This window comes from Hevea brasiliensis, chromosome 14 (assembly GCF_030052815.1).
Source record: "Hevea brasiliensis isolate MT/VB/25A 57/8 chromosome 14, ASM3005281v1, whole genome shotgun sequence".
Lineage (NCBI taxonomy): Eukaryota > Viridiplantae > Streptophyta > Magnoliopsida > Malpighiales > Euphorbiaceae > Hevea > Hevea brasiliensis.
Window position 1 is genome coordinate 3,882,964 of NC_079506.1, and position 60,948 is coordinate 3,943,911.

Sequence of the window (60,948 nt, forward strand, 5' to 3'; positions counted from 1 at the left end):
GAGGAAGAAGTAGGAATAAGAAGAGTGATTTTAGACACAAATCTTGAGGATTCAGACCAGGGTACGGATCCAGCAGTGGTCACAGTTCGGGGTACAGCAGTTCTTGGTCTGGTTCAGGATCTTCCCTTGCACCTTGTGCATAGTGTGGAAGAGAACATTCAGGACCTTGTATGATGGGTTCAGGAGTATGCTTCAGGTGTGGCCAACCAGGTCACTTTACTAGGGAATGGCCCGTGTTTAGCGAGCCACAGATGGGGTCACAGGGTTCTGTTGCAAATGTTCCTCGTCAGTTTTATCCCAGTGCTTCCAGTATGGCGGGCTGTCAGTTCAGTGGCCAATAGGGCCGAGGACAAGGAGGACGTGGATTTGGAGGCAGATCAGGAGGTAAAAGTCAGTATCAGGGTTCTGCAACGCAGGGAAGGGGTCAAGCTCAGGTTTTCACCCTGACCTACCAGGATGCTCAGGCTTCCAATGCAGTTGTGGCAGGTATTCTTCTAGTATGTTCCTATGAGGCTCGTGCTTTGATAGATCCAGGTGCTACGCACTCATTTGTCTCCCCAGTGTTTGCCATGAGATTGGGTAGGAACCCTATAACTTTAGAATGCCCTTTGTCTGTAGCTACCCCGCTTAGTGATAACATAGATATAGATATGGTTTTTCCGGGTAGTCCAGTAGTAGTGGATGAAAAGATCCTCCCAGCAGACTTGGTTCTTCTACTAGTAATGGATTTCGATGTGATTTTGAGAATGGATTGGTTGGCAACTAATTATGCCACTTTAGACTGTAGGAACAAAAAGGTGCATTTCCACATACCTGGTATGGAAGAGTTTAGCTTTGATGGTGATTGGAGCGTGGCTCCATATAATTTGGTGTCAGCAATTAGTGCTAGAAAAATGTTGAGGCATGGATGTCAAGGGTATTTGGCATTGGCGAGAGATACATCTGTAGAAGGTGTTAACATGGAAAATGTTCCTGTTGTCAGAGAATTCATGGATGTCTTCCCTGAGGAGCTTCCAGGGTTGCCACTAGAAAGGGAAATAGAGTTCTGCATTGATGTTGTGCCTGGTACATACCCCATATCAATGCCTCCTTACAGGATGGCACCAGCAGAATTGAAAGAGCTAAAGGAGCAACTACAGGAGCTTTTGGACAAGGGTTTCATACGTCCGAGCACTTCACCCTGGGGCGCTCCTATTCTATTCATGAGAAAGAAAGATGGGTCCTTGAGGTTGTGTATTGATTATAGACAGCTGAACAGGGTGACTGTGAAGAACAAGTATCCACTTCCTCAGATCGATGATCTGTTTGATCAGCTCCAAGGAGCTAGATTCTTTTCCAAGATAGACTTGCTATCAGGCTACCATCATTTGAGAATCAGGAACGAGGATGTGTCCAAAATAGCATTCAGGACAAGATATAGTCATTATGAGTTTTTGGTGATGTCTTTTGGAGTCACTAATGCACCAGCAGCCTTCATGGACTTGATGAACAGGGTGTTCAGGCCATTCCTGGACCATTTTGTCATCGTATTCATAGATGACATTTTGGTATACTCTCGGACGGAGGAAGAACATGTGTGGTGAATTTTGACTAGAAAGCATCTCATTATTGGGACACGTGGTTTCTAGTGAAGGCATTCAAGTGGATCCCAAGAAAATTGAGGCTATAGCTAATTGGCTTAGGCCTACAACAGTCACTGAGGTGCGAAGTTTTTTGAGTCTAGCTGGCTACTATAGGCGTTTTGTGCTGGATTTTTCTAGAATAGCAGCTCCCCTAACTAAGTTAACTCGGAAGAATGTTCCATTCATTTGGATAGATGACTGTGAGGAGAGTTTCCAAAAACTTAAGGAGTGTCTAACCACCGCCCCTGTGTTGACACTACCGACGAGTGGTGAAGGATATACCGTGTATTGTGATACCTCCAGAGTTGGCTTAGGGTGTGTTTTGATGCAGAATAGAAAAGTAGTGGCTTATGTTTCAAGGCAGTTGAAGAGGCATGAGCAGAACTACCCCACCCATGATTTGGAAATGGCGGCTGTAGTCTTTGCACTAAAGATTTGGAGACATTACCTGTATGGTGAAGTGTGCAAGATATACACTGACCACAAGAGTTTGAAGTATATCTTCTAACAGAGGGATTTAAACTTGAGACAGAGGAGATGGATGGAGCTTCTGAAGGACTATAATTGTACCATCCAGTACCACCCTGGGAAGGCTAATGTAGTAGCGGATGCTTTGAGTAGAAAATCTTCTGGCAGCTTGGCGCAAATATCAACGGAGAAGAGACCGTTGATTCAGAAAGTACATGAGTTGATGGATCAAGGTCTGATCTTAGATCTTTCAGATGAGGGGGTTTTGTTGACCCATTTTTCAGTGAGGCCAGACTTGCGAGACAGAGTCAGAGTTTCCCAGCACAGAGACCAACAACTGATAAAGATCATAGAAAGAGTACAGCAAGGTGAAGGTAGTGAGTTTGGATTTTCCAGTGATAGCGCCCTTATGCTAGGTTCCAGGATATGTGTGCCCGACATGGACAATCTCAAAAATGAAATCATGTGAGAGGCACACTATACACTGTACAATATCCACCCAGGCTCCACCAAGATGTACCATGATGTGAAAGATAGTTATTGGTGGAATGGCATGAAGAGAGACATAGCAGATTTTGTGTCCAAGTGCTTGACTTGTCAGAAGGTAAAATTTGAACATCAGAGGCCGTCAGGAAGGTGCAAGAGCTCCCTATCCCAGAATGGAAGTGGGAAATGATTACTATGGATTTTGTGACTGGGTTGCCTCGTACCACGCAGGGATATGATTCAATATGGATAATTGTAGACCGTCTGATTAAATCAGCTCATTTCTTGCCTGTGAAGACCACATATTCTGTTGCACAGTGCGCCCGGCTCTATATTCGGGGAATAATCAAATTGCATGGAGTTCCTGCTTCCATAATATTTAACAGAGGGCCCCAGTTTACTTCTCAGTTGTGGAGAAAGTTGTAGGAGGCACTTGGCACACAGTTAAACTTTAGTACCACTTTCCACCCTCTGACAGATGGACAGTCCAAAAGTACAATCCAAACACTGGAAGATATACTTTGCATGTGTGTTTTGGATTTTAGAGGTCAATGGGATGATCAGTTACCCTTGGTGGAGTTTGCCTACAACAACAGTTATCACTCCAGCATAGGGATGGCACCCTATGAGGCACTATATGGAAGAAAGTGTAGGTCTCCTCTGTGTTGGGCGGAAATGGGAGAAACGAAGGTGCATGATGTAGACCTAGTGCAGTACACTTCAGAGATAGTTCCTTTAATCAGGGAACAATTGAAAACAGCTTTCAGTAGGCAGAAGAGTTATGCAGATCCCAGGCGGAGGGATGTGGAGTTTGTAGTAGGTGACTACGTATTCCTGAAGGTTTCTCCTGTAACACCCTCCCAGTAACCATTCCGTACATTCTACTGTTCCGGTGATCGGTGTCGGTCCGGACAGCTAGAACGTCCGGAAAAATATTCAAATCAAAGTGAGGGACCATAATTAACTCAAATATTAATGAGAAAAATTTAGTAAAAATTTTAGAAATAAAATACAACCAAGCAAAACGAACCGGTGCCCAAGCGATGGGTAACCGGAGGGAAGTTGCGGTTCTCGCAGGGGAAAAATTATAAAATAATTTTTGGGACTCCAGAGAAGGGTCATTGAGGTTCCTATGGCATTAGAATGCCAAGAAAATATTTAGAAAAATTTTTCAATCGGTACAGCAAATTTTGACCCGTTAAGCCAAACGGAGGGCATTTTGGTCATTTCGCCTTCAGAGGTGATTTTTGGCCGACTTGTCCAGTTGAGTAAATAATTAATATGACATAAAATATGAAGAAATATTACTAGAAATGAAAATTGAAATGAGTAGTGGAAGAAAAGAAAAGAAAATGCAAAAATAAGGCAAAAATGACATCATTTAAAAAGTTGGACCAATCACACTTAAGCCATTGTTTGACTAACCATTAAAAGAGATAAGAGAAGACCAAATTCAACAAAATTTCAGCAGCCATCCTTCTCTCCTTAGTGCAGCCAAAACGTGAACCTCTCTCCCTCTCTCAAACTCCATTAAACCTCACTTCTCAAGCTTAATTTCTCCCTTGTTTCACCACAAAACCCTAACCTCTCTTCATTAAAATTTTACTCCACACCTTAAACAACCTTTTGGCAGCCTTGAAAGTGAAGGAAAATGAAGTTTAGAGGTGGGAAAAATCTGCCCTAAGTGAGGTTAGTGCTACAAACTTCATTCTCCTTCTTTTAATCTTAGTTAGAATATCATTTGAGCTAAGAAATTTTAAAGAATTGAAGTAAATTACATGAGTTATGGTACTTTAAATTTTCAGCAGCCCTATGGAAGTATGAGGTTGATTGTTTTGATAAATTTAAAGTGGCTAGAAATGATGGTTAAAGTATTAAAACACATGGACATTAAACTAAGTATGTTAATTAAGTTCATGAGTAAATTTAGTTGGATATTAGGGTTTGGAAGGGTGAAAATGTGAATTGGCTTAGGAAATTGTTAGTGCACATTGTAATGGTCAATTAGTGACCATTTTAGATATGTTGACCATAAATGGGACTGAAAAATGCTATGGCAAAGTGAGGTGAAATCTGCCCTATGGACAGCAGCATAGGGACTGAAATTTCAGTCCCTTTGCACTGCCATAACTTGGGCAGTGGTAGTCCAATTGAAGTTTGGCCAATTGGACATGAAACTAGGCTTATAATGGCACATTTTTGCTGAAGAAACCATGCCCAAAAGACCAAAGCAAAAGGGTCAAAACCCAGCTCCAATCCGGATTCCCTGCACTGAATTCTGCAGAATTTGACCAAATGAACAGTAACTGTTCATTTGGCCATAACTCACTGTAGATTTGGTCAATTGGTCTGAAATTTTTACAGCAATAAGTTAAGACATAGACAAACAACTTTCATGAAGGAACCTACCCCAAATTATGGCCAGAACCCAACCAACCAAGTGACTCAAGTTACTGTTCCTGCACTGTAGATATGGTAAATTTCTGCAGAATGCAATCCGGACAGCTTGGGTTTTTGAGCCATATCTGGAGCTACAAAACTCCAAATGGAGTGATTCAAAAAAGGAAATTCAACTAGACAAAATAAGGAACAACTTTCATGTTTTACATTTCTTCAAATTCCAACAGTAACAGTGTCCAATGGAACAGTGAAGTTAGGGCACCAAAACTGAAATTTTCTGCTAGTGTGGGTTACACTTTGAAATTGCAAAAACACTTAATGCCAACAAGTTTTAAACACCAAATGTGGTATGTTGGGAGTGCCAAAGTTGATGTACACATTTTTATGCTAAAAGTCAACATTTTTGTTGACCAATGATGAATAGTAACACTAAAAAAGTTTAAATTCACAAATTGGAATTTAAGAGTTTCAAATGCCCTAGTATACCTAACAAGATTGGTTTGGATAGTTTGGCATGCCAATAGGGTTCAGATTAGCAAGATCGCACATGGCAAAAATGCCGTGATTTCATGGCTTTTAGCCATTCGACTTTGCATTGAGACTTGGCCTTGTGCTCGATATCATTCTGACTTGTTAGCGCTCATTGCACACCGAGATGCATATGTGACCGATGGTGTGACGGCGAGGTACTAGGTACCCGGTGCGGTTACCCATTATCCATCCGATCGTCTAGTTTAGGTTACTTGGGGCAACCAAATGAATAAAAGTGAACAAAGTTAATGAATTAATGAATATACCAAGATCAAACAAAGAAAGCATACACATTGTATACACATTTATTTTCTTGCTATTTTCTTTTATTATATTATTGCACCACTAAGCATTATTGCTTAGCGCGTTGCTTTTGCCACGCGTAGGTCAGAGATCCCGATCGTGAGCCCAGTAGACCACGATCGGGTGAGTCCATCCGATTACGCTCGATGTCCGTGTCACCTCACTACCTGCAGTGCATCGATAGGGCACTAGATGCCATTTGTCATCTTGTAATTAACTTTTTATTTTCTCATATGTATTTAGGATTTATGTAATGTATTTTGAGGTTCATGTAAATAATAAAGATTTATGGTTATGTATGGTATTAATTTGAGTATTTAATGGTTGTTTATATATGAGAACCCTGAGAAAGGGATGTTTTGAAAAATGAAAAGTTTGTTGAGACCTGAAATTGACAAATTACTGAGATACTGATATTGAGTTTTATTGATGATATTGGAGTAGAGGATGAATGAAATTGTATATTGGAAGTGTTTTTAACAGGTTCCGAAGAACTGTTTTCTCCATTTTTAGCGGTACTCATGGATTTTCCTTAAAATCTTCGGAACCTCAAATGAAATAATACTTTTGATAAATGGTTAAAATAAATCATATTTCATAAATTAATTTCAAAAGCATGACACAAATTAAGTAAGGTATATTAGAGTGTGCTAGTACACCGTGTGGCATTACTTATTCGGGTATACTGTACACGAGTAAGGGGTGTCACATTTAGTGGTATCAGAGCACGGTTTAGGCGTTTCTGGGCCTAGATTGAGTCCATACCATGCATTGCATTTGTAAGAGTCGAGGTGACACTAACGCAGATCTGTTTATCTTTCTTATTTTGAATAGGATATGGATCCTTCCTCTCAGAGAGCCGTTGAGGAGGAAGTGGAGAGTCATGCTCCACTGCGGCCGGTGAGGCGGGGCATGAGAGAATCTGCTCGCCCGCTCAAGCGAGAACTCGGCCTGCACAGGCCATGTTTCAACAAATGGCCGACTTCTTTAGACAGATGGCTGGGGTAATGCCAGCACCACCACCACCACCACCAGCTCCACAGCAGAAATCACACCTGGAAAGGTTAAGAAAATTTGGAGCTGTGGACTTCTATGGCAAGAGAGAAGATGACTCTGTTGCGTAGAGAATTGGTTGAACCGAGCAGGCGAGTCTTAAAACAACTCCACCGCACCCAGGCGAGAACTTAGAAGCTGATATATCCTTGGTACAAGACGATGCCTACGGATGGTGGGACACTGGGTCCAGTGAAGTGCAGCCCGAAGCTGGAACTTGGGACTTCTTCCTCTCTGAGTTCAAGAAGAAATATGTGGGTACTGTATACCTGAAAGAGAGAAGAAGGGAATTTATTAACCTGAGGCAGAGACAATTGTCAGTGGCTGAGTATGAGAAAGAATTCGTCCGATTAAGCCGCTACGGAAGGGAGATAGTCCCTAATGAGGTGAAAGGTGCAAGAGATTCAAGAGGGATGAATGACAATATCAAGATACAGCTCACCGCCTTGGGAATCACGAATTTAGCAAGCTAGTGGAAGCCGCAATAAGGGTTGAAAAAGTGAGAATCAATGAGCGGACTGAGAAGGGAGAGCGAGAAGAGGGGACCAGTCGGTCTAGTTCCACCCCGGATTTGGGAAGAAGTTTAAGGGTCCTCCCGCACGAGTTGGGTCGCCACTGTGGTCGATCTCAGGGGCCCAGGCCACAGTTCACCCCTAGGAGAGGTCAGTCCACACCATCAGTGGGCAGCTCTCCAGGGATGGGGTTCAGGGGACCAGCCCCAGCATCTTCTGCGTGTCCACACTGTCAGAAATGGCACAAGGGGGAATGTTGGAGAGTGACTGGTGCTTGCTTGAGATGTGGGTCGACAGAACATCATCTGAGGAACTGCCCACGCAGAACTACTACAGCTGCTCCGACACAAGTAGGCAGACACTGCTCTGCACCACCAAGGGTAGAAGGTCCGGTAAATCCGTGGGACCATCTCGAGGCCTACATCGAGCCGGCGAGAGGCCGATAATGACCACCGCGAAATTATGCCTTGAGAGCTCGGGAGGAACAAGATGCCGGGCGTCATCGAGTGCGTTCTCCCTCTACAATACTCCTGTGCATGCATTGGTGGATCCAGGATCCACTCATTCTTACATTTGCATCAACCTACCCGTAGAAAGGGGGATATTGGTAGGGGAGAGTGACCAAGACATTCTGGTCACTAATCCATTGGGCCACAGTGTGGTAGTGAACAAAGTATACAAGGGTTGCCCGTTGAGGATTCAGGGGTATGAATTCTTGGCAGACCTAATTGAGTTGCCCTTCCATGAGTTTGACGTGATATTGGGAATAGATTGGTTGTCACGTCATCATGCAATAGTTGATTGCAAATTGAAGAGAATTTCTCTAAAAACTTCAGAGGGTAATGAGATCACGTTGTGGGGAAAGGATGATTTCTGTCCAATGTCATCTCAGCCACAGTTGCAAGAAGAATAATGAGAAAAGGCTGTGAAGCCTACCTAGCACATGTGTTGGATACTAGGCAGGCTAAGCCAAACCTGAGTGACATACCCACAGTGAGAGACTTCCTGCAGGTATTTCTGAAGAGTTGCCCGGTTTGCCACCGAGAAAGGGAAGTCGAATTTGCCATTGAGACAACTGCCGGATGACACCCATTTCCATTGCTCCTTATAGGATGGCACCCATCGAGTTGAGGGAGTTGAAAACTCGATTGCAAGAGTTGCTTGATAAGGGGTTCATACGCCCGATGTGTCACCGTGGGGAGCTCCAGTCGTTTGTGAAAAAGAAGGATGGGACTTTGAGACTATGCATCGACATCGATGCTAAACAAAGTGGATGAAGAACAAATATCCGTTGCCTAGAATTGATGATCTGTTTGATCGGTTGAAGGAGCGAGAGTATTTTCCAAGATTGATCTCGCATCGTGGTATCATCGATTGAGGGTGAAGGATGCAGATGTGCCAAAGATCGCATTCAGGACCCGATATGGGCATTATGAGTTTCTAGTGATGCCCTTTGGCCTAACAAATGCACCAATGCATTCATGGACCTTATGAACCGTATCTTCCATCCATATCTAGATCGGTTCGTAGTGGTTTTATTGATGACATTCTCGTGTACTCCAAGACCAGGAAGAACATGATGAACATTTGAGGATTGTTCGCAAACCACGAAAGAAAAGAAGTGTATGCTAAGTTGTCCAAGTGTGACTTCGGTTGGATGAGATTGCATTCCTTGGACACATAGTGTCGGTGATGGGATTAGGTGGATCCCAAGAAAATAGAAGCGATGATGGAATGGAAGCCTCCCGAAATACAACCGAGGTCGAAGTTTCTTGGGGTTATTGGGTATTACAGAGATTTGTGAAGGATTTTCCCTAATAGCTGCTCCAATGACCAAGTTGTTACACAAGAATGTCGATTTGTTGGAATGACAAGTGTCGCACCAGTTTGAAGTTGAAGGCTATGTTGACAGAGGCACCAGTGTTAACACAGCCAGTGTCAGGGAAGGACTTTGTGGTCTACAGTGATGCCTCTCATAATGGGCTAGGGTGTGTATTGATGCAAGAGGGGAAAGTGATCGCCTATGCTTCCAGACAGCTAAGGCCACATGAGAATAACTACCCTACCCATGATCTAGAGCTTGCAGCAATTATCTTTGCACTGAAGATATGGAGGCACTACTTGTATGGGGAAAAGTGCTACATTTACACAGACCACAAAAGCCTGAAATATTTGCCAACCCAGAAGGAGCTCAACCTTAGACAGAGGCGATGGATTGAGTTCCTGAAGGATTATGACTGTAATTGACTACCATCCCGGGAAGGCAAATGTAGTTCTTGATGCTTTGAGCAGAAAATCCATGACGACTCCGAGATCTTTGAATGCCCGTCTATCCTTGGTTCGAGATGGAGCTATTTTGGCCGAGTTGCAAGTGAGGCCAAACTCTGACAGATTTTAGACGGGCAAAAGGCAGATGAAAAGTTAATGGCTATTATGAGCAAGGTCTCAGAGGGAAAAGCAACTGACTATGTGATGGAAGCAGATGGGTGTCTGTACTACAAAGGAAGACTGTGTGTACCAGATGATGGGGAATTGAAAGCTAGTATTCTAAAAGAGGCACACACTAGTGTATATGCTATGCACCCAGGAAGTACAAAGATGTATCATGACCTGAAGCTTCAGTATTGGTGGCCTGGTATGAAGAGAGATATAGCTGACTATGTGACTAAATGCTTGACATGTCAGCAAGTCAAGGCAGAACATCAAGTTCCATCGGGTTTGCTACAGCCTATACGCATACCTGAATGGAAGTGGGATCGGGTCACCATGGATTTTGTAAGTGGTCTGCCTCTCACCCAGAGGAAACATGATGCAGCATGGGTAATAGTGGATAGATTGACAAAGTCAGCACACTTTCTGCCGATTAGGAGACTACTCACTAGAGAGGTTAGAATTGTATATTAGTGAGATAGTTAGACTGCATGGAATTCCACTTTCCATCATATCTGACCGAGACCCAAGGTTTACATTGAGATTTTGGAAGAAGTTGCATGAATCCTTGGGTACACAACTCCATTTCAGCACAGTTTTCCATCCTCAAACGGATGGGCAATCAGAAAGAGTAATCCAGGTAAACAATTGAAACCCATGAAATTGATACAAATATTGAATTGAAATGATAACAATAACGTGAAATACTTGTCAGGTCCTTGAGGATATGCTGAGGAGTTGTGTCATTGAGTTTGAGGGAAGTTGGGATAGATATCTCCCATCGCGCACTGTGATACAACAATAGCTACCAGGCTAGCATCCAAATGGCCCCATATGAAGCACTATATGGAAGAAAATGTAGAACTCCAGTGTGCTGGACTGAATTGGGTGAAGATAAACTGGTAGGGCCAGACCTGGTGAAACAGACTGAAGAGAAGGTAAAGATAATCAAAGCTAACTTGAAGGTTGCCTCGCATGCATGTAAATCTTATGCCGACCTGAAGAGAAAAGAAATAGAATATGTGGTTGGCGACAAAGTGTTCCTCAAGGTGTCACCGTGGAAGAAAGTGTTGAGGTTTGGAAGGAAGGGTAAGTTGAGCCCTAGGTTCATTGGCCCATATGAAGTCATTGAACGTGTGGGTCCAGTGGCCTATAGGCTAGCTTTACCACCAGAGCTGGACAAGATCCATAATGTGTTTCACGTGTCCATGCTCAGGAGATATCGCTCAGATCCTTCACATGTCATCTCCAGAGAAGAAATTGAAATACAGCCGGATTTGACATATGAAGAAGAACCTCTACGGATCCTGGCTCGGGAAGTGAAAGAGTTGAGGAATAAGCAGATTCCACTGGTGAAAGAGCATTGGAGGCACCACAACACCGAAGAGGCAACTTGGGAAAGTGAAGAGACGATGAGGCAACAGTTCCCTCAACTGTTTGCATCAGGTAAATTTCGAGGACGAAATTTAAATTAGAGGGGAAGAGTTGTAACACCCTCCCGGTAACCATTCCGTACATTCTACTGTTCCGGTGACCGGTGTCGGTCCGGACAGCTAGAACGTCCGGAAAAATATTCAAATCAAAGTGAGGGACCATAATTAACTCAAATATTAATGAGAAAAATTTAGTAAAAATTTTAGAAATAAAATACAACCAAGTCAAACGAGCCGGTGCCCAGCGATGGGTAACCGGAGGGAAGTTGCGGTTCTCGCAACGAGGAGCCCTAGACCCGGGGGAAAAATTATAAAATAATTTTTGGGACTCCAGAGAAGGGTCATTGAGGTTCCTATGGCATTAGAATGCCAAGAAAATATTTAGAAAAATTTTTCAATCGGTACAGCAAATTTTGACCCGTTAAGCCAAACGGAGGGCATTTTGGTCATTTCGCCTTCAGAGGTGATTTTTGGCCGACTTGTCCAGTTGAGTAAATAATTAATATGACATAAAATATGAAGAAATATTACTAGAAATGAAAATTGAAATGAGTAGTGGAAGAAAAGAAAAGAAAATGCAAAAATAAGGCAAAAATGACATCATTTAAAAAGTTGGACCAATCACACTTAAGCCATTGTTTGACTAACCATTAAAAGAGATAAGAGAAGACCAAATTCAACAAAATTTCAGCAGCCATCCTTCTCTCCTTAGTGCAGCCAAAACGTGAACCTCTCTCCCTCTCTCAAACTCCATTAAACCTCACTTCTCAAGCTTAATTTCTCCCTTGTTTCACCACAAAACCCTAACCTCTCTTCATTAAAATTTTACTCCACACCTTAAACAACCTTTTGGCAGCCTTGAAAGTGAAGGAAAGTGAAGTTTAGAGGTGGGAAAAATCTGCCCTAAGTGAGGTTAGTGCTACAAACTTCATTCTCCTTCTTTTAATCTTAGTTAGAATATCATTTGAGCTAAGAAATTTTAAAGAATTGAAGTAAATTACATGAGTTATGGTACTTTAAATTTTCAGCAGCCCTATGGAAGTATGAGGTTGATTGTTTTGATAAATTTAAAGTGGCTAGAAATGATGGTTAAAGTATTAAAACACATGGACATTAAACTAAGTATGTTAATTAAGTTCATGAGTAAATTTAGTTGGATATTAGGGTTTGGAAGGGTGAAAATGTGAATTGGCTTAGGAAATTGTTAGGGCACATTGTAATGGTCAATTAGTGACCATTTTAGATATGTTGACCATAAATGGGACTGAAAAATGCTATGGCAAAGTGAGGTGAAATCTGCCCTATGGACAGCAGCATAGGGACTGAAATTTCAGTCCCTTTGCACTGCCATAACTTGGGCAGTGGTAGTCCAATTGAAGTTTGGCCAATTGGACATGAAACTAGGCTTATAATGGCACATTTTTGCTGAAGAAACCATGCCCAAAAGACCAAAGCAAAAGGGTCAAAACCCAGCTCCAATCCGGATTCCCTGCACTGAATTCTGCAGAATTTGACCAAATGAACAGTAACTGTTCATTTGGCCATAACTCACTGTAGATTTGGTCAATTGGTCTGAAATTTTTACAGCAATAAGTTAAGACATAGACAAACAACTTTCATGAAGGAACCTACCCCAAATTATGGCCAGAACCCAACCAACCAAGTGACTCAAGTTACTGTTCCTGCACTGTAGATATGGTAAATTTCTGCAGAATGCAATCCGGACAGCTTGGGTTTTTGAGCCATATCTGGAGCTACAAAACTCCAAATGGAGTGATTCAAAAAAGGAAATTCAACTAGACAAAATAAGGAACAACTTTCATGTTTTACATTTCTTCAAATTCCAACAGTAACAGTGTCCAATGGAACAGTGAAGTTAGGGCACCAAAACTGAAATTTTCTGCTAGTGTGGGTTACACTTTGAAATTGCAAAAACACTTAATGCCAACAAGTTTTAAACACCAAATGTGGTATGTTGGGAGTGCCAAAGTTGATGTACACATTTTTATGCTAAAAGTCAACATTTTTGTTGACCAATGATGAATAGTAACACTAAAAAAGTTGAAATTCACAAATTGACGAATTTAAGAGTTTCAAATGCCCTAGTATACCTAACAAGATTGGTTTGGATAGTTTGGCATGCCAATAGGGTTCGATTAGCAAGATCGCACATGGCAAAAATGCCATTCTGTGATTTCATGGCTTTTAGCCATTCGACTTTGCATTGAGACTTGGCCTTGTGCTCGATATCATTTACTGCTTGTTAGCCGCTGCTGCACACCGAGATGCATATGTGACCGATGGTGTGACGGCCCGAGGTACTAGGTACCCAAAGGCGCTTACCCATTATCCATCCATTGCCTAGTGTAGGTTACTTGGGGCAACCAAATGAATAAAAGTGAACAAAGTTAATGAATTAATGAATATACCAAGATCAAACAAAGAAAGCATACACATTGTATACACATTTATTTTCTTGCTATTTTCTTCTATTATATTATTGCACCACTAAGCATTATTGCTTAGCGCGTTGCTTTTGCCACGCGTAGGTACTGGAGATCCCGATCGTGAGCCTAGTAGACCACAGACTGGGTGAGTCCATCTGACAGTTCTGCTCAGTGTCCGTGTCACCTCACTACCTGCAGTGCATCGGTAGGGCACTAGATGCCATTTTGTCATCTTGTAATTAACTTTTTATTTTCTCATATGTATTTAGGATTTATGTAATGTATTTTGAGGTTCATGTAAATAATAAAGATTTATGGTTATGTATGGTATTAATTTGAGTATTTAATGGTTGTTTATATATGAGAACCCTGAGAAAGGGATGTTTTGAAAAATGAAAAGTTTGTTGAGACCTGAAATTGACAAATTACTGAGATACTGATATTGAGTTTTATTGATGATATTGGAGTAGAGGATGAATGAAATTGTATATTGGAAGTGTTTTTAACAGGTTCCGAAGAACTGTTTTCTCCATTTTTAGCCGGTACTCCGCCGGATTTTCCTTAAAATCTTCGGAACCTCAAATGAAATAATACTTTTGATAAATGGTTAAAATAAATCATATTTCATAAATTAATTTCAAAAGCATGACACAAATTAAGTAAGGTATATTAGAGTGTGCCAGTACACCGTGTGGCATTACTTATTCGGGTATACTGTACACGAGTAAGGGGTGTCACATCTCCAATGAAAGGAGTCATGAGATTTGGGAAAAAGGGCAAGTTGGCACCCCGGTATATTGGACCTTTTGAGGTTACAAATAGAGTTAGAGCAGTTGCCTACCGGTTGGAGTTACCACCTAAATTTTCTCACGTTCATCCTGTGTTTCATATCTCCATGCTCAGGAAATACATACCTGATCCTTCTCATGTGCTACAGCTGGATGTAGTAGAGCTGAAAGAAAACTTGACGTCTGAGAAACAACCTGTAGCCATAGTGGACTACCAAGTGAGGCAGTTAACATCAAAATAGATCCTTATGGTTAAGGTTTTGTGGAGGAGCCAGTCAGTAGAAGAGTGCACCTGGGAGTCAGAGCGGGACATGCGTAGCAAGTACCCTTATCTATTCAATGTGTAATTCTGTACTTTATTCTACCTTGTGTAAAATTCGAGGACGAATTTTTTGTAAGAGGGGAAGAATGTAACACCCCTAATTTTTAAATTTATTATTTTGTGGGTAAATATTAATATTTTATTTTCTTTAAATTTTGGAAAATTATTTGACATTTTTCGGGTTCAATTTTCTGAAAATATAAAACTTTGATGATTTTTAAAAATTAATTTAAAGACCATGTGGCAAAACTAAAAATATATTTGGACTCTACGAATTTTTTTGAGTTTTCTAGAATTTTTTTGGGCCTCGTTTTCGGTCCCAAGGCAAAGTAAAAATTCAAAATTTTGTATCTTAAATTAGACCGACTGAATCAAACTGGATCGGATCGGACCGATCGAATCGGACCAGCCACTTTTTTCCTTTTCTTTCTTCCCCGTGCGCGTCCTGTCTCTCTTCCTCTCTCTCCCATTTTCTCTCTCCTCCCTCCTCCTCACGCCGCACCGCCGCCACCCAACCCTCCTCACATCGCCAGTGCGCCGGCCCAGCCTTCCCCCACCGCCGGCCAGCCTTCCAGGCTACCGAAAACGATGCACAAAGAGACGCGACGCGCAACACGTCGTTTCAGCTTCACGGCAAAAATCCGGCCGATTCGACCACCGATTGGGCCAGGTCTTGTGTCAAACACCATCTATACCTTGAAAGCATTCTATAGACACCAAGAACACCAAAATCCATCAAGTGGTTTGCCCAATTTTTGTCCAGAAAGTTTTAGCCCATTTCAATTTTTAGGCTAGATTTCTTGCAAACTGTGAATCCCACAAGAAAACTGAGAGTACTAGAGCGCTCCACTCGTCGAGAGCTTCACGGCAATATAAATTTCAAAATTTTCCGACACCATTTTCTGGTGGGTCCCATGAAACTTCGTAGTATTTTTTCGAGTGTTAAATGAGCTTAGAAAAATCCGTAAAAATTATATACTAACTCCCGTGTTGTGGGCTTTGTGTAGGTATCTTCAATTCGCGAAAATTCGAAAGTTGCCCGGGTCTATGAATTTCCGGCCAGATAGACAGGCTATCGAAAAAGTCTCGGAATTAGATTGAGATTTTAGCTACCCCACCTTTGTCAGACATCCCAAGCGCGTTCCCGAGGTCAGAATCAGTATAGGTAAACCCGAACCTTACTTTTTCTTAAATGTCTAGTGCTTGAATTGGATTAAAAATTCATAAAATATTCGTGGTAGCCCATAAAATTATAATTCCTTCTGCATTAGCTTAGTAATGGTGCTAAGGACCGCGGGGCAAAGTTTTAGAATTTTTAGAGCTTATTTGGGTAGTTTTTGCAAAAAGAGTTAATTGTAAGGACTAAACTGTAATTTTACATATTATGATTGATGACTATTTGGATGGGCCCAGGAGGGGCTGTGTGATGTGATTGAGTTGTAGGTGTATAGTTTGTGGATATAGAAGTGCGGTTTAAGCCCTTTTGCAGGTTGGGTAGGTCCTAGGTATAGGGGAAACTCTGCCGGATTTTCAGCAAGACTTAGGACATCTTTGGTCTTTTTCTTATCTTGTATTGAGTCAAATGTACTAATAATTGTAATAAAAATTGTTAGGTGAGCCGGGACAGCCTTCCTCCTCCGCCCAGTCGCCACAGTGACTTCGGTTGAGTCTGTGAGTAAAATATTAATTTTAATTATAATTTCAATATTATTATATGTTCAAGCATGTCCATGCATCAATTATATGTATGTATCTATGTAGTTAAACAATGAGCACGTTTTACATTGCATTCATAAATGTTGAAGTGCCATGGATGTTGTTGTGATAATTTGGAGCAGTGTGCGTGCGTTGGCGTGCGTGTGGTATAGTGTTGGATATGGACAGGACGGGTAGACACGGCTTGAGATCTTCATTGGGATCCGGTCTTTTGGGGTAGACACGGCTTGAGTTCTTCGCTGGGACCTCGTATTTGGTTTATTAAGTGAAAGTTCGGCTTGAGATCTTCGCTGGCAAAGGTTGGATTAAGAGGGCTGTATAGGGGATCAGCTCCTGTATATGTATTGTTTGACATTATCGGGTGTGTAAGTGCTCCAAATTGCCTTTTTGATGTGATTTGTATAAAATTTATGACGGTGTTGCATTTCACTCCACATAGTGCATTAGCTTTAGATAGCTATAGAGATTATAGTTAAAATTGATATTTTACTCTCTGAGTCGAACGCTCACTCTTGTTCAATTATTTTTCCAGGCTACAAGAGGATTATTGTTGTGATTAGTCTGCTTTTCTTCTTTGCATGTCATTTATTAATGTCTGTAATGTTTGTATAATTCTGTTAACTCCTAGAATTTTCATATGTGTTAGAAATATTTATTTGATTGGGTCTGTGATATAATTGTCATGTTGGACCTATAAACTTATTAAATGCATGTATGGTTGGATTGGATGAGGGAGCCGAGCTCCTATTTATTTTTATGATAATTTGATTATGAGGAAGGTGATCTGAGCTTCCCAATTTATTATATATTGTGTTTATAGGTCGGACGAGTCAAAAACTTCCCGTAAAAAGGTCTATTTTATGGCCAGACTCTATCCGGTTGAATTCTTGAAATTGGGCCCAAATGGGCCATAGAATTAGGTTGAGGAATAATTAGGCTTACTACGAGCCTCGGGGGCTTTAGGCTGGCCCAGGTCCTAGTGCCGGTCTAGCCCATAGGTTGGGTCGTGACACACCTCCTCCAATTGTATAAACCATCATTTTCATATATATATATATATATATATATATATATATATATATATATATATATATATATATATAAACTATCATTATATGAATTCCATGGATGTGAAAATTTTGTACTGTTGTATTGATCTTATTTACTTATCCCTACCTCTTTCTCTCTCTCTCTATATATATATAATTCGAGCTGGCAAACAGATTAGGAAAGGAGATTTTAAGTTTGCGCATCAGTTAAAGTTATTTTTTCTATTATAATTAGATATTTGGTATTTTGAATTGTGAATTAATTTGAATTATCCACTAAATTGCTATAAAAAAAAAATAATTTAGACAATTAAAGAAACTTTCTGCAATACAATTCTTTCGAAAATATGTAAACTCTGTAATTCGTAGAAGAAATTAAATCACCAAAATTAGTGAAAGATTATTTTATGTACTTAAAAATTCAAAGTATTCAACCAAAACAAATCAACTTATGTTACTACTTTTATTGTTATTAAATAAAAACAAAATTCTTGTTCTTTATCAAAATTTCTAAAAAAAAAAAAATGCTGAGGTGAATTGTTGTATATGAAAAGTTAATCAAGACTTTCAAAAATTTTTTTCATATCCAACAACTAACATTGAATAAACATAATAGACCATTTTTTATACTATTTTGAGCAGATCTTATTGTAATTTGCATGCTTATTATAGCTGCTAAAATGGTTTTGGCAATGTTAAAAGGATCCAACGATCACAATATTCAATTATTTATTTGATTACTTAATTCCTCATTTCTCTTCAAAGAAAATTTAACTTAACAAGGAAAAAGAAAATTTTAGCTCAAGAAAAGAGCCTAAACCTTAGACACTTTTCTTGTAAATATCAAAATTGAAAAATGAAATAAAAAAATGAGATCAATAGGACTTAAAGTCCAAAATTGTGATCCTATATTAGGCGATATTAGGTGTACTGGTGAGATCTGTCAATCTGAATTTAATTAAATCTATCCATGTTAAGTTTTTTTCTAATTTTTATTAATAAAATTTTCTTTACTTATATAAAAAATATGAGCTATTGAGTAGCCATACTTTGGAGTAAGGGGCATGCAGTAGAGCATATTATTAAAAATTATAAATAAATTTCACATGGACTGTCAATGGATAAAATTTCATTATCAAGAATTGATTTTAAATTTTGGATATTATTGGGATATCAAATCAAAGGTTCAAACTTAGATAACATTCCAAAATAACAAAAAAAAAAGTTTGGCATTGTTTTTGTCCAATTGCCTTTAGAAAACAGCAACCAGTCTCAACTTCGCATTTAATAACTTCGAAAAAAAAAAAAAAAAAATCTGTATCATTCTGCTTTATATATCGGAATGAGATCCACCTTGCATTGTAACAATGGCAATCATTAATGGTGATTCTTTCCCTTACTTAATCTTCTTCTTTCTGTGGCTCATCTCAGGCTTTCTACTAAAATACCACTTCAAGAAACCCATTAAGCCGATTCTCCACCTTCCTCCAAGCCCACCATCCCTTCCATTTATTGGTCACCTCCACCACCTTGGTAGAGTGGGATTCAAATGCTTCCATAATCTTGCAACTAAACACGGCCCTCTCCTCTCTCTCCACCTTGGTTCTCTTCCTCTCCTTGTGGTCTCATCAGCTTCATATGCTGCTGAGATCTTCAAAACCAATGACCTCACCTTCTCAAATAAACCCAAAACTCCTTTCGATGAAGGGTTATTATTTCAGAACTTTGGCTTCATTAGTGCTCCATATGGAGACTACTGGAGATTCATGAAAAAACTCTGTGTGACAGAATTATTAGGAACCGGAATGATTGAAAGATCCCGTAGCGTTCGAGGGGAAGAACTCCAGGGTTTCTTGCAGAAAATGGTGGAGAAAGCTTGTAAAAATGAGAATGTTGATCTGGAGAATGAGTTAATGAAGCTAATGAATAACATTATATGCAGAATGGTAATGAGCACAAGGTGTTCAGAGGAAGAAGACGAGGCTCAGAGGTGTAAGGAGCTGGTGGAAGGGTCGATGGAACTCGCTGGAAAAATGGCTGTAGCTTACTTTCTGGGTCCTTTGAAGAAAGTAGGTTGTTGGGTGTTTAGAAAACAGCTAAAAGAGATACCTAGACAGATTGATGAGTTGCTGGAGAAGATTTTGAAGGAGCATGAAGAAAGAGCTAAGAGAGATGGTGGTGAGGGAGAAGGTAAAGATTTGATGGATATTCTGCTGAAAGTATATCAAGATAAAGATGCTGAGTTTCAGATAAGCAGGAACCATATGAAGGCCTTCTTTGTGGTAGTTATATCAACTCTCTCTCTCTCTCTCTCTCTCTCTCTCTCTCGTCGTTGATAAAGTCCAAACATGGGTTCAAACCTCGAATCTCGTGCAGAAGTTAGCTCGACAATTCATAGAACTCAATTTAAAATTAATTCATTTGAGTAAATCTGATCACTCCAAATTTTTTATTTGAAAATTAAATGAATAAAATAATTTCTTCTAAAAAATTGTCATGCATTTAACTTGAAACAATACGCAAGCTTAAGTCATATTTTTATGAAACTATGATGAGTAAACTGAACCGGACTGTAATTTAAAATAATCTAATTTGAACAAAAAAGAAGAGAGACTTGATATTAAAATAATCTAAATATCATATTTCTTTTCCTCTCTCTTTCTTAACATACTTATTTTACTTTTTTGCTTGTATCAGGATCTCTTCATTGCAGGAACACATACTTCAGCAGATAGCACGCACTGGGTCATGGCACTGCTCATCAATCATCCAAATGTATTCAATAAACTGAGAGGGGAGATAGAGTCAGTAGTTGGAAAAAATAGACTAGTGGAAGAGTCTGATATTCCAAATCTTCATTATTTGCAAGCAATAGTGAAGGAAACTTTGAGACTATACCCATTAGGACCTTTCATACCTAGAGTTAGTTGTGAAGATTGTAAAATTGGAGGATTTGATATACCCAAAGAAACTTTAGTTCTGATCAATTTATATTCAATAATGAGGGATCCAGAGATATGGGATAATCCTGATGAGTTCAAACCAGAGAGGTTCTTGGTTTCCCATAAAGAAACTAATAGGCAAAATCACTTATTGGGTTATGTTCCCTTTGGTGGGGGAAGGAGGATGTGCCCTGGTTCACACTTAGCTTTAACCATAATTCACATTACTGTTGCGTCTATGGTTCAGTGCTTTGATTGGAAGGTTCCGGGTGAAGATGGAGATGGAGATGGAGGAAAGGTTAACATGGAAGCTAAATCAGGCGTGATTATGTCCATGGCTCATCCAATTGTGTGTCTTCCTGTGGTTCGCTATAACCCATTTGCTGCTTAAATCAGGCATGATAAATGTATTGAATCATAAATAACTTAGTTTTTTTTTTTTTAAGCAGTAAATTTTATTAAATTATAATAAATGTCAGAAAAAGGCTCTCCCGTACGCCCAGCCATCATGTCTTTGTAATTCTCAGTAAGGATAATGCATTTCTATTAATGTTGGAGTATATTTCTGTTCTACAATTTTTTTTCCTTTATTATTTTTTTTTATGAGCCATAAGAAAATTATTATGAAGAATTTTTTCTTTCATTTATAAGCCCAATCTAGAATTATATTAATAAAATATGAAGAAATTTGTTTCCCTTCGTCTCTCTGAAATTACTTCTTGCTTGATTCTGCATAATATATTTGTTCCATTTCCATGGTGGTTTTTTATTATTTATTTTTCTTTTGGCTCTATTTTTTTATTGCAAGCCATTGCAAATGCATGCAAAGTCTATTTATCTCATCTGCTTCACGGTTACCTCAAATTCTTATATATATTTTTTTCTCTTTTACTATTAATTGTTATGTGTTATCATTTAATTGCAACTGTCTGCTTGGTGTGGCTTTTCATTGTGTAGTCTGCTTTCTTTCGTGTTGGGGTTTCTGGATCAGTTAAGCATGAAGAAGGTTTCTATGTGTGGGACTACCAAACCTAGTTTAGTATTGTCTTCCGATAATAATAAAGTGGAAAAAAAAAGTTGCCACTTGAGTAATAACAGGGACAAATTCATAAGAAGAGATGTGGGTGATAACTTACACTTTGCAGAGATTCACTCTTGCTCTTTCACAATGAGTTTAATGGCTTAAGTTTGGGATAGTAGGTACAAGAGAAGTAATAGGCCTGGACTTATCTTAGAATAAGGGTTAGCCTCTACTAATGATCCTTAAAGTTTGTCTTATTGGTTATTTTATTAAATTTCCTAATCATATATTTATGCAGGCCTAAAACTACACACATATTTGAATTCAACCATTCAAAATAATAAGTACATGCGCATAGAAAACAACAAGTGGATTTAATAAGTGCATTATTTTCTAAGTTAAAAGAATTGCCTTATTTACCATCTTACTGACGTGTAAGTTTAACTAAGTTAATTACATGCCGATTCATTTTATAAGTTATACATAGCATATAGAAGAAAAAGTCATAGGCATTTTCAATCTAAAGTGCATACGTAAGAGGAAGATGAGGAACCTAATCATGTCAATATTTCTAAGTTATTTACTTAGGCTCACTAATTACTGTATTCCCTATATGCATCTTTACTAAGTTCAATCATATGCCAACGGTCCATTTGAAAATATTAAAATAATCAAAATAAAAATAAGTACTAAACTAAAGAAAGAGAGAGGAGAATATAGATTAAAACCTTCAAATGGCTTTTACAACCCCTAATCAAAAGTAAAATTAATCCTAAAAATTATTACTTGGCCCTAGACCCATTAACCTTATGCAAGGGACCTTGGAGTTCCATCATTAATTGGGTTAAATCCATTAAAAGGTTCATTTTGTTCTTTTTTCATGTCCATTTAGTTTTGGGCTAGGGCTCATTTACATTTATTAATTATTTTAAAAAAATAAATAATAATTAAGAGTCTAAATAATTGAAAATTATAGAAAATAAATAAATAAAATAATTATCAAAATAAATTAAAAATAAAATATAACTCCTAAAAGAATAGAATTAATAATCTTCTACAATTTGAGTTTAGCTAGGAGATTGTTCCTTAGCCAAACTCTTAATTTTCTACCTCATCTCTAACTTTTCTAAGTCTCTCAATTCATGCAAAATGCATAAATAACAAGTTATCAATTAGGAAATACAAGATAACTATTTACACTAAAATTCTAACTTTGCCAAAAATGACAGAATTGAGTACTTAAAAAAATAAATTTATTTTACACAATAAAATAATATAAAAATTACATAAAAAATACTGAAGATTTCTAACATAATAAATAAAAATATAAAAAAAAACCACAAATTCATGCATTAAGATAACCTACAAAAAATGTCAAAATCAAATATGATGCAAATAGCGTAAAACTTGACAAAAAAATTCATAAAAAATAGCAAACATGCCTAGAAAATTTTAAAAATTATCACATGTTAGCTATAAAATATAATAAAAAGAAATACATTTATTCATGCAAGATTTAATTCACAAAAATAAAACAAGTAGCTACTACAGAAAACAAGATAAATCTGAGTAATAATTTTATAAAAAATATTTCTATTACTCTATATATAATATGATAAGCATAAAAATACAGACCTAGTATAGACATTTTAAGGCATACCAGAAAAAATAACAACTCTAAATAAGTAATATAAGACATGAAAATTAATTTTGCAAAATTGGATTACACAGAAACACAACCAGATACGAACCAAAACTTTAAATATTCATAAATAATTAAAGAAAAAAATACTTTTAAGGTGATTCAAAAGCTATTCCACGCGAAAAGAATCCAATGAATCTTCTAAAATTATTTTCAAGTCTTAAGTCTAATAAATACATGAAGAAAATGCATGAATAATAAAAATGATGAAATTGCAACTGAGAGAGACTATAGGTGTCCAATAAGAAACATATCTTTTTTTCGGTTGATTTCCTTGGTATTGCGAAGCACCTTTAGAAGACTTTAGAATGGTAGAAATACAACAAAATAAAATATTTTAGTGATTATTTAAATTAATTTACCTAAAAGTATATGAAATCTATGATGAATGGTGAGCAAGTATAGAGAATTGTGTGTAATTCTTGTAGAATGAAGAAATATTTACTAGAAAGTAGCCTTCCACACACAACAATTGTAGAAAATTAACCTAAGAATTTCTAATTTTCAGCCACCCTTCTCCTCCCTTAAAATCCTAAACATAATGATGTATTTATAGGGAGAAAAATGATAGGATAAAACTAACATAATCTAATTAAAATTTTAAAATTTAAAGATAAAAAAAACAACTAAGATAAATAAATAAAAAAAAAAATTCTCCCTAATCTACGGCAACCAAGAGATTTTATCTTTTTTTAATTTTTTATTTTATCAATCTAATAATAATAATAATAATAATAATAATAATAATAATAATAATAGTAATAATCTACGTCATGCAAATTTTATCTTTTCTTTTTTATATTATTTTTTTAATTTTTATTTTAAAATATCTTTTTAATAGAGCCCAAAATATTTAAGTTCACATTCATTTAATAGCTGAAATTAAAAATTTGATGGGCTTTATTATTTAATCTAACTCAATTATATATTTCCTAGGCTCATTTAAAACCTTGAAAAATATTAAACTAAGTCCATTTAAATAATACAAGCTTGTGACCCTTAAAAATCATTTATTTTCAAAATAAAGAAATTAATTTACTAAAATGCAAAATTATTTTATTTTATTAGTATTCTCCCTATTCCATGGTGCTTCAGGATTTCTCTCTATTCAGTGGTATTATCATCACGGGGCTACTCATGCCTATACAAAGCATGCATTCTAAAGATAAAAAATAAGTGTCTACACTATAAAAATGTAATGGCAATGATCTAGGAGATAGAATACATTTTTATAAGCCATAATTCTGTTTAATGATTTTTATAAAAATCTATACTTTTGATGAAGTCTTGTAATTTATTTTATGACCATAAGTTTAAATGAATAATTTTTATAAAAATTTATACGTTATTTGAAATATTTTAATTTAATATATATATGAATTTTAATTATATTAATATAATTATTATTATAATTGATAAAAATCATTAGCAATGGATTAAAAAAAATTAAATTAATAAAAATTAGAAAAAAAATAGCGATGGAATTTGACAAAAGTAATGAAAATTAGCAATCAATTTAGTGACAAAAGCAAATCAGTAATGAAACTAGTGACAAAAATTCATGTAATGATTTAAATGAATCAGTGATGGATTAGTCACTAAATCAGCATCAGATTCACTTTTTATTTTAAAAATTTAGTTATAGGGTTTCTGTGACACACACATAATATATATATACACTTAACTCAATTAAACATTTATCCTAAAAATTTAGAGTCGACTATATGTATTCGCTTTCTCTACTCTATACAATTTTGGGATATATATATATACACACTTCAGTGGGGAATTTTTCCGTCTGTAAAAGTGCTCTTTATGGTTTGGGAATTATCAAATTTAAATTTCAATTAAATCAAATGAATTAAAAAAAAAAAAAAAAAAAGATCTTACTTTTGAAACGCGCAAAAATAAACTAATTAAATATTGATCTTTTCTTCTCCGATACTTCAGCAGACACCATGCAGTGGATTACGGCAGAGCCCATCAACCATCCGTATTTATTCAAGAAGCTAATAGAGGAGATAGAGTCAATAGTTAGTATAGTGACTGGTGGAAAAGTCTGATATATCCCAAGTCTCCATTATTTGCAAGCAGTGGGGAAGGAAACATTGAGACTATACCCGACATTCAACAATACCTGTAATGCGTAGAGAAGTCCAAGAAGATTGTAATTGTAAAATTGAAGGATTTGATATGCCTAAAGAAACTGCAGTAAAGATCAATGCATATATTCAATAATGGGGGATCCAAATTTGTGCGATAATCCCAATGAGTTCTACCTGAGAGGTTCTTGCAAGTTGCAAGGGCTGAATCGGGCCATGGATTTTTTTTGTTTTTTTTTTTCTGCTGTTATGTTTTTGTGCACTATTTTGGTTGAAGTATCTTAGGTTTGGATGTAATGAGGGTATTGCCTGTTGGCAATGGGTAGCTTCGGAAGCTCTCTCTCCTTCCCCTGTTTTTAATCTATCCCATTAATAAATTGCAGCTTATAAAAAAAAAATGTAAAAGTACTCTTCAATTTTCTTCCATTTGGTGGGGGAAGGAGATTGTGCCTTGGTTCACACTCATGTTTCAGTTCATGTCACTATTTCATCAATGTTTCAATGCTTTGATTGGAATTTGTTGGAGATGGAGATGGAGATGATGTGAGATAAGGTTGATAATATGCAAAAGCTAAAGCAGGCATGACTTTGTTCTTGGCTCTCCAATTCTATGTCTTCCTATTATTTGTGTAAATTCATTTTCTACTTACAGAAAATATTTTTTTAAAAAATACTTTTTGCATTTTTTAATGTTGACAATTTTATTAAAATGTAAAAATATTTATACTTATAAAATATAAATAAATACATTTATAAATAAATATATTAATTAAAATTACAACTAAATAATAAAAGATATTTTCAACTAAAATATTTTTCCTACGCAAATTATTTTTTTGAAACAAACCGATAAATGGTTGTATAATATTCTTTACCCAAGCTTTGCAAATGGTGATTGAGGTCATTTCCCAATAACCTATATCCAACGGCCATAAATTTTTTTAATGTGATATCCTAAAATAGACTAACAAATTTAAGGTGCATATACACATAATTGCATGATCATAATAATAAGAGTAAATAGAAAAGAAGAAAATGGACACAAATTTTACATTATTCAATTGTAAAGTCCACATTGCCGAGAAGGCACAAATGAAATATTAAGGTACAATTATTTAAAACTATCAAGTTCTTATCTGTATATTTCCCAAATTTCTTACCATTTTATAAAAAGCAAAAAATACAATATTTCTGGGCGAAGTCATAATCTTTTACCTAAACAAAAATTTTCATAAAATGATATTGGCTTGTATATATTACTCTTTAGCTGGAAAGATAATGATCAGAAGAGACAAATCCAAAAACCTCCTAAATTTTGAAGATTACAGCTAAAAGATATAGCTAGACAGATTGATGAGTTGCTGGAGAAGATTTTGAAGGAGCATGAAGAGAGAGCTAAGAAAGATGGTGGCCAGGCAGAAGATAAAGATTTGATGGATATTCTCCTCAAAGTGTATCAAGATAATACTGCTGAGTTTCAGACAAGCAGGAACCATATGAAGGCTTTCTTTGTGGTAGTTATATATATTCTTCTTCTTTTTTTTTTTTTCTTTTAATTATTGATTAAGTCCTCTCATGCAGAAGTGACCTAAGCCAACCTTCTCAACCCAACATACCTTGAAATTACTTTCAGAATAAAAATGAGTTGTAAAATTAAGGATTCAATTGAAAGTTGATTTGACAATTCGTAATACTTAATTCAAAATTAACTCATTTGAAAAGTAAGTTAATAAATTAAATTTTTCTAAAAAGAATTAACATGCATTTTGACTTGAAACAATCTATAATAATCTCAAGTCATTTTTTATGACAATTTGATGAGTAAATAGAATCGGACTGTAATTTAAAATAATCTAAATGAAATAAAAAAAAAATAGAGTCTCGAGATTAAAATAATGTAATCTCATATTTCATTTCTTCTCTCTTTCTTAGTATACTTAACTTTCTTTTTTTTTTCGCTTGTATCAGGATATCTTTATTGCTGGAACACATACTTCAGCAGATGGCGCGCACTGGATCATGGCAATGCTCATCAATCATCCAAATGTATTCAAAAAACTGAGAGAGGAGATAGAATCAGTAGTTGGAGAAAATAGACTAGTGGAGGAGTCTGATATTCCAAATCTCCATTATTTGCAAGTAATAGTGAAGGAAACTTTGAGACTATAACCATTAGGACCTTTAATACCTAGAGTTAGTTGTGAAGATTGTAAAATTGGAGGATTTGATATACCCAAAGAAACTTTAGTTCTGATCAATTTATATTCAATAATGCCAGATATATGGGATAATCCTGATGAGTTCAAACCAGAGAGATTCTTGGTTTCCCATAAAGAAACTAATAGGCAAATCACCTATTGGGTTATGTTCCATTTGGTGGAGGAAGGAGGATGTGCCCTGGTTCACACCTAGCTTTAACCATTATTCACATAACTGTTGCATCTATGGTTCAATGCTTTGATTGGAAGGTTTCTGGTGGAGATGGAGATGGAGGAAAGGTTAATATTGAAGCTAAATCAGGCATGATTATGTGCGTGGCTCATCCAATTGTGTGTGTTCCTGTGGTTCATTATAATCCATTTGCTACTTAAATTAATGAATATATATCGACTTGAGTCATTAATAGGTCAATTTGTTTTATAAGCAAATTTAATAAATGTCAGTAAAAACTTAGCAACACTACTTCATAAATAAATCAAGCCATTAGGCTCCCCAATACTCTCGGCCATCAAGTTCTGCACTTGTACTTTCTCTATGGTTTCTATGTAATTCTCAGTGCGAATAATCCATCTTTATTAATATTGGAATATATTTCTGTTCTGCACTCTTCTTTTTTTCCGTTATTATTGTTTTTGGATGAGCCATAAGAAATTTATTATGAGGAATTTTGTTTTCATATATAAGCCCATTATAGAATTATATTAATAAAACATGAAGAATTTTTTTTTTCTTTTTATAAGTAAAACTTTGTTAATATATCTGGGAAAAACTTAACAAGCAAAATCCAAACTAATCACTGTCTATAGACCATCCCACTCTGATGCTAAGTGAAAAAATCTGAAGCAAAATATGAAGTGCAAAAAGAAGTCCAAGGACCTAGTAGCTCTTCAACGAGCTAGCCAAAGTATCAAAACAAAACTAAGCTATGGAACAGCCACAAAAAAACTACAATCAACGCAAACTTAAAAAAAAAAAAAAAAAAAAATCAGTTCCAACATTACAAGACTCAAATCTACCTATTCTTATGCAAACCAGCACCAAAATTTAAAAAAAAGCTATATAATCTGCGGATCTGTCAACAACTTGCTTTGCAAGGGTATCAGCTTCTGAAAAAACATGAAGAAATTTGTTTCCCTTCGTGTCTTTGAAACTAAACCATGCTTGATTCTTATAATATTGTAATGATCTGTTGAAAATTGGGAGCAGAAGAAATAAGAAGCCCAATAGTCAAAAGGACTTGAGTGAAGAAAACTTTTTATTAGAAAGGATTAAACTGAAATTTTAATGGAGGAACTAATTATACTCTAACAAACACCATGCAGTGGATTATGGCAGAGCTGTTAATTGCTACCGTCTGTTTAGTGTTGTAACATGCTAGCTCCAATACTAGAATAATGATGATAATAACAATTTATATAATTATCAAGAAGCAAGGAGAGAAAGGAAAACGAGGACTAATATGAAATTTCTTAGAACCTGATAGAAAGAAAAGAGACGAGGAAGGTTTGTTCTATAATTTATCAATTGGTTAAAAAAATTAAAAAAAAAATCAAAGGAAGAAAGAAAAGGTTATAAAGTAAAAAAATCAAAGGAAGAAAAAAAAAATAGGAGGAGGGCTAAAAAAAGGTAGAGAAAGAAGGGAAGTATTGAAAGAGAGAAAAAAATAGAAAGTAAAGAAGAGGGGGGCAACAGCAAACCCAAACAGCCCAAACCCATCTTCTTCGATTAACTCCTGCCAAATTTTTGGCCGACTAACACCCAAAATCAGTATTTTCTTCGATCCACACTTAGTTAGTTATCACAAATCACAAAAAACAGACGATGAATTTCAATTGCCTTTTGCCATTCTTGGCAGCATTGACACAAATAAAGGTGACCAACCCTTCTCTCACTACTTTCAGCTATCCACAAACACCCTTAGTTTCCACTTTTTTTTTTTTAAAAAAAAAAAAAAAAAAAAAACCCTTAATTTCTACTATTAAAATCTACGGACATAGTAACGGATTTGAATCCATTTGTAATTGTCAATAAATTTTAAAATCCATTGGTAAATTGAGATACTAAAAAAATAGGTATTCAAATTATCAAAGGATTCAAAATTCCTTGAAAAAATATCAACGAATTTTGCAATTCATCGTTAAATTATCAATGGAATTTAAATCTATTACTAATTTGAGAGGCATAAAAAATACTAATTAGATGTTGAAATTGGCAATGGATTTTAAATTGTCAATGGGATTTGAAATCTATAGGTAATTTGTGAGACATTATAAAAAAAATTGAGTGTACAAATTACCAATGAATTTAAATTTCATTGATAAATTATCAATTTAAAATCCGTTAGTAATTTTAACACCTAATACTTTTTTTTCTTATATCTCACAAGTTAGCAACAGTTTAAATGAAATTAGCGATGGAATCTAAAAAATAATAAAAATTAGCAATGAAATCTAGAAAAAAAAAAGTAATGAAAATTAGTGATGAATTTAGTGATGGAAACAATCAACTAAAAATTAGTGATGAAAATTCATAGGGGTGATTTGAATGAATCAATGATAGACTAGTGATGGAAATTTCATCACTATATCAACGTTGGATTTAAAAAAAAAAAATAGTGATTATGGTTGTAGAGACGGATTATATCCATCGGTAATACAGTTGCAAAATATCTTTAGATTCTAGCGATGAATTTTTTCCATCGCCAAAATAACAATTTTTTTTCTAGTTTGGGAATTATCAAATTGTAAATTCAATCAAAATCAAAATCAAATGAATAGAAAAAAAAAAAAGAGTAAAGATCTTAGAATCCAGACACACGAAAATGAATTAATTATTTTTTTTCTTTTTATCAGGATCTCTTTAATGGACGAACTGATTATACTTTAACAAACACCATGCAGTGGATTATGGCAGAGCTGTTAATATTCCACAATGGTTTGGGTTGGAATAAGGTTTGGACATTCCTCTCTCTTTAGTTGGCAGTGAGTTAGATCTAACTCATTTTCTTAAAAAGACTATACCTAGTGTTCAACAATACTTGTAATGCCTAGAGAATGTTGTGAAGATTGTAAAATTAGAGGATTTGATATACCTAAAGAAACTGGTAATGATCAATATATATATATATATTCAATAATGAGGGATTCAAATTTGCAGGATAATCCTAATTAGTTCTACCCTAAGAGGTTCATGCACGAACAGAAGGAAACTAAAAGGCAAAAGTGCTTCAATTTTCATCCATTTGGTGGGGGAAGGAGATTGTGCCCTGATTTACACCTGGCCTTTAGTTCAAGTTACGATTGCATCCTTGTTCAATGCTTTGATTGGAAGTTTGTTGGAGATGGAAATGGAGATGATGGAGATAAGGTTGATAGTTTGCAAAATCTGAAGCAAGCATGACTTTATGCTTCGCTCATCCACTTCTATTTTCTACCTAAATTATCATATATACTGTTGAAATATTAATTATTTATAAAGAAAACACTCAATCTAAATGTTTAAACTTATAGATAGGCTTAAAGAATAGTTTTATATCTTTATTACATTTCTGCACGTAAAAACAAATTAGACTTGAAATATGAACAAATACGCACCCACTTTACCCTTTATTAAAATATTCAACTAATAAATGAGTACTTAACATTTGAACACTAAGTCTTTTGATATATATATATATATATATATGTAGAACTTGTTTGGTATTACTGTTAAAATTACTATTGATACGATCACTTTTTTATATATACTAATTAGAGAGTATTGAAAGATAATTTAAAATTAAATTTGATAAGTTTTAATTATAAAAATACTAAAATAATAAAATAATTTTTCTTAAAACTATTTTTTTAAATAAAATATAAAATAATATTTTTTATTTAAAGAACCAGTTTCGATTCTCATACGCAATACCAAACAGAGACATAGTTCCAGTACACATCGATACAAGGTTAATCAAATTCCAAACTCATATAACTCTTCCATTATTTGCCCAAGTTCTGCAAATGGTAGTTGAGGTCATTTTCCAATAACCTATTCCAATGGTCATAATTTTTTTTTTTAATGTGATGCAAATAAACTCATCACTTTGTTTTAGTTATGATGTAGATTAACATGAGTTGTCGTAGGTTGGGTTTGGATGAATAGTTATATTAATTTGGGTCTAGCTGGATGTCATTGTCATCTATTAAAAAAAAAATTTACGTATAAAAAAATACTAAATAATATAAGTCTTTTTTTGACTTCAAGAAATTTTAATGATTCATCCATTAACTTTCTAAAAAATATAAATATTTTAAAAATCATTTAAAAATATTTTTTAATAGTATGAAAATTTTTAAGGATTAGGGCTATTAAGATTTGAACTCCTCATGACATTATTATTAATTGACTTAATAGTTAAATTAATTTCCTTCAATTTTTTTTCAAAGAAGTTGAATTTATTTATCGACTTCATGTTCAATAAATTAATTTCTTACGATTGAGGAAGTTGAACCATATGAAAAGCATCTCTAAGACTTATTTATTTATTTTCAGTTTGCGATGATTTATTCAATTAGTCTACCACTTTATTGTTAAAAATAATTATGTTCATCAAAATTTTATATGAAATTAGGATTTTAATTCTCAAATATTTATACAAATATTCCAAAAATAAAAACCATTAAAATTCTGTTCAACTGAATGGTCGTGTATGAAAAAAGTAATCAGACTTTCTACAATTCATTTGAAATTCAACAATTAAGATTGAATAAGCATATCTATTTCTACTAATTTGAGCAGATCTTATAATAAATATGCCCGTAAGAGGTTCTTATATTTAATTATTCAATAAAAATTTTACTGATTTAGGCTCTGTTTGTTTTAAAAAAATAATTCGTGCATTAAAAATATTTTTCATAAAAGTTATTTTTAAAAAAATATTTTTTATTATTTAATTATAATATTAAATAAATAATATATATATATATATATATTATGTATATATAAACATTTTCACATTCTAATTAAATTATGAAAATCAAGAAAATAAATTCTTTTTTTGAAAAAAAAAATTATTATCCTTAAAAATAATTTATTTTTCTCTTTGATCGGGAAAATATTATTCATAAATTTATTTTCTTGAATACTCAAAAAGCTAAAAAATATTAAAAAAAAATTTCCATAAAATAAACAAAGCCTAAGATTTAGATTATCTTAGCTTATCCTATCAGTCAGAGTATATATATATATATATATATATATATATATATATGACATTAACGACTAAAATCCTTAATTATTGTGTAGATTATAAATAAATGAATCGCCAGCTGATATTTTATAAAATAATGTGTTGCTTGTTGATGAATTCTTTGTTTTGATTTGGTCTTCGTATAGCTTACGTCTACTTTAATTAACTTTATGTTTCCTAGTACTTTATACTGCATCACACCTAGCGGTCACATTCAACAAGATTAGTTGCTGACCAGAAAGAAAATATAAATAAAATTAATGATAATAAAGTTTTGCTTATATATATATATATATATATATATATATATATATATATATATATATATATATATATATATATATATATATATATATATATATGACATTAACGGCATTAGTTGTACAAATTGAGTCAACTAAAATCCTTAATTATTGTGTAGATTATAAAGAAATGAATCGCCAGCTGAAATTTTAAAAAATAATGTGTTGCTTGTTGATGAATTCTTTTTTTGATTTGGTCTTCGTATAGCTTACGTCTGGGCAAATTACCAGGAGGGGGCAACTAAAAATTTTAAATACCAAAAGGGGGAAGATACAAAATATTTATCAAAAGAGGGTGAATGCTACTGAGGTGGAGGAGAGAGGGAAGGAGACTCATCTATGACTAGAGTCTAGGGGTTAATGTGCAATTTAAAAATTTTTTATGGACTAAAGTGTAAAAAAAAAAATTAAATAGCATGCTGGACGCTATGTAAACAAGCGACTAATGTCTCATCAAGAATCTCTGCAACAGTAAAAAAAAAAAATTATTGTAGCTGGGTACTACTCATAGTAGCGCCTAGCTGCCTAATCATGTCAGACGGCAACCAGACGCTATCATAGGTAGCGTCCAGCTTGTATGGTCTTCTTCACCACGCGCAGTCCCGCAGCAGTCCCTTCATATCATACAGTGCCGCAGCAGTCAGTTCAAATAGCATTTTGACAGGTAGACTATATTTATAATAACGTCCAATGACACTATATAAACCCCACAGTCCCGCAGCAGTCCCTTCATATCATACAGTGCCGCAGCAGTCAGTTCAAATAGCATTTTGACAGGTAGACTATATTTATAATAACGTCCAATGACACTATATAAACCCCACTCCACTACATCACATGTAGTGCTCTCTCTAACATTCCAACATTTTAAGGTATGTGTGTTTATATAATATATATATATATATATATATATATATATATATATATATATATATATATATATGCACACACTAATAAAATATAATTTTATATACTAACAAAATATTTTTAAAAATTAATAATGAAATAAAATATGATATAATAATTGTAATAGAGTAGTTAATAATTTATATTATTAAAATTTAAATATTGTATTATAAAATTTAATTAGAAAAATGATTAGGTATAGAATATAATTTTATGTGTAAAGAAGGTAGTAAAATAGTTAAAAAAAATAAAAAATATTAACATTAGTTTGAATATATATTCAGAAATTTTTTAAGGGAAAAAAATTAGGTGAAATTAATATAAATGTAATTTTTTATTTATATATAATGAAAAAATATTAACAGATTAAAAGTTCAAAAAAAAGCGGAGGTTAATTTTTTTTTTAAGTGCATTATATTTTTTGGTAAAACTACCTAGGTAAAATATAGATAATATATTACATATTTTATAAGAAAAAAATATAAATTTTTATAGAGTATTTAAAATATATATGAGGTAAATTGATATTATTAAAAAAAAAATTATTATGTAGTATAATTCTCAATATATTATTAGATTTAGTAAAAAGTTTGTATTAGTAAAAACGTGAATTGAAATGAATTTTTTTTTTGCTATATGTCTTATATTTAAAATATGTAAATTTATATTATTATAAAAAAAATATTCTGTACTTTAATTGTGAATATATTATTTGATTTAGAAAAATAGGAAAAAAAATGTATGCATGATAATTTTTTATGTGTAAATAATATATTGTTAGTAATTGTAATTAAAATTTTTGTTTGTTCATAAAATTTTGATAATTTAAATTTAAATTAATAATATTCAATTGAAGATACTAATATGAAAAGAAATAATATAATTTTTTATGTGTACATGTAAATATATTTTGGCAGAAGTTAAGTACCTGGATTTAAGAGACTTTTGAATCTGAAGATATTGCAACTGATCCTCATTTCTGGGAAAAAAAAAGTTAATAATCAGTTATATTTTATAATTAATTTATATTTATTATATAATTAATCGTTAATTTATATATATGTAAATAAAAAAAATTATTGCAAATAACAAGATTAAAATTTTATATTATTGAGCTTATTGATCCGATTAGTTTAATCGAAAAGAAAAATATATTTTTAGTTTGCCCTCATATATTTACTGGTTCAATTATCTAAAATGGCGTTAAAATTTTTATTTATATAGTGTCATTAGACGCTATTATAAATATAGTTTACCCGGCAAAATACTGTTTGAACTGATTGTTGCGGCACTATATGATGTGAAGGGACTGCTATGGGACTGTGTGGGATTGCGCGTGGTGAAGAAGACCATACAAGTAGAACGCTACCATAAGTAACGTCTGGCTGCTGTCTGACATGACTAGGTAGCTTGGTGCTACTATGGGTAGCACCCAGCTGCAATAATTTTTTTTTTACTATTGCAGAGATTTTTGACGAGACGTTGATCGCTTATTTATATAGCGTCAAGCATGCTGTTTAATTTTTTTTTACACTTCAGTCCATAAAAAAATTTTAAATTGCACATTAACCCCTAGACGCTAGTCATAAATGAGTCTCCTTCCCTCTTTCCTCTACCTCAGTAGCATTCACTTCTTTTTGGTAAATATTTTATACCTTGCCCCCTCTTGGTATTTGAAATTTTTATTTGCCCCTACTGGTAATTTGCCCCTTATGTCTACTTTAATAAACTTTATGTTTCCTAGTACTTTATACTGCATCACACCTAGCGGTCACATTCAAATTAGTTGCTGACCAAAAAGAAAATATAAATAAAATTAATGATAATAAAGTTTTGCTTATTATATATATTGTTTAAGCATTTAATCCATATTCAATGCTGATTTGAGGTCTTTTTTCTATAATAAATAAAACATTATTTAATTAACTTATTATATCTTTTTGATGCATGCATTTTAGATCATCATTTAGATGTAATTTTTGCACATAATTTACCCTTGTTCATAGCCATTATTATAGATATTAGTATATATTTAGTCAATTTTGCAATTTTCACTTTTCTTAGTTTAATTTTTGGAATTTATTTGTTTTGTAGGTTAAATTTGGAGAAATTTGATGTATTTTGATCAGAGTAGCCATTTGGAGGAGATTAAAGTCGAATTGCAAAAAAATTTTGAAGTTGAGTAAAAAAATGGCCGAGAGCGACACAACCTGCAGCACAACCGAATTAGCTTATGTCGCAGGTTGTGTCGATCGTCAGATATTCACGCCGAGAGCTACACAACCCGCGACACAACCAACGACACAACTGACTCGGCTTATGTCATTTTTACTGGAAATGGTTGACGTGGCATTTCCGTTACTCCAGCTTTTTACCTCACTTTCTCTGGAACCTTCCCCCTTTTACCCATTCTAGGGCAGTCCCCTCACCTATATAAAGTCTCATTTTATCATTTTCTTTCCATAGAGAGCAAGGGAGGCATTTTTGGCAAGATTAGAAAGAGAGAAGGAGGGAGCACGTTCTGCATTTTTCCAGCAGCAGCAAGGATCACGTTTCTGCACTTTTCTGCAGCAGATCCTTCTGCAATTTTCTGGGTTTTTCTACCCTTTAGCTTACATTTCCATTATTTCTTCATTTATACATTTGGGTTTGTCTTAAAACTATGAATAGTGAGTAGTTGATTGAGATTCTAGAGATGGGTTTGTAAATATTGATTTGTATTGTGGTTTTGAACTGATTTAGCCATTTAAATGGGATTTGTTACATTTTGATTTATTGCTTGTGAGCTTGTTGCCTTGCTTGATGAATGGGCCCTCATTAAGTTAAGCTTTAATCCTTAATAGATGGACTGAAAAATGAATATTAGGGATAGATAATCTTCAATAAACTTTATTTTCTTGGTGTTAGAGATAAGCTAAGAGGATTAAGGGGAACTTTCCAAAAATCAATTAAAGCTTTAAATGGGTTTTTGTTAGGTTTGAAATACCGTGAAAACAGGGTTTGATTTAATGAAAACCAACTTTGAAATGCTTGAAAAAGGTTTCAAAAATTTAAGAATTGATTTCCCTCAAAATTGTAATTCTCATGTGTTTGGCTAAATTAGGGATAAACCACATGCAAACAATATTGAAAAATCCAATCTCTAGAATCACTTTAATTTTTATTGAATTTAGATTTAATTCCTCTCAAATTTCATAAATAGAAATTTCAAATTAATTTTTGGTAATCTAGTTTAATTAATTTTAGTTAATTGTTTGATTTAGTTTTAATTCCTCAAATACCAATTTTAATTCCAAATTTCATTTTACATCTTTAATTTTTGTCATTCTAATTATCTTATACTTTTATTTCCAATTTAAGCATAATTCCCTGTGGGATCGATATCATTTTTTTTTTTAAAAAAAAACTATACTACTGTGGCCCGTGCACTTGCGGACACACCGTATCAAGTTTTTGGCGCCGTTGCCGGGGAGTTGTTTGTTTTAAGTTGGATTTTAATTGTTTTAAGCTAATTAGAATTTTTATTTTCTTTTATTTTCACTACTACTCCTTGTGTTTTTCAGGTACTTTTCTTGTTTATGAGACGATCGAAAAGCACAAGTGACACTGAATTGTTGTTCAACCCAGAAATTGAAAAATTCTGCCGAGCTAACAAAAAGGAATACAAGAGAAGAAAGGAAGCAGAAAAAGAAGAACAACAAAGATTTGAGCAAGAGGAGACAATTGAAAATATGGAGAATCAAAATAGAGCTATTAGTGGAAACAATGGAGGAAATGAGCAAAATAGGCAAAATGAAGTGGTTAATCAAAATGATCCTCAGAGAAGATCCATGTTAGACTATGTTTTTCCTAGATGTGCTGATGTGAGAGATAACAGACCTATCATTGGAGCTAATCAATTTGAGTTAAAGACTGGTCTCATTCAAATGGTTCAGAATTCACAATTTGGAGGTAGTCCACTTGAAAATCCTCATTCTCATTTGAAGAAATTTTTGATGATATGTGGTACACAAAGGCAGCCTGGAGTTTCAGATGAAGTTATTCGGCTCACCTTATTTCCATTCTCTCTTCGGGATTCAGCATTGGAGTGGTATGACTCACTTCCACAAGCTATTATAGCTACTTGGGAGCAGCTATCTCAAGCTTTTCTATCTCAATTTTTCCCACCTGGGAAGACCACTCATTTGAGGAATTTGATGGTAGCTTTTAAGCCAAGAGATGATGAAACTTTGTATGAATCTTGGATGAGATTTAAGGAGCTTGAAAGGCAATGTCCTCATCATGAAATACCCAAATGGATGATTGTTCAGAATTTCTACACCAGAGTTACTCCAGCCATAAGAAACACAATTGATTCACAAGCAGGAGGAGATTTCATGAGAATGACAAATGAAGAATGCTATGATCTATTAGAGAAGATTGCTCATAATACCCATTTATGGGGAAATCCTAGAGCACTTGAGCCAAAGAAGGCTGGGATTTATGAACTTGACTCAGTTAGCTACATGAATGCAAGATTTGATCAGTTGACTCAGCTTCTTAGTGATTTTTGCACAAAGGCAACAACCTCAACTCCTACAACTATGCAACAAGTTGCCTTCACAGATGGAACTCAAAGTAGTGGAGTTGATTACTCTTCTTATGGTGATGATTATTTGCAAGAGCAAGCTGCTTATGCAGGAGGTTATCAACAAAAACCTATGGGAAATGCTTACTTTAATGTGAACAACTCAACATGGAGACCACAAGCAACTTTTGCTCAACAAAGTCAAAGCTCAAATTATCCTCATAACCAGCAGTTTATGCAGCAAAATAGGCCTCAATTTCAGCCTCAATTTCAGCCCACAAGGCAGCCACAACCTGAATATCAAGCAAGAGCACAACAATCCCTTCCACCTCATGAACCGAAGCCAACCTTGGAAAGCATGATGGAGAAATTTTTTGCTGAACAAAGCAAGATGAATAGCAAATTGGAGGAAGAAATGCAACACATGAGACAAACCATGGATCAATTATAAGTCCACAACAGCATGTTGGAGACTCAATTGGCTCAACAAGCAAGCTCATCGGGAAGCAATTCCTATGGGAAACTACCTAGCCAACCACAAAACCCTCATGAACAATGTAAGGTTGTGACCTTGAGAAGTGGTAAGAAAGTTGGTCAAGAGAGTGAAAATAAGAGAGAAGAAAAAGAGAGCACAAAAGAAGAAAATTCAGTTGAGAGCAAGAAAAATGAAAAAGAAAAAGAAAGCACAAGTGAGCAAGATGAGGGAGAGAAACCATACATCCCACCTGAACCTTACAAGCCCACCCTTCCCTACCCTCAAAGATTTATTAAGCATAAGCTAGACAAACAATTTGGCAAGTTCCTTGAAGTGCTAAAGAAATTGTATATCAATGTGCCATTCACTGAGGCACTATCCCAAATGCCAAGTTATGCCAAGTTTTTGAAGGAGATTCTTTCCAACAAGAGAAGGCTAGAAGATTATGACACCATCAACTTGGGAGAGCAATGCAGTGCTATAATTCAGAAGAAGTTACCTCCCAAACTCAAGGATCCGGGTGTGTTTTCCATTCCTTGTCATATTGGTGATAATTGTGTGGCAAATGCCTTATGTGACCTTGGAGCTAGTGTCAGCCTAATGCCTCTTTCAATTTATGAGAAGTTGAATATGGGAGAGTTGAAGCCCACAAACATGTATCTTTCATTGGCTGACCGTTCAATTAAGTATCCAGAAGGCATTCTTGAAAATGTGCCTATCAAGGTTGGGAAATTCTACATTCCGGTGGACTTTGCCATTTTAGATATGGAAGAAGACACAAAAGTTCCTATCTTATTGGGAAGACCCTTTTTGGCAACAGCTGGTGCATTAATTGATGTAAAGGGTGAGAAATTGACACTTAGAGTGGGAGATGATCAAATGATATTCAACATCAATCCAGCCATAAAAAGGAAACATGAAGAAGTTGAGTCTTGTTTGCGGGTAGACATTATTGATGAGATTGTTCAAGAGCATTTCAGAAAAAGCTATCCACAAGACCCTCTTGAAAATTGCTTAGTCCATGGTGGGAGCATTGATGATGATAATCACAACATAGCTGCTTTTGCACAACACTTGGAGAGCTCTCCACCACATCCTGAAGCCACAATTTTTCAACTTGAAGAAGTGCAAAATTTGGAGATTAAACCACCATCATTAAAGGTAGAGGATGCCCCAAAGGTAGATCTTAAACCTCTTCCTTCCAACCTCAGGTATGCTTTTCTTGGATCCAATGGAACATATCCTGTTATAATTAATGCATCTTTGACTGATATTGAGAAAGAAAAACTGTTGAGAGTTTTGAGAGAATATAGGAGAGTTTTGGGTTATGCAATTGATGATATAAAGGGAATTAGTCCAACAGTTTGTATGCATAGGATTTTCCTAGAGCCAAATAGTAAACCTTCCATTGAACATCAAAGAAGATTGAATCCTACAATGAAGGATGTTGTGAAAAAGGAAATCCTAAAATTACTAGCTGCTGGAATTATTTACCCTATTTCTGACAGTGAGTGGGTGAGTCCTGTGCATGTTATACCAAAAAAAGGTGGGGTGACAGTTGTTAAAAATGAGAATAATGAATTGATACCCACTAGAACTGTTACAGGTTGGAGAATGTGCATAGACTATAGGAAGTTGAACAATGCTACAAGAAAAGACCATTTTCCCCTTCCTTTTATGGATCAAATGTTAGAAAGATTAGCCAAGCATTCATTCTTTTGTTACTTAGATGGATATTCTGGTTTCTTTCAAATTCCAATACATCCTAATGACCAAGAAAAAACTACCTTTACCTGTCCCTATGGCACCTTTTCATATCGAAGGATGCCATTCGGATTGTGTAATGCGCCTGGCACATTTCAAAGGTGCATGATGGCCATTTTTTCTGATTTTATTGAAGAAATTATGGAGGTCTTCATGGATGACTTTTCAGTATATGGCACTAATTTTGATTCATGCTTGACTAATTTGTCTAAAATCTTGCAGAGGTGTGCTGATAATGATTTGGTGTTGAATTGGGAGAAATGCCACTTTATGGTCCAAGAGGGAATCGTTTTAGGGCATTTAATCTCAAATAGGGGAATTGAAGTGGATAGAGCTAAAATAGAAATTATTGAAAAAATGCCCCCTCCAACCACTGTCAAAGGAGTGCAGAGTTTTCTTGGACATGCCGGGTTTTACCGGCGATTTATTCAGGATTTTTCTAAACTTGCTAAACCCTTAACAAATCTTTTGAATCATGATGTTAAATTTGATTTTAATCAAGATTGTATGGTTGCTTTTTGCAGGTTAAAGACGGCATTAACAACAGCTCCTATCATGTAACCCCCGGATTGGACTTTGCCATTCGAAATTATGTGTGATGCAAGCGAGTTTGCTGTTGGAGCTGTCCTTGGCCAGCGGAAAGATAGGAAACCTTATGCCATTTACTATGCAAGCCGAACCCTTGATGAAGCTCAAGTTAATTATGCCACAACTGAAAAGGAGTTCCTTGCGGTAGTATTTGCACTCAATAAATTCCGTTCTTATTTGGTCAACTCAAAGGTAATAGTTTTCACTGATCATGCAGCAATAAGGTATTTAATGAGCAAGAAAGAAGCTAAATCTAGGTTGATTAGATGGATTTTATTACTTCAAGAATTTGATTTGGAAATAAGAGATAAAAAGGGTGTTGAGAATGTGGTGGCTGATCACCTTTCTAGGATAAAAACTGAAAATAAAGATGATGAAATTGTGCCAATTGATGAATTTTTCATGAATGAGCAGTTGTATGTGTTGAATTCTGCACTTCCATGGTTTGCTGATATTGTGAATTTCTTGTCTTGTGGTGTCTTGCCACCTGATTTATCTTGGCAGCAAAAGAAAAGATTCTTGCATGATGTTAAATTTTATTCTTGGGAAGAACCTCTTTTGTTTAGGAGATGTAATGATGGAATAATTAGGAGATGTATACCAGAGGAAGAAATAAGTGATGTTATTTACCATTGTCATTCCTCTGAATATGGTGGTCATTTTAGTGTCTCAAAAACTGTTGAAAAAGTCTTGACATCAGGTTTCTATTGGCCTAATATGTTTAAACATGTGAGAAATTTTGTAAGCAAGTGTGATAGGTGCCAAAGGGTAGGCAACATTTCCAAAAGAGATGAGATGCCCCAACAATCCATATTAGAAGTTGAATTATTTGATGTGTGGGGAATTGATTTCATGGGGCCATTTCCATCTTCTTATGGAAATAAATATATCTTGGTAGGGGTGGACTATGTATCTAAATGGGTAGAAGCTATTGCTACACCTACCAATGATGCAAAAGTTGTGGTGAAATTTCTGAAAAAATTTGTTTTGACCAGGTTTGGTGCCCCACGTGCCATAATCAGTGATGGTGGTAGCCATTTTTGCAACCACCAATTTGAAAAATTGATGAGAAAATATGGGGTAAAGCATAGGATTGCCACACCATATCACCCTCAAACAAATGGCCAAGTAGAAATCACAAATAGAGAAATCAAGCAAATCTTGGAGAAAACTGTCAATAAGTCCAAAAAAGATTGGTCCCTTAAATTAGATGACACTCTTTGGGCATATAGAACAGCATTTAAAACCCCCATAGGAACTACACCTTATAGGTTAGTTTTTGGGAAATCATGCCATTTGCCCGTAGAATTAGAACATAAAGCTTATTGGGCCATAAGAGTAATCAATTTTGATTTACAAGTTGCTGGACACAAAAGACTTTTGCAACTTGATGAATTAGAAGAATTGAGAATTGATGCTTATGAAAATGCTAGGATCTATAAAGAAAGAACTAAAAAATGGCATGATAAGCATATCAAGAAAAAGGACTTTAAAGAAGGAGATTTGGTTCTCTTATTCAATTCAAGGTTGAAATTTTTTCCAGGAAAATTAAAATCAAGGTGGTCCGGTCCATTTAAAATTGTGAAAGTTTTCCCTCATAGTGCTGTTGAAATTTTTGGTGAAAAATCGGGTAACTTCAAGGTAAATGGGCAAAGGTTGAGGCACTATTCAGTTGGTGAGCCAATTGAGAAGATAACAACTTGCTATCTCTCTCATTCTCCATAACATCTTGAGTGAGTATGGTGATGGTCAAGCTAAAGACCTAAACTTAGCATTTTTGTGCATAACTCATAATTTTTTATTGATTCTTTATTTCTTTCATATATTTGTTTTAAGCTTTTCTATACTCCTTATTCAGAGTTTAACATTGTTCTAATTTCCTTGTGCAGATGGGATGCAATGCATTGCAAGCAAATGAGCATAAAAATTTTATTTTAGTGTTAGCTTTAAATTTTTAGCTTTAAATTTTAGTTTCAAATTTGTTTACTTATAATTTTTATCTTTCTTTTGTTAAGTATTTGCTGGTGGATCTTGCTGGATTCATTGCCCTTTTTGTTAATTTTAAGAGAAAATTTTTCCAAACCTTGTCATCTTGGTTTAACAAGAAAATTATTTGAATATGGGTGTGTGAATTGGTGCTTTGAAAAATTATTTTGTGTGAGTATTTGATGAACATAACAAGTTGAACAATTAAAATTCATGTTATGAAGGTTTAATCATTTGAAATCTAATTTGTTTCAATTTTTTAGGTGCTATGAAATTTGGTAAAATTTGGGCAGCAGATTGCACAACCTGCGACATAACCGGGTTTGCTTGTGTCACCGCTTATGTTCGCTGGGCACAATTTTGGGCAGATTGTTGCACAACTTCCGACACAACCCCCCTATCCTTATGATCTAACTTGTGTCGCCTGTTTGTTTTGCAGGATAAAATCTTCCTTCACTAGAATGGGCCAGCAGCGAACCCAAAGTCCTAAAAACCGTACCCCATAAGCCCAAGCCCGAAACTAAACCTAAAACCCAACCAACTAAAACCCAAAACCCACAACCCATACCTAAAGCCCCTAACCTGATAACCCACTAAATCCTTCTTCCTCTCGACATCACCCCCGACACAATCCTCCCCTCCCGCCGTAACCTTCATCTTCACCGTCGCCTCCACCACCCACCATTCTTCCCATATTTCTCTTTCTCCGATCAAGACCCTCCATTTCGCCATGTCCAACTCTCCATTATCCTTCGAAAACTCACCTCCCCACTCCTCCCAGCCGCCGCAGCCCCAAGGCACCCCGCCCATGAACGCCGACCCATCGCCGGCCCATTCTGGTGACGCTCCGATCGCCACATTCAAGAAGAAAAAGGCGAAAAGCATTAAACCACACAAATCAACGGGCGGCGTCAAGAGGAAGCGACCCGAACCGACCACACAACAACCCCCAATTCCGCCCCCAATGCCGGCCGCACCTGCTGTCCGACGTGGCATTCCGAAGTCGGCGGTCAAGCGCCCCGGTACATCTAAAGGTAACTTTGCATTCCCTTCCTCTTTGCCTACTGCTACACACTGGGTATTACCTACTGCCGACATGAAGAAAAATAAGGCAAGAGTTGTAGCTCGACAAATGGTTCAAACTCGGTATTTGGATGTGTCTACACTTAAATCCTTGAAGATATATGATGAAATGCAGACTCTGTTAGATGCTTTAGGTTGGGTGCGATTTGCACATAAACAGGAACTGGTTTACCCCATTTTAGTGCAGGAATTTATGGCCTCCCTGTCCACTAATGAGCATAAAATTGCATTGGATAATGAATTGACAATCAAATTTAGATGCCTTGGTCAAGATAGGGTGCTGTCTATGGATAATTTTCACCATATATTTGGCTTTCCACCTGATGGTCTGTTCAAAATACCTACTAGCCAATGGGACTATAATGCGTGTGAATTTTGGAAGCGAATTGCACCTTCAGCAGGTACCTTCAAACCGGGACACAGTAAGGCCTCCAAGATTGAGAATCATGCCTTGAGATTGCTTCAGCGACTAATTGCAAATACAATTTTAGGCAGAGGATCTAGTGTTGGCACAATGTCACAGTATGATCTATTCTTTTTGTGGTGTGCAAAAACTGGCAAAAAAGCTTCCCCTGGTTATTATTTCTGCTGCCATGTGATCCGCCAGACCACTAGAGGTACTGGTAACATTGTCTTTGGAGGATTGGTCACAACCATTGCCCATTATTTTGGCTTTAATCCTCAAATGCACAAGTGTCCTGCTCTTCCAACGGGTTTGTTATTTTTGGATGGACCTCATTTGGCCAACCAAAAATTTTGTATCAAAAATGAGGCTACCAAGCTGTATGAGATTCCTGCACTAACGAGCCACCACTGGTTCTCCCACGCAATTAGCTCCTCCTCGGCATCGGCGACCATTTGAGCGACCTTTTACACAACCTTCAAGCCGAGCTCCACGGTTGCTCAACTCGCTTCATCAACGACACGGACCATCCATAGCAACTCTTTTGACATTCATGGAGAATCTCAGTGATGAAATCTATTCTTTTCAACAAATGACGGATGTCTCTTTTCAGACACTACGAGATTTAGCTGACATATATTTGGATAGAAGTGCTGAAATGCAAGACGAGTTGAAAGTCATGCGAGCTAAGCTGGAGAAGATCGAAACAAACCAGGCACTGATTTTGAGCATCATCTCTCCACAGCAACCACCACAAGCACCACCACCTCCACAAGATGGCAAGGGCAAAGGACTTCTCATACCTGACTGACCAGCTTTTATTCTCCATTTACATTTCATGTCTTTAATTTCGTTGCTTAATTAATTAGTATTTTGAACTTGTTTAGTTAATATTTTGCTTGTGTTGTTTTTTTTAGTTCCTCATAAAATACATTTTTCTTTTATGTTTCTAGTACATTGCTCACTTGCTTTTATGTGCTACTTCGGATTTACACTTGATGGTTACATTTTTGAGCTTAACTTCCTATTTCAACTTTTTGAGTTTAATTGATTTAACGGATTCCATCGCACTGTTTCTTTTGCAATGAGTGCAAGAAATTGTCCAAATTTTATCTAATTAAATTGGCTGCACTTCAATGAGGTAACACTTCTTATCTCAGCTTGTGTCACTTTCAACACAAGTTGTGCTATCGCTTATGCAACAGGGTAATAATTCTCTATGCACATATAGCCAAATTATCCCATTCCTTGCACTCTTTTAACATTGAGGACAATGTTCATTCTGAATATGGGGGAGAGGGTAAATTTTTTGCAAAAATTATTTTTTCCTTTTTCATTTGCATATAGTGACATACTCATTCATTATGCATACTTAGTTGCATATAGGTTGACTTGACATTTACACTCATGCATTTCATTCATTCATTTAAAATTTTTGGATTTTTAAACCAGTCTCTGAATTCCATAAGCCACTTATTCAAGCAATCCAACTTGCCTTTAGATGGTTAGTGGAATGAAAGTTCCAGCTGGGTACAAAGTCTTAAGCATTATTCTTTCTCTTACTTAATAGCTGAAAATTAATACATTCATCTAGGTATGCAAATTCTGATTAGTTATTTTGAGTTTTGAGTGTCTGGATAAGCCTTTAAAGAAGAAAATGGTCCTTGTCGTCTCACCATTCCTAGAACAGGCATCTTAGATCTTTCAAAGCGAAATTTTTAACTTGCATTTGATAAGAATATGATTTAGGCATTCCTTCATATTTTAAACCTCACATTTAGCCTTAACCTACCTTAATTTCATTTCAACCCTTGCAAACCCCCTTGAACCTTAATTCCCTAATTTCTTTGGAACCCAAATCATTTACCTAGCCATTAAACCTAAACACTACCACCTATTATGAGAATAATATTTTAGCAATTAAGTGCATAAAAAAATAAAATAAAATAAAATAAAATAAATAATGATATAAAAATAAAAAAAAAACTTGGAGGATTGAAACATCTTGAATAGTGCTAGAGTAATTGTGAAAAGTTGATAAAAAAAAAATGGTCACCAAAATATCCCAAAGGTCATTTTGGGTGTGACATGAAATAGGGACGCATACAAAATAAAAAAATATATTATAAAAGTAGTCCCTTTATTGTAATAGCATTTGAGATTCATTGTGAATTTCTTTCCTCTTGATAAAAAAAAAAAAAAGGATGCACTTTGAGTTTCATGATTAATATTATTCTCATATTTTGTTTACCTTATTCCCTTTCTTTGTTAACCACAATCTTACCCTATTTGACTCCATTACAACCCTTAAAAAGACCTAATGATTCTTTGAAAAATGCTTGTTACATTAGTAGAGTTAGATCTTTTATGCTTGCATATGGGTTTGGCAATATAATCTTCCATACATTACTCACCATCTATTTGAGACACATTGGCTATCTATTTCATTTAGGTTTGTTTTGGCACAATTGACTCTTATAGCTGGTTGGTATTTGTTGCTTGGGTTGATTGATTAATTCTTAGCTATTCTGTAATTATTGAGAGTGCTTGCTTCATTCTTTGTGCTTTTGCTGGTGGGAACTTGGAATGTTGGTGGCTAGAGGTAAGTTGGTGGTTTGGATTAGTGATTTTTGTGTTTTCAAAGACTGATTCTATTCCCTTCCAAATGAGTTTTAATGAAATTTTGCTTGAGGACAAGCAAGAGTCTGAGTATGGGGGAATTTGATGCATGCATTTTAGATCATCATTTAGATGTAATTTTTGCACATAATTTACCCTTGTTCATAGCCATTATTATAGATATTAGTATATATTTAGTCAATTTTGCAATTTTCACTTTTCTTAGTTTAATTTTTGGAATTTATTTGTTTTGTAGGTTAAATTTGGAGAAATTTGATGTATTTTGATCAGAGTAGCCATTTGGAGGAGATTAAAGTCGAATTGCAAAAAATTTTGAAGTTGAGTAAAAAAATGGCCGAGAGCGACACAACCTGCAGCACAACCGAATTAGCTTATGTCGCAGGTTGTGTCGATCGTCAGATATTCAGGCCGAGAGCTACACAACCCGCGACATAACCAACGACACAACTGACTCGGCTTATGTCATTTTTACTGGAAATGGTTGACGTGGCATTTCCGTTACTCCAGCTTTTTACCTTACTTTCTCTGGAACCTTCCCCCTTTTACCCATTCTAGGGCAGTCCCCTCACCTATATAAAGTCTCATTTTATCATTTTCTTTCCATAGAGAGCAAGGGAGGCATTTTTGGCAAGATTAGAAAGAGAGAAGGAGGGAGCACGTTCTGCATTTTTCCAGCAGCAGCAAGGATCACGTTTCTGCACTTTTTTGCAGCAGATCCTTCTGCAATTTTCTGGGTTTTTCTACCCTTTAGCTTACATTTCCATTATTTCTTCATTTATACATTTGGGTTTGTCTTAAAACTATGAATAGTGAGTAGTTGATTGAGATTCTAGAGATGGGTTTGTAAATATTGATTTGTATTGTGGTTTTGAACTGATTTAGCCATTTAAATGGGATTTGTTACATTTTGATTTATTGCTTGTGAGCTTGTTGCCTTGCTTGATGAATGAGCCCTCATTAAGTTAAGCTTTAATCCTTAATAGATGGACTGAAAAGTGAATATTAGGGATAGATAATCTTCAATAAACTTTATTTTCTTGGTGTTAGAGATAAGCTAAGAGGATTAAGGGGAACTTTCCAAAAATCAATTAAAGCTTTAAATGGGTTTTTGTTAGGTTTGAAATACCGTGAAAACATGGTTTGATTTAATGAAAACCAACTTTGAAATGCTTGAAAAAGGTTTCAAAAATTTAAGAATTGATTTCCCTCAAAATTGCAATTCTCATGTGTTTGGCTAAATTAGGGATAAACCACATGCAAACAATATTAAAAAATCCAATCTCTAGAATCACTTTAATTTTTATTGAATTTAGATTTAATTCCTCTCAAATTTCATAAATAGAAATTTCAAATTAATTTTTGGTAATCTAGTTTAATTAATTTTAGTTAATTGTTTGATTTAGTTTTAATTCCTCAAATACCAATTTTAATTCCAAATTTTATTTTACATCTTTAATTTTTGTCATTCTAATTAGCTTATACTTTTATTTCCAATTTAAGCACAATTCCCTATGGGATCGATATCATTTTTTTTTTTTTAAAACTATACTACTGTGGCCCGTGCACTTGCGGACACACCGTATCACTTTTCAAAACTCTAGAATTTATAAATTAATAAAATAAATAAAATTCCAAATAAATGTTAACATGCAAAATACATGTTGAGTGTGAATTTTGATAAAGATTCTATTTTTTGAGGAGAAAGACTTTGATATATATATTGGTATTTATTTATTAAATATATAAATATTGTATATTTATATTTTGGATTCATGAAAATTATATATAGATAAGAATTTTTCGTAATTAAATTTCTTGAAAATTATATAATTCCAGGAATCAGTTCATTTTCAACCCTTCACATTCAGAAGCTAACTAGAGGAGATTAACTCGGAGAAGAAAAAAATTTGCACAGAAGCATTTTAATTCACGACTTCACATCAGCCTGAGTTTGACCTATTTTTATTCTCGTCATAGCTTGAATCCCATAGAGGTCAATATAGCAAGCCCTCACTATTTCTATGTATAAAAAATTAAAAGTGATTAATGGATTGAAATTGAATCCCACGAATTAATTTATAATTTAAGTTATTTGAGTTGTGTGTTTTTTGGAATTGATTTTTTTTTTTATTGTGTTGGAATCAAATTATTTCAGATTATATAAACTGGTTCGTATTAATTTAAACAAGTTAGTTTCAATCGTATCATCTAAATCATCATATTTATACTTAATTGAATGCTTAATTTTGTGGATCATTTACCACTTCTACATGTAATTAATCTGAAATAAATTCATATTATTCTACACACTCATTTATATATTGTTTTTAGATTTTTCCTGCGAGTTTGTATTTATAAGATAAGAGAAAAAACACGAATGGGTTAGCTTGAACAATCCCTTCAGTGCGCAAGTCAGTTGAGAATAGTTGACTAAAGAAAATAGCCTAAGTGAAAATTTGAACTCGTTATACAGACATTGAGTAAACTCCTATTTGAATAAGGAAGTACACTTGTAGTAAATTCTCATCTTAGTGGAAATTCAATTAGTATGGAATTAAATTCCTCATAAGATAAAATATTTATCCTAAGCAGATAATATTTAAATTTTTTAAGTGCTGCTGTATTGTATATATATACAAACAAAACAAAACAAGGAAAATCTCAAACACGCGCATATATATATATTATTGTAAAAAACTGCACCCACATAAAATAAAGAATACAAAATTTAACATCGCTCAGCGTAAACCTACTCTACCAAATAAATCTACTATTAAAAAAAAATAATTATAACCACTAATTATTTTTCTCACCCTCAAAATCACTCAAACAAAAATCATAGAATTTAACACACCTCTCTACTTTGTGGGCTCTCTGTAATACCTTCTAATAATGATCAACCAATTATTCATATATATAGGCTACTAAAACCTAGTCCTTTTAGAATTCTAATTATTAAACTTCATAATTTAAATTTTACTAAACTTCTTAAATTAATTATACTTCCTAAATTAATTATACTTCCTAATTCCAATTGGACTTGGACTCCACCAATCTCCACCTCCAAGTCAAATAGAATTAGTCTTCACAATTTCTGCAAAAGTCAATTTTCTCTTGGGTACTCCCTTACACTCTTGATTGTTGATGTTGCCTCTTGCTTCAACTTGCATTCTTCTAATCAATGTGCTTCTTTCCAATTTATAGAGATTCTTTATACCAATCTTCTCACCCTTCATGATCACAAGAGCACATCGGCTAACTCTCATGACTCCACCATGAATCGAACACCCATAACTCAAAAAATCCATCCAGCTTGATCTTCACTCTTCCAATACCTTCAACTTCCATCTGATTCCCATTGGCTAGCTTCACTTTTTGTTCATTGAGCAAATATGGAATGGGGAAGCAGAATCCATTAACTACTCATCTTGTAATGAATCTTTCGCCTTTTCCTTATCATCATCCACATTCAAACATTCACTATCAATACCATCATCCATTGTAATTGCAACAGTTATTTCTTTTTCTTTTCCACGACTTCTTTTGAATTATTTAAACTCTACAAGATCTTCCTTCATCTTTATACAATGGTATTGAATGCGGCCCTTCTCATGACAGTAGTAGCATTCTTTATCTTCTTGGTCTACTCGTGGTCTCGAACTCGATCTACTATTCCTTCTCCAATTATTTCCACGTGAATTGCTTCTACCATGATTAAAACCAGTAATAAAAGCTCTACCTCTATTGCTACTACTTGTCTTCTAGAACTTCTCATCATCCAAGATAACTGTGGTAACCTCCTCCATGTCACACCTTACTTCTCTGTAAGGTATAATATGATTCTGTAGTACATCTAATTAATTACCGACTGCGTCTACCGATAACCCATTAAATATACTACAAGAGATTTTAAAATAATTTTCTTACTTTTTGAAAGTGGCGAGCTTTTCTAGCAGGTATTAGAAACATTTCCTTGAAGTTTAAAGATTTGATAAAAATTTTTGTCCCTTTTTATTTTTCCACAAATTTTGGAAAAATTTTAGCAGAGTGTCGACTTTATTTGAGAAAACCGAAAATTTTACCTGTAGAAAACACTTCCAATATAACACTTCATCAAATCACAACCACCATTAAAACTCAAGTCAACATAATTTTCCCCAATCTCCACAATTTAAATCAATTTCCAACTCAAATATTTCAGAAATAATACTAAATAGTTTTCATTCACATGCCATTCAAGAAACATTAATTTACATTCATTAGTCTAAATTACATCAGAAAATCCAAAATAACATTATTACAAAATATGTACAACTGCTCATGATCAATTTACAAATGTACATATAGTTACATACATCAAAATAAATATGTACAATCATGGTATAAAATTATATCCGACAAAAGGTCTAGAAGTAGCTCTGAAATCCTCAGCAGCTCTCTCCGCTGCTCTACTGGTCTCTCTATCTGCGACAGCAATAAATAGCCATCACTGAGTACTATGACTCAATGGTGCACAACATACTAAAATAAAATTTTATGCATAAATCAAATCACATTTATTCAAATATGGTACTGAAAATGAAAAACAAATACAAAACACAATTTATAATTTTAGTCAAAACAATCACATTTCGGAAGTCCCAAAACAAATTTCATAAAAATACACAGTTATATCATGCCATCAGTACAATGTTCATCTCAATAGCCGGAGGCTTATGAGGAATCTCAAGGCTAGCTAGCTCAAACTATGGGTACCCATTCAATTTCTTCCTCTACTGGCACACACCTCAACACTTCAACCAGAGAGGAAATTCAAAATTCAAAACTAATTCCTCCCACTAGGCATGCTAATGAGACATTCAGATATATGGTCATGACACTGTAGTTTTAAAACTATCTTAATATTTTACTAAACATTTGTTGACAATTTAAACACATAAAATTAAATTTCCAACAATTTAAGTCAAAAGCATAATATTCATTTCATTCACAAATTTGTAATAAAAATAAATTACAATTTATTCATCAAAACAAATTGTCAAAAGAATTTATAGAAAAATTTTATGTTGCGCACAAACCTTGTGCGAGTCGCCTCTAGGCCTTGACTCGATGTCTCGAGTTCTTTCTCTGTATTTTTTTCAACTGAAACACAAAATTTTACAGTGTTTCAGTATCATAACGTATAATAAATTCAATAATAAATTCACAATTACTTATGTCTAGCTCTAATATACTTAATTTAATGTTATTTGAATTTTGCATTTCGAGGTTACTATTTACGACACTATTCAAGTCAAATTATTAACTTTCTTATACTTAATAGGTATAGGAATTTCAATTTCACCCACATACCATATTTTGGTTGCTTAATTTGTTGATTTTGGTAGCCCCTTCAATTTTTAGGTCTCCTAGGCAAAATTTCAAATTTTTAGTTTTGATGTCCTGTTTTGCACTATTCTATTGGTCATGTTGCTGTGGGAATTTGGCTATGTATTCTTCATAGAAGTTGTTCCTTACTGTCTTGGATTTAATCTCCTTTTTGAATCACTCCATTTAGAGTTTTGTAGCCCAAGTTATGGCCATTTGAACATGGCTAGCCGGATTGGTTTAACCCAGATTTTCTGGGCACCTAATTTAGTTCTGGCGGTTTTGGGTCTCTAATTTTGGGTGGCAAAATGACTTAGTTATGGGCAGAATTTGGGTTTGTGTTCATCATGAAAGTTGTAGTTCTATGTCATACCTTTCCAATGCCACAAAAATCAGGTCATTTGGACCTGTATAGCCCAAGTTATGGCCAAATGAATAAATACTGTTCATTTGGTCATTTTGGTACAGTGGCAGTGCACTATACCCGAGTTTGACCTAATTGTTCACTATGTTAATGTCATTTTCTGGGCATGATTTCTGAATAAAAAATATGCCATTATGTGTCTATTTTTATTCCCAATTGGCCTCACACCAATTGTGTTGGTAAATTTTCAGTTTTAGTCCCTGAAAGGAACCTAAGTCAAGCTGCCAGAATAGTGACCCTAACCAATCCGAATTGTAATTTCATTTTATTAATTCAAACACAACACAATGGTCCCAATTGACCATTTTCAACCTCAATTAATGTCATTTGCATCATTTGACTATTTCCTCAATTTTTCCGAAATTTTCAAAAGGGTTAAGAATCCTAATTTCACAATTATGAGGTCTAATGAAATTGAAGTGTATATTCATTATCTACATGCTTAATTCACCTCAAGTAGCCATTCAATTTCCTCAAAATCATGCACTACTAACTCCCTTAAATGCTGGCCAAATTCCTAACTAATCCCCCATAGTTGTTTTCTTTTTAATCTCAAGTTAATTTCTGGGTTAAATGAACTAAAAGCACAAATATTAAACTAGAATTTCAAATTAAACTACTAACCTCAACTTTGATTTTCCAATCACCAATTTTCTTCACTTTTCCTTCTTGGTTTCTTCTTTAATCTCCTTCTTAAGTTGAGATAACAAGCTTTTATGAAGTAATTAGGGGAAAAATTAGGGTTAAGTGAGGGAAATCAAGGTTAGAGCATGCTTTAATGGAGGTTTGTTAATGGAGGTTTTAAAGTTAGAGGGAGGAGAAGGGTGAGGGACAGCACAATGAAGATAAAGATGACCATAAATTTTTTTTTTCTTTCTTTTGTTTTTATGTAATTATTTGGCTATTTGACTTGGACAAAAAAGTTGGGAAATTAAAATTAATTTTAACATCATAATTGATGTCATCAAAGTGATGTAATAAATCAACTTTTAATTCTTTTTCTTTTTCCTTTATTTTTTTCCTTGTTTCATTACTTTCATTCTCGATTCCAAAATTTTCATTTCTCTGGTTTTATTGGACAGTTAGATCAGGAGTCAGCTCTAAAGGTAATATGACCAAATTGCCCATCGCCGGTTCGATCCGATTTGCAAGTAATTTAATATTTCTTTCGGATTTCTGACATAATTATTTGACCTGCTTAACAATTTTTTTCTGTAATTTTCTCTTTTCCACTATGTTCGTAATAGTCCTAAGGACCGCGGCGTCACATTTTCTAGTTCAGAATTCGAGTTAAAACTGACCTCATAGTCACTTCCTGGGAAGGTGACCCATCATTGTGACTCCCAGCTCATTTAACCTTTTATGTTCTTTTTTTCTTATTTATACTTAACTATTTGGCAATCACTAATTATTTGCATTTAGGGCTTATCTAAGTGTCTTAAATGTGATTCTAATCCCCTTAATTATCCGGACCGACACTGATCACCGGAACAGTATAATATACCAGCTTATGCATATAAGGGCGTTACACTCTACCTTCAAAGTTTCCTTTCTAACTGTTAAAGCTGTCACCAAGCTTTTATAAGAGTGTGGGAGAGAGGTTAAAAGTAAGAGGGTTTTATCTTTTTCATCAACCTTTACACCAATACTAGCCAATTGGGTAATTAATTTATTAAAAATATTAAGATGATCCCTCACATTAGTACTTTCATCCATTCTGAGTTGGTATAACTCCTTCTTCAAGTACAAGTGATTTGTGAGTGATTTTGACATATACAGACTCTCTAATTTCTTCCACAAAACAACAGACGAGGTCTCCTCCTAGACATTATACTTCACATCTGGGGCTAACGTCAATATAATCATACTCATAGCCCTTTGTTGAAGCTCCTCCCAATCATCATCTTTCATGGTCACTGGTTTCTTCTCGTTCAATGTTTTAATCAATCCTTGTTGTACAAAGACATCTTTCACGGCGCTTTGCCATAAACTGAAATTATTTTTCCCATCGAATGGCTCCACCTCAAATTTTCTGCTCGTCATCTTTGACATCTCTAACCAAACTCTGATACTACTTGTTGTAAAAAACTACACCCACATAAAATAAAGAACACAAAATTTAACGTAGCTCAGTATAAGCCTACTCTACCAAATAAATCTACTATTAAGAAAAAATAATTACAACCACTAATTATTTTTCTCATCCTCAAAATCACTCAAACAAATCTTATAGAATTTAATACACCTCTCCACTTTGTGGGCTCTCTGCAATACCTTCTAATAATGGCCAATCAACTATTCATATATATAGGCCACTAAAACCTAATCTTTTTAGTACTCTAATTATGGAACTTCATGATATAAATTCTACTAAATTTCCTAAACTAATTATACTTCTTAAATTAATTATACTTCCTAATTCTAATTGGACTTGGACTCTAACATAATATCAAATATCAAGATTGAATAAACAAAACTGTTTATACTAATTTGAGAGGATCTTATATTGATCACAATTTTCAATTTTTTATGTTATTAATTACTTAATAAAAAAAAAGGGGTGTATCATCCTACTTTATAAATAGGAATATGATCCACCATGCCTTATAACCATCCAGCAATGGCAACCATTAATGTTGATATTTTCTCTACCTTCATATTTTGTTTCTTTCTATGGCTCATCTCAAGCCTTCTACTTCGATACCTCTTCAAGAAATCCACAAAGCCAATCCTCCACCTTCGTCCAAGCCCACCTTCCCTTCCACTTATTGGTCACCTCCACCACCTCAGTACGAAGGGATTCAAAAGCTTCCACAATATCGCAGCTAAACATGGCCCTCTTCTTTCGCTCCAACATGGTTCTCTTCCTCTCGTTCTTGTCTCATCAACTTCATATGCCGCTAAGGTCTTCAAAACCAATGATTCGACTTCTCATCTAAACCCAAAAATCCTTTCGATGATGCATTACTATACCAGAACTTTGGCTTCATTAGTGCTCCATATGGAGACTACTGGAAATTCATGAAGAAACTTTGTATGACAGAATTATTAGGACCCCGACAGGTTGAAAGATTCCGTAGCATTCGAGGTGAAGAACTCCAGCGTTTCATACAGAAAATTGTGGAGAAAGATCGTGAAAATGAGAATGTTAATTTGGAGAAAGGGCTAATGAAGCTAACGAATAACATTGTATGCAGAATGGCAATGAGCACAAGTTGTTCAGAGGAAGAAGACGAGGCAGAGAGGTGTAAGGAACTGGTGGAAGGGTCGATTGAACTGACTGGAAAAATGGCTATAGTTTACTTGCTGGGTCCTTTGAAGAAAGTAGGTCGTTGGGTGTTTATGAAAGAACTAAAAGATATATCTAGAAGGATTGATGAGTTGCTAGAGAAGATTTTGAAGGAGCATGAAGAGAGAGCTAAAAAAGATGGTGGTGAGGGAGAAGATAGAGATTTGATGGATATTGTCTTGAAAGTGTATAATGATAAAAATGCAGAGTTTAAGATTAGCAGGAACCAGTTGAAGGCCTTCTTTGTGGTAGTTATAAATATTCTCCTCCATTTCATCTCTTTCATTCTTATCTTTTTTGTTTTTAAATTGATTAAGTCTCTACTAAATGAGACTCAAGATTAGCACTTCTAATCTCATATTTCTTTTCTTATCTCTTTCTTAATATACCTGTTTTTCATTTTTGCTTGTATCAGGATCTCTTCCTGTCAGGAACACATACTTTAGCAGATGGCACGCACTGGATTATGGTAATGCTCATCAACCATCCAAATGTATACAAGAAATTGAGAGAGGAGATAGAGTCGGTAGTTGGAAAAAATAGACTGGTGGAAGAGTCTGATATCCCAAATCTTCATTATTTGTAAGCAGTAGTGAAGGAAACTTTGAGACTTTACCCATTAGGACCTGTAATATCTAGAGCTAGTCGTGAAGATTCTAAAATTGGAGGATTTGATATACCCAAAGAAACAGTAGTGTTGATTAATTTATATTCAATGATGAGGGATCCGGAGATATGGGATAATCCTGATGATTTCAAACTAGAGAGGCTCTTGGTTTCCCATAAAGAAACTGATAAGGAAAACCACTCATTGGGTTATGTTCCATTTGGTGGGGGAAGGAGGATGTGCCCTGGTTCACACTTGGCTTTAACCATAAGTCACATTACTATTGCATCTATGGTTCAATGCTTTGATTGGAAGGTTTCTGGTGGAGATGGAGATGGAGGAAAGGTTAATATTGAAGCTAAATCAAGCATGATCATGTGCTTGGCTCATCCAATTGTGTGTCTTCCTGAGGTTCACTATAATCCATTTGTTGCTTAAGTTAATGAATATATATATGTGTGTGTGTGTGTGTGTACACTTGAAGCCTTAATAGCTCAACTTCTGCGCTTGCATTTTCCTTTTCAACCTACAATGGGATATATACACTTAATGAATAAAAATTCTCAGTGTGGATATTCCATCTATATTGTTGGCATATATTTCTGCACTTTTTTTTCCTTTATTAATTTTTTTGGATGGGCCATATAAAAGAAATTTATTATGAAGATTTTTTTTTGTATTATTTTTTCATATATAAGCCAAAACTAGAATTACATTAATAAAACATGTGTTAGAAGAAAGAATACAAGTAATGAAGGAAAGGATTGTGTATTTATCTGTGTCTTATTTACAGAGATATTACATCTATTTATACATGAGAATATGAGCTAATTTAGACAAGAATAATAATTGCTGTAATTATGCTACATAAATCTCCTATAATCATGTTAATTATTGTAATTATGCTATACAAATCTCCTATAATCATGCTAATTGTTGTAGTTATGCTAACACCCTCCCTCAAACTCAAGGTGCTAGCACAGGTGCCAACTTGAGTTTGCTTAAGGGATCCTGAAAGCGAGCAGGATGATGCGTTTTGGTGAATATATCAGCAGTTTGGCTGGCAGAGGAGATAGGAATCAAACATATGGTGCCATGAGCAACATGATGACGTACAAAATAACAATCAATTTCGATGTATTTGGTACGCTCATGAAATATATCATTATGAGAAATCTGTATGGCACTTCTATTATCGCAATGAAGCATTGTGGCAGAAGAATGAGTGACACCCAAATCAGTTAATAACCACCATAACCAAAGTAATTCAAATGTAGCATCAGCAAGAGCACGATATTCAAAATTTTTGCTAGAACGTGCAACAACAGTTTGTTTTTTGCTACGCCAAGAGATAAGAGAATTACCCAAGAAGAAACAATAACCAATTGTAGAGTGACGATCTATCAGATCACCAGCCCAATCAGTATCAGAGTAGCCAGATAATACTAGGAAGGAGGTAGCAAAAAAGTGCAAACCATGAAAAAGAGTGCCTTTGATATAATGAAGGATTCAAAGTACTACAGAGAAATGAGTTGAGCGAGGAGCAGACATAAACTGGCTGACCAGATGAACAGCATATGAAATATCAGGTCAAATAACTGTGAGATAAACAAGACTCCCGACAAGTTGTCGATATAAAGTAGGATCATCAAGAGGAGTGCCATCAAGAGGTGTAAGTTTGCAATTCAGCTCCAATGGGGTTGATACTATTTTGCTATCAGTGATGCCTGCTCGAGAAAGTAAGTCAGATGCATAGTTGGCTTAAGATAGATAATAGCCATCAGAATTTTGAGAAACTTCAAGACCCAAAAAATAGCTGAGAGAACCCAGGTCTTGAATTTCAAAATACTGATTGAGATAATGTTGTAACTCTGAAATACCAGATGAATCATCTCCTATTATTATCATATCATCAACATAAAGCAACAAAAGAACTATACCACTATCAGTTCGACGAGTGAATAATGCAGAATCATGTGGACTAGAGAGAAAATCAAGTTGAGCAAGAGTGGAACTAAATTTGGCAAACTAGGCTCTGGGAGCTTGTTTTAATCCATATAAGGCTCGCCGAAGTTTGCAAACCTTATGAGAGAATGAGAACCAGGAGAAGGATGCATATAAACCTCTTCTGTTAAATCACCATGAAGAAAAGCATTTTTGACATCCATCTGGAAAAGTTTCCATTTACGAACTACAGTAATAGCTAAGAGACTACGAATAGATGTTAATCGGGCCACTGGAGCAAAAGTTTCTTCATAGTCGATACCATACTTTTGAGTGTACCCTTTGGCTACTAAGCGAGCTTTGTAGCATTCAATAGTTCCATCAGAACGGGTCTTGATTTTGTAAATCCATTTGCAACCAATAGGGGTCTTGTTTGGTGGAAGATTAACTAAATCCCAAGTATGAGTTTTCTCTAAAGCCTGAAGTTCGTCAGTCATAGCTTGCTGCTAAAGAGGGTCAGTACATGCCTCATGATAAGAACGAGGCTCATGAAGGGTTGCAATAGTAGAGTAACAGTGAAAATCAGAAAGATAATTAGGAGTTTCTCTTACACGGGTAGAATGACGAAGAGTAATGCTAGGAGGAGATGCAGGCGCAGGTACTGGATCAACAACTGGTGCATATTCAACAGGGGCAGGTGTAGTTGGGCTAATATTGAGCACATCACAATCACCTGGATCAGGACTTTGAAACAGTTCTTTGGCGGAATCAGTGAAAAATAGAGAGTCAGTATTGACAGAGTGATGAAATTTGAAAAGAGAATAGAACATAGTATTGTCCCAAAAGGTAACATGACGAGAAATGCGTAACTTATTAGAAATAGTATCCCAACAATGATACCCTTTGTGTTCAATGCCATAACCAAGAAAACAACATAGACGAGCACATGGTTCTAATTTGGTATGTTCATGAGGTTGTAAAAGAACAAAAGAAATACATCCAAAAGGTTTAAGGATGGAATAGTCAGGAGGTTATCCAAACAACTTTTCAAAAGGAGATAAATTATGAAGAACCAAGGTAGGAAGACGGTTAATAATATAAATAGCATGAAGAGCTGCTTCTCCCCAAAATTTTTCTGGACATGAGGCAGAAAGAAGAATAGTACGTACAGAATCAAGAATATGGCGATGCTTGCATTTGGTTCGCCCATTCTGTTGAGAGATGTGAGGATAAGAACGTTGAACAACGGTGCCTTGTTGACTAAGAAACTGAAGTAAAGAAGAATCTCGATATTCCATGGCATTGTCTGTTTGGAGAATTTTAATGTCACAAGAGAACTAAGTTTTAATCATTTTTTAAAATGTGATGTAAATTTGTGATAACTCATATCGATGTTTCAAAAAATATATCCAAGTAAACCGAGAATAATCATAAATAAATATCACAAAATAACAAAAACCATTTATTGAAGAAATAGGAGAAGGACCCCAAATGTCAGAATGAATTAAACCAAAAGGAGTGTCTGAAGTAGTATTATTATGAGAAAAAGATAATGCAGGTTGTTTTGCAAGCTGACAATTTAAACAATTAAATGACTCAAACTAAGTAGATCCTAATAATCCACGAGAAATTAAAGGTTGAATTTTACTAGCAGAAGCATGACCAAGACGAAGATGCCATTAGTGAATAGAGGAATTAGGGATTGTAGCTGCAGACACAAATCTCTAAGGAATATGTAAAGATGCAAGCTCAAATAATTGACCCACTCTGCGACCCTTCCCAAGAATCTGTCCCATTTATGGATCCTGTACCTGGACACCATGGGG

General features: G+C 34.8%; 1 protein-coding gene, 1 non-coding gene and 3 pseudogenes across 2 annotated transcripts; 3 read left to right on the plus strand and 2 right to left on the minus strand.

Moving 5' to 3' along the window:
• Positions 1-18,908: 18,908 nt before the first annotated feature.
• Positions 18,909-21,062, plus strand: LOC110643684 (cytochrome P450 705A22). The gene is made up of 2 exons (XM_021796143.2): positions 18,909-19,842; positions 20,258-21,062. Exons 1-2 carry the CDS (start codon positions 18,928-18,930, stop codon positions 20,891-20,893), a joined length of 1,551 nt encoding a protein of 516 aa, XP_021651835.2. The 5' UTR covers positions 18,909-18,927; the 3' UTR covers positions 20,894-21,062.
• Positions 21,063-25,462: 4,400 nt separating this feature from the next.
• Positions 25,463-27,918, plus strand: LOC110643688 (cytochrome P450 705A22-like; annotated as a pseudogene).
• Positions 27,919-38,166: 10,248 nt separating this feature from the next.
• On the minus strand, positions 38,167-38,273 carry LOC131173650 (small nucleolar RNA R71). Its single transcript, XR_009143963.1, has one exon. It is a non-coding gene; the product is annotated as a small nucleolar RNA R71 (small nucleolar RNA).
• Positions 38,274-55,902: 17,629 nt separating this feature from the next.
• On the plus strand, positions 55,903-57,616 carry LOC110643689 (cytochrome P450 705A5-like; annotated as a pseudogene).
• An 83-nt stretch (positions 57,617-57,699) lies between these two features.
• On the minus strand, positions 57,700-59,952 carry LOC110643690 (uncharacterized mitochondrial protein AtMg00810-like; annotated as a pseudogene).
• Between the last annotated feature and the right edge of the window lie 996 nt (positions 59,953-60,948).

What these genes read in the sequence shown, in the direction of transcription:
- LOC110643684 (XM_021796143.2), top strand. Translation starts at nt 18,928, where the DNA reads ATGGCAATCATTAATGGTGATTCTTTCCCTTACTTAATCTTCTTCTTT. An exon ending in ATATGAAGGCCTTCTTTGTG is followed by an intron (nt 19,843 to 20,257) that starts GTAGTTATATCA and finishes TGCTTGTATCAG; the next exon opens with GATCTCTTCATTGCAGGAAC.